Source organism: Pygocentrus nattereri, chromosome 5, assembly GCF_015220715.1.
Source record: "Pygocentrus nattereri isolate fPygNat1 chromosome 5, fPygNat1.pri, whole genome shotgun sequence".
In the NCBI taxonomy this organism is placed as follows: Eukaryota; Metazoa; Chordata; class Actinopteri; order Characiformes; family Serrasalmidae; genus Pygocentrus; species Pygocentrus nattereri.
In genome coordinates, this window is record NC_051215.1 from 37731907 (window position 1) to 37803995 (window position 72089).

A 72089-nucleotide genomic window follows, 5' to 3' on the forward strand; every position below is an offset into this window, starting at 1 on the left:
ACCCTGTCATCACGTTTCCTCCATGCCATGGGCATGCACTGCTGGTAGTTATGCCACTAAAGCATTGAGATTGAAAAAAGAGAGCAACAAATGCAAGAACTGAGTTTGGAAAATGTTACCCTTTTTTTCAACACTCCAAATTCGGTCCTTCCAAAGGTTTACTGTATAGTTATCGAGCATTACACAGGTATTAAAGTAAATCAACAAGGTCATATAAATAAACCAATAAGCAATTTATTAAGATATATATATATATATATATATATATACTTAATGGCTAAAAAGATAAATATTTCACATCTTTGTAATTTCACAGAGAGGAAATAACTGCTGCCTGGAACAGATTATATCAATCTACAGTAAGTGGTAAAGTGTATCCCAGTGCCTTAAAACAAGGTTTAGACATGTGATCTAACCAGTGCTTTAACAGGACTGCAGGCATTTGCACTTCCCACACTGTAACCCCTCAGCTTTTTAGACTGCCTTAAAATTTATCTTCCCTATGGGAAAGTAAGTCAATAAGCAAGTACAGAAAACAAAAAAGCTTCTTTTGTAACGAAAGAAAGCTTTGAGGAGTGTGTGGGTGGTGTTTACTGTCCTTCTGCTGAAAAGAAAAAAAAATCATTGAATTACTCGGTTAAAAATGTGTACATTGTTTACACATGAATAAAATTAAACTACCACAAAAAAATAGCAAAATTGTACATCTGTGAATTTATTCATGTGGAAATAAGGTCCACGTTTGAATCAAGTAAATTTAGTACATCACTGAAAAACAGCACTGTTTTTATCCCCTCTGTGATGACCTCTCTTCCTGCTTATATGTAAATCTCACAGAATTGTATTTGAGGTGTGACTAACATATTTACTGTACACCTTTTTTGTGCTGCAGGACTCAATGGCAAGTGTTTTGAAGCAGAACGTATTGTGTAACTGTAAATGAAGCATGGCAAGTTGTTCAAGGACTTAAGTTGTGTAAAACTTCGGGGCGGAGCTGACGGAGGAAAAAAACAAGGTAATAAAAAATCCTCTACAAAGGCGTAAAAGACAGTATATTACTAAACCCACTCCCACCTCATTCATGTAAAAACTAAACACCTTTCATTCTGACACAAAGTTAATTCACTTTAGCTTTTCTATTGAGAGCAGTCAGTGGTGGGTTCTGTTTTGGTCCATGACCTGTAAAACATCGGCAAGAAGAGCGCTGAGCAAGGGGGGGTCTGCTGGGTGAAGACAGTGGGGGGTGCGACTGCTTTTACTGCAGCTTAGAAACAGAGCAGTAAAGAGCAGTGAGGGTGACTGCAATAAATGATGGCCAGCCCTGCTGTTCTCACTGCCCATGTGTGTGTGTCCATCACTCACAGCCAGCCAGCATGAGGCTACAGCCAGGACTCCTGGGAAAGTATCCGTTGCACCCATGTCCTATTATAGCAGGGCCCAGGCGCAAAGCAAAGCAAGATGACTTGCTGCTGGGGGCCATTTGTAAATGGAATGATTCGAATAGGGGGCTTTCCCCTCCCACTGCCTTGTGACTCTTTTATTGCTCTGAGGTAAATGACCGCAGAGAGAGATTAATGAACAGAGATTTTTTAAAATCCATTCAATTTATAGAGTGGTCAGACCTAAAGCGGGAAATAGCTGAACAGGACTCATTTAAGTTCACTGAAATAATGTGACACATTTCAAGTGCACGGTGCACTGTGTTATAACTCAATGTTAAAACTATGCAGTTTTACAATAATGACTATGTTCCCCTTCTTAGATCTCAAGCAGGGGCTGGATACCATCTGCACAATCCTACCAAAAAAGTGAGTGACACTTTTAAGTGAGGCAACAGGCTATTTTTACTCTTGGGCACATGTGCCCCAGCTTAGATACCTGCTAGCCGCCACAACAACTTCACAAGAGGATATTTGTTTTTGCTTCAAACATCAGGCCTATTTAAGTGGAATTACAGCCTTCAAAGATGCTAAAAGGTAAATTTGACGATCAAGGTTGGAGCATGAAAATAGCTTTGGACCATGTTCATTTTATTTGCTTTGTCACTTGACACCAGATGGTTATTTCAATACGTGCACTAGCATAAGTCTTCAGCCTATGTCGCCCGCTCAACAGACTCGCTCCTTGAAGCCACTGCTATTTCAGTGTTTTCTGCCACTGAATCCTGGCTACTGTCAGCTCTCCAGTGGAGCAGGGGCCTTGCGAGTAACTGTGCTTCTACTCTTTGTTCCCTTTCAGGAGAGACTGATAACTGGAGTGGTGCAGCAGAGTGAAGTGACAAACTTTTACAGAAGGCCCCCTTTTGTGCAGAGATTTGGCTTTCCCCATTATGCTATGGATTTTTGCCCACAGTACGCTATGGGATGGTGATTACCTTTCGTTTGAAGGATCAGAAACAACTTAACTGCTAAAACATGGAATACAGTGTTAAACGGTAAGAAAAGTGATTACTTTTTTCTCTTTGTGGTGCCAGTTTCTTTACAATTGAGAGGTCTTTTATATCTAAACAAAAAAAATTGTAAGTTGTAAATTTTTTAATATTTACAAATTCATACATATATTAAAATAAAAAAGTAGCATGAATAACATGCTTCAGATATGGATTTACTTTCCATTCATTCTGTAATTATTAAGTATAACCCTTATGCTATTTATAGAGATAATGCTGTAACATTGTGAAAATGAATATGCCACTTCCATTTTAAGCATGGCCTCAAGATATCAGGTTTTATCAGGGAGATAACATAGGATCATTTATCAAAAATAAACCTGTCCCACAAGAAGCTTAGCACAGATCAGTCATCAGCACCAGTACCCCGTGATGCTGAAGAAAGCTTGCAGTGATAGACTTTTCTTTAGAAGCTGTTTTCAGCTGTGTGCTTGATGGCCTTTTGTGTTTATTCCAGAAAAGCAACATGCAAAACAAATTGTGTATGTACAATATGTGTGTATTTTTTTTTTGCCTATTATTATACAGTTAATTTATTTCTGATGTGCAGTTAATTTTAGTTTCCAACCGCATAAAGCAGAAAATCGAATTTATAATCAGCATGCAGAAATCTTTATTTGTTGTGCTAGATACAAAATCACACTAGTATATTCAATATTCATTCCATAAATAGCCTAACTAGCTGAACATTTTTTTGTTTTCACATGACGAGGTCCTGAATGTGATATGGTAGTGCTGGTTTCTGAGTGGGAGCCTAAGCCAGGTGATAGAAGAGGATCAGAAAGTTATTCTGGGCCGTGTATGAAGACTGTCTAACTGTCCAACAGCTGCAAAATTAATGTTAAATGATGATTATATATTTTACTTTTCAGTGTCTTTGTTAATGAAATTGTCTAATAAAAATAGACTTGATTTCTGAATATTAGTTAAGTAATTAATTATTTTAACTGTTACCACATGCAATCAAAGAAAGATCGATGCTTTGAACATTATGAGTCATGATAATGTATATTACATATTATTGTAACACAAAGGAGTGGGACAGATTACTCAGTATATTTTTATAATGGTGTATACTATTTATAATAGTGTTATTTGTCATTAAAATAACCGTCTATATTTCATTAATATGCAGATAAATGGGTAATTACTGAAATGGTCAATCAGGATACAAGTGATACGACCAGGAATCTGTTTCCATTGAATTTTAGATTCTAACAGTTCAAGTTTTATTTACTTTAAATATATTTTACATTATTTTTCTTTTTATAATTTTTTTGTAAGTGTAAACTGTTTTTTTTTTAAATGAATACTAAAAAAAGGAAAATCATCTGTCCAAATGCAGGGGCAGCCATTTTACTATGTCAGCAGGCAGAGCTGTTCAATATTTGATCCTAGGTTGAAAATGGGAAGCGTCTTCCTGCTCTAAAAATAACTCACGTGATGAGCGTTACAGTCTTTCTTGTGCATAGCAACAGTGTGGCTCAGCTAACCAAACATGCATGAAGGTCATATTGAAAGGACAGCTTGTACATATTTTAGGAGCAGTATAGACAGTAATTAGCATGCATTAAAAATCATTAATATTAACTTCATTTAAGCCATTTTTTTCTATGTTCTCTTCAAAAAAGTTTGTCAGTATTTCCATGGACATAGTAATATCCTCAGGAAGGAGCGCATGCGTGTGAAGGTCTTTTTAATACTGCTAGCTTGCACACACTTTTGACACCGTTGTGTGCTTCTGTTGCAGGAAAGAAAGACATTCTGATCACCTTTTGAAAGGTGAACTACTTAAAGCAAGAACCCATAAGTAACAAATCTCAAAAGACAGATAGGGACAACTGTGTCCTGCTCATGTGAGCGAGCATTTGAAATGAGTTCTCTGGAAAAGCGCCACACAAGCAGGCGGGGAAGCATGCATGGCCACCACAAATACTCTGATGGCTTCAGTGACACATCCAGTGTGGGTAGCTTCATGGACGAGACAGATAGGGAGGTTAGCAACCTTACTGACCGTGCCTTCAGGAGCCTGTGCATTGGAGAGGAGGCCATCTACAATGACTCCGAAATCTCCTCCCCTACTGAACGCCACAAGGCTTTTGCTGAAGAAGTCCAGCAGAAGGAAGTTTTAAAAAACACCTGCCAGGAGACTTTTTCTTATGGTATTCAGTACAGAGAGGCTGAGAGAAAGTCTGAGGTGACCTCAACATTCCAGCATTCCTACATGGATGTAGCACAAGAGCAGGTTCTCAGAGATGAGCACATGTCTTATATGAGCAATGGCTCTATGGAGGCAACATGGCAACAGAGGAGGAGCACCTCCAGAGTGTCATCCCTCATCAAGGCCTTCAGCTCAAGGGAGGGTTACTGTGACAGTGGGATTTCTGATGCTGTACTGCTAAGGGACAAATACAGGGACTTTAACAATGGATCATGGGACAAATCAGCTCTGCTAAGCTTTCAGAGAGAACTATCCGAGATCTCGTCTGCTTACCATCAGAATTTTAAGTCGGGTCCCTTTCAGTCTTACAGAAATCATTTTCATGCATCAGCTTCTGCGGTGTCCCGGATGGACACAACAGCTTCTCTTGTGAAATCCTCAAAAACAAAGTTCCATGCACTGAACTCCACAAATTTTTTCTTCCATAGTGAATTTAGTCCTTTTCAGTTGTGGAAGGATTATAACAGATTTCCCTTTGAAAGAGAGGAACCCTCAGGGTTTGTGTCAGCCAGTGAGTTTCCTAGGTGGTATGATTCTCCTCTCTACAAAGAACTGACAACCACACAAACATTTTCAAGCGAAGGTAGGCGGTTTAATCGAAGAAAAATTGAGGATGTTGTTCCCACTCAGCGCTCTAGGTCCACAGTAATCCAAAAAGCCTCAGCCATAGAGAAGAGATGCGAGTCTGAGACGGCTTCTAATTGTCCCCCATGGAAAAGAAATAATAATTTTGTGAGAAGCAAACTCCCAAGAAATCGGCCCTCCACAGTCTCACCAACCAATGAGAAAGCACATAGGCCTGATTCTAGTTTGCTGTCTTATAATAGACATACATATGACATTCAGCACAAAGAAGAGAAAGTGGGAGGAAATGAGTTATCTGGTAGCTCAACTCCATTCAGTATCACTCAGCTTCTTACACCAGTCATTCATGGAAGACAAGAGACAGAAACATCAGAAATTCTCCAATTTGCTCATACTCCCTCTGTATCTGATTACTCTGTCCAGGGTGATGTTGACCTGAAACCACTGGCTGAAGTCAAACAACTACGCGACAGCTACAAATCCAGAGCATCAAGTCTATTGTTCAACCTCAAAGACAACAGAAGACGAGTCAAGAGCACATATAGTCCTTCTAAATTTAAAGGTTTAGAGATAACAGATCGAAATAAGCAGCCCTCAAAGCTAGAGGATCTTGAATCCAGGCTCTCAGATTCTTCAGCATCCCAAGTGACCACACAAGAGCATTCTGCAGTACCCGACGCTTGGGAACTTGATGTAGCCCAGCAAACTTATGATGTCCACCTATCCCAAACTGTTGAGCACAAAGAGTATACTGATGGCTTGCATAATATGACATTAGCACATCAGAATGCCGCTGCTAATTATGAGATTTCTTATGAGGGCTCACAGAGTAGCTCTCTCCACCCATATAAACCTCCGAACAAAGAAAATGAGTATGGGTTCTCACCACATATGCTTCCAGCACAAAATAAAAGTATAGAGAATTCAGAAGGTCACATTTATGGCCCTAATGGAACACTTAACCCTACAAGGCCAGGAACAGAAAATGCCTTTTCAAAAGCACACCCACTAGTGCGCTCTCTGATGGCTCAGACGTCAGAAAAACAGACCTTGGGCAGGAGAGAAGATATGGGACATCATGACTTTAAAGAGCGACAGAACTTTGTGACAAAGCCAAATTTTGGATATACCAAAAATCAGGTGACTGAAGAAAGACTTTCTTGGGAAAACTCTGGACATATAAATAGCACAAGTAAGAAAATGTTTAATAATGATGAAATTAAAGATTCACTGCCATTTAAAGGAGAGATAGCCACTTTGATTGAAATGGATAAGCAGAGGAAAGCTACTGCTAAGCAATACTTACCTTCAGCCAATGACAGCTACACAACAGGAAAGGAAACATACATTAATAAAGTGAATGAGAACATTAAACAAGGTAGGCTTGCAAAAGAGGAAGAGGTGCAGGACACAGAATGCTCTTCACAGAAATATCCATATACAAGCAAGCCTGCACATTATAATCCCACAAATACATCTTCAGCATCTCAGAATGTTTATGGATTCTACAACAATGGTCTCCACAAAATGTCATTGTCTCCCCCCAAAGACTCAAAACTCACCAGAAATTCAGAATTTAGAAGTACAACACATGATGAAGTTCACTTTCAAAGAAATATAAATATGAATATGTATGCTGCAAGTGATATAACTACTGAAAGAGGTTATAGTCAGAAAGTACCATGCTCTACTTCACTGGAGGAGAAACATCAAAAGAATGAAGGGTCTGTTGCTTATCAGCCATACAAATATGAGCCAAACAAACAGTGGCATATCTCAACAACTGAAAACAGATGCACTTTAGATGAAGTGCATTTACCAAGACAGCTGCAAACTGAAAAGATATCACAACAACCGGTTGAAACACATTATCCACACTCTGTGTTGAGGATACCTGATATTCACAAGAACATGACCTACACAAAAACAGATCTTGAGAATCGACTCAGGGCTGGAGAGCACCAGCCAAATGACTCTATGGTTCCCAAACAGATATATCAAACAAAGCACGGAGACATGAAGTCAGACATTAAAAAACTAAATATTCAAAATACAGAGCCAAATAATAGTTCACAAGCAAGAGGAGACAAATTTAGCATTAATGACATTCTCTCCATCAGAGACAACGAACAAGCCAAGAGACTTAGAGAAAATAAACACAGTCTCAGTGCTGGTGTTAGTGATCCTACTAAATTAGAAAATGATGCTTCTGTAGTTGCATCTGTCATCACTGAAGAAAACACAGCTAAAATGGATGTATTTAATGTAAAAGAACAACAAACAACAGAAGATCCAACCTCCCGCTTCAAACATGAAAGTGCTTATGGATACATCAGAAAGGAGTCACATAACCGAAATGAAGGATTAGTAAATATTGATACAGCCATGAAAGACAAGGCAGGGAAAGAAAGAACACTTTCTTACAAAGAAAAAGGCCAAACCAAACAGGAAATACTCACCTCAAAATTGAAAGCACATGCTCAGAAGGAGATATCAGCCATTAAAGAAAGGGGACTTGCTAAACAAGGTATTTTATCAAGAAATTCAATAAAGCAAAGTACGACTGTAAACACAGACAAAGGACAAATGAGCCAGGATGTTATGTCACCAAAGAAAGAAATAACTGCAGAAAAACTCAATCACCTTTTTCAAGACATCACTTACTCGAGTGTAACCTCATACAAAGAACCCAGAAACCAAGACAAGGATGACCCAAAATATGAAACTCTCACAGCAGAAGAAATGAAATCACCTACAAGAGCCGTAGGCCCCTGTACAGAAGTTTCCCTCCCAGAGAAAAATAATGAAGCAGGGAAAGATGATAGACTTACTACTGATGAGAAAGAAAGGACAAAAGTGCAGCCACATACTCAAAGGATACAACTTGAAGATGAAAGGATTACAGTAGTAGACAGGAACACTTTTGAATTTAGCAGCACAGACAATCATAAAAACGTTAACTATGAAACAGTTCCTGCCAAAAGTCTCTTAAGCTCTCCAGCTATCAAGTCTCCCAATAAAGAAGCAACAGTTGTCAAGACTGCAGGACAAACATCTAATCTGCCTACAGTGTGCAGTGCAGGCCCTACAGAGCATCCAACTTTTGTGGAAAAGGGAATGGACAGTACAAAATATATCTTTGGGAAAACAACAGCTTGCAGTTTAACCTCATACAATGAATCAGAGCAAGCTAAACTCTGTGATCTGTCTGTGAACACAACAGTACAGCCCTCAAAGGTCAAGGTGGATAACCATACTGCTAGTAGGGTTACAACTCACTTGGAGTGCACTGACCTGGCAGAAACAACCATACTCCCAGTGGTAAATTCACACCAAAGTCAAAGCAATCCTGGAAAAGAAACGCCTATAAAAGAAGTGTATGAAAAGAAGCTTGGGCCAAGTTCAAGACAGGTGAACTCTCCATCAGACTGGACAAGGTTAAAAGCTGAAGCTCTCCCTGTTGAATCAACAATGGAATCTGCAGATACCAAAGCTGGCCTGCCTACAAAATGTAAGGCATATTCTACAAAAGAAGGGGAACATGGTAAAAGTGAAGATGTTGTCAGTGATGATACGTCAAGTTTTGCAAACATAAAATTGCCAAAGACTCCAGAAGCCAAAGAAAAAGAAAATCTAGAATTGTGTGCAAAACAAAATATTATGGTGCAAATAGACAGCAAACCTAAAACAAATGGAAACTCTGCTGTCCAGCAACTACAGTATGCTGATGCTCATAAGGTAAAGACATTTGAAAGTGCATATAGAAACAAAGGAAATCAAACACCATCCAACTTAAATAAGGAAGAAAAAATGAAACCTGTATCTCCTGAGGTTAATGAACAGTCTCTGCTAAAAGAACTTAATCAAAAGAAAGAAGAGAATATACACTCAGAAAAAGATGAAGCACTGGAGCTGTCTCAGTCTATGAAGGAAATCAGCAGTACAAACTATCAAACAAACAGCCCAGAGGTGAAGACTGATGCAGTCACAGCAAGCAGCGATCAGAAAATCCAACAAGATGGTGAAGGACCACCAGGCAGTGAAAATCAGACCCAAAATGAAAGGGACCTCCATGAACGGAAAGAAATTGCATCTGAAGAAATGAAACAGTCCAACGACAAGAGTATAGTAAACAAAAATGACTCAAGCCCCACAGGCGCTGAAAATGAGATGTCACCCGAGAAGCCCCACACAGCAAATGTTACAGTAAATAATAAAGATAAACAGACAAATAACCAGACTGTACAAGACAAGAGTTCTGATATCATTAATCATGTGCCTGAAAGCCAGGACATTCATATTCCTAGCAACGAGGACAATGCATCGGCAGATGAGCCTGTAATATACAGTATACATGTATCAAGCAAATCAGATGCTGTTTCAGAGGATGAACCTGTAATCTATACCATTTGCGTGTCAAGCATATCTGGTAATTCTCTGACAGATGTTCCTGTTTGTCAAGAGAAAAGCAGTGTTGCTCAAAAACAGGTATTAACAGAGGGAGCAGAGAAAGAAGAAGAAACATCTGGCAGTAAAAATGAGGAAACAAAAACAGAAGAAACCGACTCTCATGAAAGTAAAGCAAGTGATGATAAAAAGTCCAAAGGATTGATTGATACTGATAAGGCGGAGAAAGAAACAATGGTAAGAAAGTATGACTCTCCTGCAACAAAAGATAAACAAGATTATCATAGATCAAGTGAGGTGAACAATATTAGTTCGTCGTATGAAAGCCTTTTGGTCAAGTATGGGCTCGCTGTTAGAGAGAATATTCATCTCAAACCAGAGCAAAAAGAACAGGATAAATTGCGAGGAAAAGAAACTGAAATACATACAAATAACCTCTCCAAAAATGTACAGAAAAACTGTACAAAATTGGATAATGTCTGTGCATCTGCATCTACAGAGACAGTAAATATTGATGTCTCTGGAAAACTTGGTCAAGAATCAAGAAAGCCTAAGCCTTTGGAAGTAGTCACTGAACTTTTAGAGGATGATAAAGAAAACAACCAGTATACTTCTCGCTCAATAACAGCTAATGGAGGGCTGACAAAAACAGCTGCTGAAGTCATGGCACGTTCTGATGAAGACAAAACAGATAAAAAACAGTTCACGCCTGAAAACTGCAAACTACAAAATGAACAGGGTATTACAGAAAACCAGAAGGCACCAATATCAGAGGTCATGCCAAATTGTGAAGACAATCAGAATACTCGGCTTACTGTTGCGTCAAAGCAGTACACCAAAAACGACAGTGTTGAACTTAAAGGGAAAAAGCAAGTTGGACAGAAAGTGAAAGCAGTGGATTTTGCGAGAGAAAAAAGACAGAAAGAGAAAGAAAGTGACAAAGAAGATAACAAAATTGACAACACAGTACTAGTGGAAAGTAAGAGTGATAATCAAAATATCAACCATCCTGCAGCTGAAATTAGTTATGCAAACATAAGTAACAACACTACTGTAATTGGCAGCCCCTCACAGAAAGATTCAGCCCCACCTAATTCTAAAACCTCTGACACAGTTACAGAAGACAGTAAACTCTGTGAAACTATAGATAAAAAAGTGGCTCAGACTTATTCCTGCAGCAGTGTTTCAACGCAAGACACAGAAGTATATTTATATAAGCACAAACCAGACATACCACTGGTTCAAAACAAGCAAAAGGCAATTACTGAAAGAATTAACGCAGATATACCAGAGACGGTAAGCAAAGAACCTGCTTCAAGCAAAGGCAGCAAAGCTTCACAAAACAGAAAAGAGTTTGTCTGGAAAAATGAATTCTTGGATAAGGAGCAAGACAAATTCAAGACGAGCAATGAATTGAAAGACAGAAAGGAAGTTGGAATTACTGCTTTTAGTAGTAAACAGATAGTTAAAGAGAACTGTATTGTTAGTGAGCATCCACACAATAAAGCCTCTAATGTCATGAAGACAGACCAGAGTCTATTTAAAACCCCAAATATTCCCTTAGAAGACAAAAAAGTGAATAAAAATGAACTCATCGTAAACAAAGACATTCTCACAGTGCAAGGCAACCCAAACAGTCAACAGGAACAAATTAAGACAGATAGTGTAAGTGCCAAAGATGTTGTGCTATCTAGGAATGCAATTTTTCAAAACACATCTCAAAAAGTCACAGAACAGAAATCTCTGTATACTATGGACACTGCAGAGGATGGTTCAAAAAGACTTGAAATTCAGAAAGGAAAATTGGCACCAAGTCAGAAAGAAAGTATGAAAAATGAAGTCACAACAGTGAATAAGGAAAATGCCAAGAAAGCATTATATTCGGTTAAAGTTGAGAAAGATACTGAAGGTGAAATAAATAAGGGAGACATGAATCTAAAGGAGGGAACAGCTGAACCACAAGACAAAAAAGATGAAGTCACAATTGACAGTGTTAGAAAAGATGATGGGCAAACAAAAAGTAAGGTTGGTTCGGTGATGGTTAAAGATAGCAGTGACAGTATTAGAAAGGATGTTGCAAGCAGTGTTAAACATGATGATCGCATTAATGTTTACCAATATCATCCAGGGAAAGGGTTTCTGCCAGAAACAAAAGGAAGTCTATATGATGAACAAAGCTCTGTTGGATTCAGTCACCATGATGCAGCTTTTAAGAAGAAAGAGAGCACTTCCCGCAAGTCAGAGGTTACACAGAGGGATAAGAAAACAACTAGGCCCGAGATATCAGCTTTAGCAGACTATGCCAGACTGAGAGTTATCTCTGCTGAAGATGACAGCACTAGTGAAAAAGACTTACTTGAAAAAATCGACACCTATCACAAGTATAATTTATCAGCTTTGGCACCACAGAAAGGTGTACAAGGGAATCTGCCTATGTCTATAGGTGGCACAGAGCCAAAGAGAGAGTTGACTGTAAAGAACTATGACAGTCAGACAACAAAGTCATTTCAAGCCCATGAAAAAGATAGACCTGTATTTCAAAGACGCAAAATTACTGAGGGACTACTTGAGGGACATGATCAGCACTTACCCAGAGATGAGACTGTTGTTCATCCAAAACTCTCATCACTGGCTAAAAGGTCAGATGATAGAGTATTTGCTGTTAAGGAAACAGAAAGCACTAAAGAGAAAAGATTAACAAACCAAATTCAATCAGATACTAAAACGTCTTTGACTGAAAGAAGTCATGAAATTCATCAGACATCGAATCCACAAATTCAGGGCAAGAACACTCAAGCTGAGGGCAAGAACGTTGACTCAGCCATGTTAAGACAACCAGTTCATGCAAAACGTCTGGGAAAAGATATATACCCTCATGTGAAAAATCAGGAATCATTACCACAAGTGACAATGGGAAGTATACTTAATAAAGCAAATATGCAAGCAGACAACCAAAATATAGTGCAACCAGAAATGAAAGAGGGAGAGAAGGTAGAGGAGCTTGAATACTACACTGTCAGTACCACGAAAAGTGAACCAAAACCAAAAGAAATACAGGAAACAATTCCGTTCAGTGACAGAATAACTTCAAAGAAAGAGGTAAATGAAATTCCTACAGCATGGCCACGATCCAACTCCTGCTCTCCAGCTATGGGGAAACCCACCATGTTCAAAGTGAAAGACAACACCATCAGAACATGCTCTGTTTCTAGAGCTGATAAGCCACGGTTTCACCGTTCATTCTCTGAAGAATTCAGGATTGGCTCCCCAAAAGAGATCTGCAGAAGGTCAGAGAAGTGTGAGCTTGAGCATGGTCATGAGCACAATCCAAAAGAGTCTGCAAACCCTCCGGTCTTGCATGAACCAGCAGTGGCTTCACATCGACTTCCTAGAGCAAGAGAGGTCCATCCCCAAAATAGTTTGTCCTCAGAGTTCACAACTGCAAAAGAACCAAGAAGCTACCAAAGACAGAGTCAAGTGTTTGAAGATGATGAAACTCGGTCTGTTGTCAGCACAATGTCGGAAGACGTAGAGAGTTTTGCAGGTAGCTTTGTAGGTACAAAAGAGAATACATCACATGTTTTTGAGAGGAAAAGTAACAGAGACACCTATGTTAGGCCAGAATCAGCTTGCTATGAAAGGCCAGAATCAGTTTGCTATGAAAGGCCAGAATCAGCCTGTAGTGACATGAGATCACTGGGCAAACCACCTACTGTTCCTCCAAAAAGCGAGAAGGCTCTTCGACGTGCTAAGAAGCTTACTACTCGGAGAATCCAAAAGACAGAGGCCAAGTTGACCTCTGAGAGCCAAGGACAGCTTGAGACCAAGTCCCTCCGAGCTGTCTCCAGTTTGCCCTCTTCACCTATGGAGCTTTTGTCGACACATCACGCAGTACATGCCTCACCTCCCATATCCCACTACCATGTTGAGCCAAATTATGCACCTCCTGCTCCTAGCCTCATGGCCCATCCTTTCCCAATGACCCAGAGAAAACTCTTGCAAGATCCGAACTCAGGGCAGTACTTCATGGTGGATATGCCAGTGCCGGTCAAGACAAAGACTTTTTTTGACCCTGAAACAGGTAAATATGTCCAGCTCAATGTGCGCCAGAGGACCCAGGGCCTTTCACAGCCACAGCCTGTGTTGAATCACTCATACGTAGTGTACCCTGGTTTTCTGCCCATGTCAGTCTCATCCTTACCCTCCATCAGGTCGTCATCTCAAATGTCAGCACCAGCCACTGTTGTGGAGGATCAGAATAAGCTAGAAGCAAGCAGGGATCCCTGGAGATCAGAGACTTATCAGCCGAATTACCACAAAAACACCCAAGAGTGCAACGAAGCAGTGCATGGGACACATGATTCTGGCAGGGAATCTTTGTACACTGACAGTAATGTCAACATTGCTTCAAGACATACAGATATAATAACAATGAGTGAATTAGAGGACTTTGCTATGGAGAGCACATGACTGATGCTGACCAGCTAGTCTTTTCTAAAGTAAACACTGTATTTTTATCTTTACAGAAGTCTGAAAATATGAATGTATATCTGACCTGTTTGCATAAGAACCTATTTAAGGGTTCATTTAGTACATTTTTCTGTTTGAAATAGATTTTTAAGGCTTGCGGTTTAACTGCAATAATTTTTTCATTTGCGATCTAAAGCTATAAAAAAAGCTGGGCTATTTATTGTATGACAGTGTTAAGGACATATCTGTGAAGCATTCCATTTTAAATGTGTTTTGAAAAATAGTTTAGCAGTGTACATATATTTTATCTCACAGTGGGCAAGTTTTAACAACTAGCTTAAATTGCACTGCCTGGATTCATAGCACCACCAAATGAAGGCAAGGCCTCCATTATGGAGGAAATGAGTTGATAATTTCCCAGGAATTTACCTTTAGCATTAAATATAATAAACAATTAAATGTTTTGTAAATGTAAGTAAATCAGCTTTTGTTTCCAGCCTGCACTGTACAGTTCACAGTGACTGGAACTGAAATTGCTTAGCAATCATCATCTTGAAGGCCAGATTTATTTCTAAATCCCCTAACAAATGAATATGAACAACAAAAAAAAGATTTGGTCAGAATGATTTCAGTGAGACTCAGATTTCAGTTAACTGAATGTTAGATAGAAGGAAATAACTCTTCTTGTGTTTTAGCAGAGTTATATATTTACATGTGAGTGAAAATTATAAGACTTATCCTATATGACTATGCTCATACCTTTTAAAGCAATTCATATTTGTAAATGACGGCTTTGGTGGATTTTTGTCAAGTCTTTCAGAAGGAGATACAGCACCAGGTTATTAAAGACAGAAATGAATGTCAAGTGTGTTTGTTGAGTACCTTTTTTCTTTGCAAGAGCACTGATTTTATTCATTACAGCCTTAAAGATAAAGCACTGCCTTGTGTCTGTCTTGACTTTCAGAGGTTTACCATCTTGATTCTTCACATCTATCACTGACTTAATTTGCTTCCAGTTAAAGTATGTGCACAACAGACCACTCTAGTGGTCTGTGGCAGTATTGTAACCTGTTATGCCACTGTGTTATGAGGCATCACAAGTGGAAATGAATTCTATTAAAATGTTTACCCATGAATCAAATTAAATTTTGTTAAACAATATTTTACCCTCACAGGTTATTTAAGAATGAAGACTTATATTAAGACAAGCAATCTGATCTCTTCTACCATGCATCTATTTAAATTACTTGTCTAGCAAGTATGTCTAGCATGTATCTCACTGAAAATTAGCTGCCTGTTATTACAAAGTATGAAAAACTATAGGGCCTTTTCTTATTCTGTTACTGTATCTGTGAAAAAAAGCATGCCAGGTCAGCATTAGATTTCTTTTGTCTGAGAAAGTTATGGGGAACCATTAGAGGACTGTCAGATGCATTAACCAATACCCTGTCAGTATTATCTTTACCACAGATGAACTAAATTGATTGAGTTATTGATCTTCTAATGCAGGTATGAGCAGCTGTGATGCATACATGCTGCCCTTATCATGGCCTGTGCAGCAGGCGTACATCTGCAAACAGGCAGTTCTCCAGAGTTTGGATATAGCTTCACTGACAATGTATCATTAATGGAACAAAAGAACCCATTAACATCACTGAAACAGAATTTGAAACAAATGATTTGTGTTATCATTTTTTCTAGGTTTGCTTGGCTACTCTCCAGCTAATTTGATATAACAATGCTTCTCATAATAGAATGAATTACTGCTGGAATGTATGTAATGGCACTGAATAATCAATAATCCACATGAACATTTCAGTGTCACTAAGACCTCCCTTCAAATGTAGCTTACTAAACAACTTGATTGTTTAAACCATCGCGACCCATTTGTCTCCACACTGTAATAACTCATTTTGAAAATTGATTATTAACAAGACATTTTCCTAAAATTGTTCCTTTCTCAAAGACATACAGCGGAGTTTCTCAAAGAAACAGTACCAGTTCCTTCTCAACAGTGCTCTGCTATTATGTGCCACAGTGCAAAGTTGAACTCTGAGAGTTGCGGTAGATATTCTGATGTTCTGAGGACCTGCAAAACTTAACCACGCCACACTTTATAAACTTAGAAATTGAACTCTTGCACATTAATGAAACTACCTTCCAAACTTGATAGTATTGATATAGTCATATATTTATAGGGTTTTTTTATCTGCTTAAATTATGACTTTCCTCCATCCTTCTCTTTGTGATGCCATCAATCTTATGTCAAAGGTGAAACTTTTGCTGTAAATGTTAAGATTTATAGAAGAATAAACTGTCCATTTTCTAATGTTTTACAAAATAATCAGAGCTCTAAAGTGATGGCAGCATTAGATGTTTATTAACACTGCTTACACCGGTTATCTGTTTGGCTGCATGAGATAGATAATTATCCTAAATGAAACTCTGTCTTCTTCATTTAAACACTTAGCTCACACGAAGACATTCACATTCACTCTCATGAAGCTATGAAAATGTGTTCTTCTGAAAAGCATAATGCAGACTATGTTCTGCCACGAGGCAGCACTTCTGACATTATCTGGCTCTGCCATGTCGGTAGGGTGTCGCATCATGAATTATTAAAACAGTACTTTGTGATGATACATAATTCCATATCAATTATTCATGCTAATGTGTGTGTAGTTTGCTTAATTGTGTTATTGACTATCAAAAGTAATTTCCTGAAAATCCTCAAGGACATAAATTTAATCAATTTAAGTCCTTTTCATATGCAGTCCTATTAAGTGTTGTACATCCACGTGTCTGACCCGTGAATTATGCACTTTTCCACAAAATTCTACAAGCGTATGAGGGTCGATATGTCTACTCATCACTTAGGAAATAATCCACAAAAAGGATGATATTAATAAAACAGCATGCATTTTTTGTGTAGCAGTGCATAAACCTTGACACTTCTTTGATGTATCGGCTTGTATTCTGGCAGACTCCTTAAAAGGAATGCTAGAATTTACTTTTTTATCTGTCAAATGTCAGTCGCATGTGCCATTTGTTATTAGACCATGCTGACATAACTTAAGTACTTTCCTTTCTAAGACTGGACTTGGCTGTCATAGTTTCTTGGAAATTAAGACAACCATAACACTTCGTTTTAGTACACAGACCCTGTAAATATATGCTGTTAGAGAACATTCTTTGCTGATATTGTGTAGTTCTGCAGCACACTTATACACTGTTAGAAATAAAGGTTCGGTGCAGGTACTTTTTTGTTCATCAAGGTACGAACAATGTAAATGTACCCTGACAGCTACAACAGTGGTTTTAAGGTCCAATTGTATACCTTAAATGGGTTTTTACTAGTGGAAAAGTACATATATGTATTTTTTATAACCTAACGTTTTAAAAAAGAACAAAATAGTACTAAAAAGCCTGGATATGCGATGCAGTGTGTGGAGTCAACACAACTAAGAATATAATATATAATATAATATAATTTCATTGAATTATGGTACTATTATGTTCCCTGACTAAAGGTACTGAGACGTACCCTTGAGGGAACCACCCCAGTGACAGTTTTATACCTTTTTTTTCTGAGATTGTATATTAAAGCATAGCTGTACATATATCCATATTCTTATCTGCAGCATCATCCAAGCCACCTTATGGGTGGTTCAGCTCATATCAGATCTAATTTACACAATCCAAATTAGTATCATCTCAGTCTCAGTTTGGAAACCTGCGTAACTGGCCATGCATCAAGTGAGAAAGAGTCAGTGGTGTACGTTAAACTAAATAAATAATAAGACTAACCATCCGCTTTTCAGCAGTACCTTTCATATATGGGGAAGTCAATTAATAATTGATCACAGCCAGATGGTGTGAGCAATAGTCAACAGGAGATGTACATGAATGCCTACATGTTTAATTGCTTTAAAGAGCGTGTCAAAACAGGACCAAAGTGAGAACGCTCACAGTCTATCATTGCCGTGCAGATGTGATGACAAGAAGCGTGTCACATAGTGTATACTATTATCACATCATCATGACCGGTGAGACTGACATTGCCTATCCAGAATGTATGCCGAGTCGATACAACACAATAGATATACATGTGCATATTATTTCACATTGGGTCATTTATATTTGTGCATGGTATACTTTTACATTAAGAAATTGTTCTTGACACAATGCAGTTTCTAACATCACCTGACTTCACAGTATACAAGGCAGTATAAGCCCTACATCAAAGGGGTTGGAAAAATATGAATTCACATTGGCAGCCAGGGTAAACTCTTCCCCTACACAGTGCATTCAGAGTCCGTCCACCATCAAAAACCAGTTACAGTGGCGTACGTATATGAGCAAACATATCAATGTAACAATAATAGATAAATTACAATTGAATAAATAGTTTGATGCACAAACACTCAAAGTATACAGCAGTAGAATGCATCGAACACCTCGTCCTCTGTTGTATGTCAGTGCATGTGAGGAAAGGGGCAGCAGGCATTCTTTATAAGATTGTAAATCCTTATGTTGGGACAAAATGTGCTTTCTGGGCAAAAGGGCTCCCTTATTTTTTATCCGGGCCTTCCTTGGGGCAATGCAGCTGCTTGTCAGGGGAAGTTCCCCGGGTTGGAACCTTTGAGGAACTAGAGCCAGGACTGGAGTCTCCCCCTCCAACAGCGCTGGGGCTTTGACCCAGGCCAGCTGCTCCTGCCACATGCAGGTTAGCTGACTGCAGTAAAGCCTCAGAGTGTTCCCTGGCCTTCATGCGCAGCGCTGCCACACTGGCTGTCCGGTTACTCTGGCACCCATAAGGAGGCAAGAAAGACAGGCCCATTGGGTCCGGCACGCAGCAAGAGCACAGGGGGCTTCCTGCTGGAAGATACAATAATAAGATTTATATAAGGCAAAGGTAGAAACAGGTTATGAACTCCATGCAAGGTTTACTAAAGTTGCTTTTATTACATGGTGATGACATTCTCAGCCCCTTTTTAAAGAAATGCAGATGTCATAGGATTGGAAAGTCTGTTAGCTTGAATTTTGACCATGTAGCTTTGATTAAACCATGTTATGTGAAAACTTTAACAAACTAAATCAAGACAATTTCTCTTTTAATAGAAAGTTAATAAGTAAATAAAGACATGCTAATACACATTATGACAAAATAGTAATAGTTTCCATAGGATATAAAGGTATATATAATGTATGATTGGAAAGACAGTGTGTCCTACCTATGCATTAAAAACCAAAAAGATATGGCTTTGAAAAATGACTACTTGAAAAAGCTTACCTTTCAAAGTTGCCACTTGTGACAAAGCTTGGGCGTACGTGGCAGTGTTCAGAAGAGTCCCTGGCAAACAGGATGGGAAAAAAGGCCCTCCAGGTCCAACTGCCCTGTTAATACTGAGATATTTGAAAGAAAGAAAGCACACAGAATTATACCACTGAATACACATGTGCACAAGCAATTGTATGCATCATTGTAATAGATGATAAACGCACTTCTGTTGTGCTTCCAGGGGTTCTTTTTTGTTTCTGCTTTGATCCACAGGGGACTGGCTGAGGTTTCTAGCAGGAGCAGCCCCTTCACTCATCTGTTCCTTACCGCCCTCTTGATCCGAGCTGCCTCGTTCTGTTTTCCTCCACTTTGCTCTTCGGTTCTGAAACCACACCTGGACAGAAAGCATGGGATTCATGAGCATCACCATGACAGACATGCAGAGGTAAACAGGTTTTGTTAAACACCTTCTTTCTCTGTAAAAAAAAAAAGTCATTCCGACAGCTCTGCAGCGTAACAATGACACTAGTGTGTCCGTGTAGTCAGATATAAAATCCACTGCTGTATTTATTTATTTTTTCATGCGCAATTTCTTCATCTTTGGCTGTGCTGACTCTTAAGCACCCGCCAGCAGTACCTCCCACGACTTATTTCAAACTTCATGAACACAATTGCTGAGCATATGCACCCAAGTTCTTGTATCTTAATTGAATGAAGGTCATTGCCTATAACAACATTTAATTGAGCAATTTTTCATTATCATTTTTTAATGACTTCCTACTGACAGTCTCCCTGCTTCTGAGAGAGTGCCATGATGAAGTCGTTTATTTCCCTATTTAGTGATTGTTTGACAACATCAGATTCGATTAAGTCTGTGCTCTCTAACGCATTAATCATATTTGAATAGGAAAGGGGGCATAATGGAGTCATATCTCCGCTGCCTGGCCGGCATTGTGCAAAGGTACAATGATGTCAACAGACAAACAAAAAGCCCAACACAAGCCCTACACATATAGCATTCACTCAGCATAATGGGAGACAACAGTTTACTGGCAGGACAACAATATTCCGAATGTAATTGTGGCAACATTATCTCACCCTTGCACCTTCCAGCTAGAAGTCATGATCCCCCAGCACTGAATGGTCTATAATTGCACCATTAATCTCAATTTGCAGTTTGTTCTTAATGCAACCAAAGCCAATTGACACTTTCAAAAAGGGGGGGAGGGAGGGAAGGAGGGCGCCTACAATGCTACAACAAAGAGAAAATTTATTCCCTAATAATAATGTAAGTTTAATATCCCTGCATGCTGCAACTGATTCATGTTCAGATTTAATAATACGAATGCGGTAATCCGATTAGAGTGAAATAATTTGTTTACCATCCCTAATTTACAGCAGCGAATTCCATTAGCGCTTTGCAGTCATTGGTTTTAAGCGATAGTAAGATGACCCTGGGGAACTAAAGGCAAACTATTATATTTCTCACAATTAGATCTGCGCTCACAAGGAAACCCAAAAGCGAATCTGGAATGCAGGAAATTACACACAGGACACGCTGGATTTAATTACGCGCGGGCAAATTTATAATATCACCGGCGCTCGCGAGGCCGCAAAATACAAACAGAGCCATTTCAGGTGCTGCTGAGGCTGAGAGGACATTTGGCTCTGAGCTGGACATTTCCAGGCCGCTTTCCCACTGCGCTCCGCAGCACCGCATCCTCTGTGTTATTTTTTTCCGAAGCCCAGAAATGGAAAAAAGGCATCTAAGTAATTTTTATACCTTAGAGACGCGCGCAAATGAGTGGAGAACATTATCGCTAGTTAATTATGAATGACCGATTAATCAACCTAATCTAATATTCCGCATTATGTTGATGTTATTAAAGTGCAGCGCGGAAATGACAGAGTGGCTCTGGCCCGCCGGGCTGGGGGAGCAGCGTAGCTCGGGGCAGGAGGGGGGCAGTGAGAGAGGGCGTTAAGGGGGCTTTACCTGGACCCGGGCCTCCGTCAGGTTGATTTTCATAGCCAGCTCTTCTCTAGTAAACACATCCGGATAGTGAGTTTGGGCGAAGACGGCTTCCAGAGCTTCCAGCTGCAAATACAAAAAATAACAATAACTTTTTCGTTTGTTTTTCCTTTAATGAAGAATCATTTTTCAATGTTTTCCAAAAGCTTCAGCCTCTTATTTTCACCAACATATTCACTCTCCATTTCTTTGATTTATAAAAGGCTGAGCTGTAACAGTCGAACTCCGTCCTTTAGAAATATGCAGACAGTGAATGAGTTCAGTCTACCTGCTGTAAAGTGAATTCAGTCTACCTGCTGTAAAGTGAGCTCAGGCTGTAAAGTGAGCTCAGTGTACCTGCTGTAAAGTGAGCTCAGGCTGTAAAGTGAGCTCAGTCTACCTGCTGTAAAGTGAGCTCAGTGTACCTGCTGTAAAGTGAGCTCAGGCTGTAAAGTGAGCTCAGTCTACCTGCTGTAAAGTGAGCTCAGTCTACCTGCTGTAAAGTGAGCTCAGTCTACCTGCTGTAAAGTGAGCTCAGTCTACCTGCTGTAAAGTGAGCTCAGGCTGTAAAGTGAGCTCAGTCTACCTGCTGTAAAGTGAGCTCAGTCTACCTGCTGTAAAGTGAGCTCAGGCTGTAAAGTGAGCTCAGTCTACCTGCTGTAAAGTGAGCTCAGGCTGTAAAGTGAGCTCAGTCCACCTGCTGTAAAGTGAGCTCTGTCTACCTGCTGTAAAGTGAGCTCAGTCTACCTGCTGTAAAGTGAGCTCTGTCTACCTGCTGTAAAGTGAAGGTGGTTCTGTTCCTCCGCTGTTTCCTCCGCAGAAAACCATCGTCGAAGTCTCCAGAGGAGTGATTCCCAAAGCCGTTGGTGTTCACTGAAATTGCAGTTCGGATTTGATTTACAATCGTAATTTAAAAGCAGAACATTTCCAGTCTTCGAAATCAGATTAGTCATTTAACAGTTGTTCTCTGGCTCGTGTTTAAAGTTTCATTCCTCCAGCGGCTTTCCCCGCAGGACTGATGATTTTAGAGGGGTGGTGTGGGGTGGCGGGGGGACGGGGAGGGGGGTGTTGGGGGGGTTCGGATGAGTCGCTGAATTGGGGAATGAGGAGATGGAGCACTGAAAGGCTCCACATGAACCATCTGAGCCCAACAATAAAGCCAGGGCTCCAGGGCAAGAGTGGCTCTCACTGACGTGCTGGCCAAAATGTTAGAAAATAAATTCTCGGTTCTCATGAAAAATGCGGTTCGGCCTGGTTCTCGAGGAAACGCACTGAAATCATTTCTTTTCCGTTTCTGTTTTCTTTGCTTTTCCTTTTCTCAGTTTATGCTGTATAAAGATTACACTGAATCATGAATGTTTTTAAATATGAGAAACATAAATAAATAAATGTGCAACACTGTGATTATTTTTTTTCCCGGAAATATTTAGGCCAGCTAATAATCAAAGCCATAAAATAGTCAATAAACCGTTAAAATGATTTTCCTGCCAGTCTGTGAAGAGCAGGTGACGTACTTACATGAGTTTGTCCTGCAGCACTCGCCCTCCAGCTGAGGAGGACAGTGGAAGTAAAACATGCTGCTGCTCCTCTGGGCTTTACTGGACAGATTCAGAATTGGGGTATTTGGCGATGCTGCGTCCTGACGAAGAATTCAAAAATAATCCAGAGTCAACATTTTACTGTCTTTGTCTCATCTCGGCCTCATAAACGAACTTTGGAGAACATCTTTAAAACCAGCTGACGGATTTAAAAAGTCAGTTCCCTAAAGTCCTCATATAAAATGCATTATATAAGAAACGCTTGACAAGAAGCGCTGTTCCATATATCCATCAGATCTGCTCTCAAATCCAGTCTAATGCACTACATCCAACTCATCAAGCACTGCTGAATACTTTGATAAACTGGATCAGGCAGGATTAGGGTTAGAGCTGAACTCCGCATGTAGGTATGATGGGACATCAGGTCATATGGGACAGTTACATATAATATGGGACCAAAGTCTGAATAATGAATATATTACTTTTTAAATTCAGTTACTCTCAACATTTACACAATAACACAGAGGGAGTTCAGCTGAAATGAAAGTTTTTAAAGTGTCCTCTGTCAAACTGACATCCCACAGCTCTCAAATCTGTCCTGTTCAGATGAGAATGAGTGAATCTTCCTACCTCCAGGAGCTGTGGAGCGTCCTGTGATGAAGAGCTCGTGAGAAGAGGAGTCCCTCCTGTCCAGCCTTCTGATTTCTGTCAGTCCTGGACTCCTTCTCTTTTACTCTCGGTGTCCTCCTCCCTGCACCCCCCTGACGCTCCCACACGAGGAGGGAGTGTCCGGATGTCTTTGCCCACAGAACGTTTCAGACTCGCGCCACTTGCCTTTATAATCTCCTGCGTAATTGGCCTTAATCCGATTAGGTGCTGTTGTGGTTGGAGCAGATCCGCCCGCTCGCGCACACGTGGTGCTCAACGTCAAACTCTCAGCGGCGTGGCTGCGCTGAGCACCTCCACTGCCTCTCCATTGCCTCTCCAGCGTCTCTCCACTGCTGCCCGGTGGGCTGCACCCTTATTCCCAAACCAGAAACACGCGCGTGCTGCCGCTTTGGTTTTTTTTCGTTGTTGTTGTTGTTTTTTTTAATCCTCCTCAGTATCTTTTTATATTAAAAATCCAGATGACTGTTTTTGGATTTTAAATTGGCTGTCAGAGCAGTAATTGCACCTTATATGGGTTAAGGGTCCACTTTACGCGGGGATCCACTTGCTGAGCGCTCGTCCGTCCGCGGTTTTGATTTTGTTCACAGCACGGGGTCCGAGGATTTATTCAGCTTTGCTGCCTAAATGACCTGCAGCGGGACCCTTTCAATTAGTTTCAGCGCGCACGGGGGAGCGGCTCGGCGCGCGCAGAAGCGCAGAATGAGGCTCTGAGTAGCAGCTGAAATTTCCGAGTGGAGGGCGGGATTGGCTGAAATCACATAAAGGGCGAAAAAAGAAGCGGCGCGGCGCCTAATTGGCTCTGTAACAGCATTACAGGCGGCTAATGGCCTGTTAGAGGCCCTGCACGATCAAGCGCTTCCCCCGCGTAAAACGCTTACGATATTAAGGGGGGAATATAATGATATTTTGGTTATTAAATGCGTGTAATTAATTTATGCACCGCTGAAAATAAAGTTGGTATTATGATCTCGGCAGAAAGGATTGGCAAACTGAAATCAAATAACTCTTTATAACTTTAAGGCGGTTTTAGATGTTTATTTTGTAAGTCGTCGTTTTGAAATAATGTTTAAATAGCATTAAAACTAGTAACGGGTTATTACGCACTCACTGAGCTAAACTACTGGCTCGTGTGTTTTTTTTAAATAATAACAACAACAATACAATTAAAAATACTATTAATAATAATGAAGTAGTATTGTGATTATTATTTGTATTATTAGGTTAATGTAAGCCTCGCGGATTATACTCCGTCCTGTCCCCTGAACGTTGTCGCTAAATGAACTAGAATACTTCTCAGTCCATAGTGCAAATTCATTCGTCTAGCGAGCCAGCTTTACTGAAGACTTTTTAAAGCCTTCCTTTTTTCCACTAATACGTCGTCGTTTTTGTTTTCGAGACGGTAACACGACAGCAATGACGCGTTTGTTCTAATATTACAACTTTAATATCAGCAGAAGTGACTTTCAGCACCGCGGTCAGCGTCTTTAACAGCCGTGTTTACAAGCCCAGAAGCATTCAGCCCAGAAGCTGTGGTCTTGGCTCCTGCTGTCTAAAAGCCCACCTAAATCTGGGAGCAATCCGATCTCATTACTGCAATATTCTGACTGTTAATTAATTTATGGTTATTAATCTCTCTGGTCAGCTCAGCCATCACTGATAGAAAATGTCTACAAATAATCTCTAAGCAAAAAAAGCGAAGGGCAGTTAAGGTGCACACAAAAGAGAGAAAAAGCTAAATATTTTCATCTTTCAATTAAAACAGTGGGTTAGACTGAGAAGTAGTCCAAAGAGATTACACAGCATTAATTTAATTTTTCACAAGGATTTCATAAAACTTGAGAATGGTATGGAGTATGACATAACCCGCATGAGACAGTCACTCATAACAGACAAACAGCAAGTCACACACATTCTATGGCCAGTCATATCTGGTATCATGGTGAAATCAACATCTCAGTCTTTAAGAACCATAACTGAGTAATGTTCACATGAAGAAAAAGTGTTCTGTTGCTGTTAGTCTCAATTTTTGTCCTTTCTCACGTTCTTACTATGAAAAAGTTGGCTGTCCTTTACACTGAGTGAACATTACAAGATAAATCAACCAACAGAAACGCTTCAAAATTGAATCAGAAATCTATTCGTATTAACTTGCGTTAAACTTTACGAATGTTTCTCTTTCTGTTGTAAAAATAGCATTTTGTAGATGAGAGGTTTTTATCTGACAGATAAGGAAATTATACAAAAAAATTTAGTGTATGCATTTAGAAGAACAGAAGACAAGATAATCTTACAATATTAAGAAGATAGCATTACATTTTCCATGTTCTACAAAATATCCAACAGCCAATCAGCATACATTAGGTAAGACCTGGCTGGTATATGGACTTCCTATTGGCTTGTAAACCCAAGCCCAGTCAACCCTTTTACATAAACAGGTGGTAGATTTCAGGTAGATACTTGAATATTGTTGGAACCAATCCATGGAATGTTTACAAACTACTTAGTCAGTAAACAGCAATGATGGTATTACTTGTACACATCTTTACAAAACATAAATATGCCTTACCACACAAAAAGGTAATACAGATTTGAATTACTTATTCAAAGTCTAAGAAAAAAAAGTTACAATCACAGTTGTAGGTTAGTATTGACTCCCTGAATGACATTTCTTTACAGTTATACAGAGCATATGGAGCATACAGAGATCAAGTAAATTCCAGATTTAACACAAAACAAATCAATGTGCAAAAGAACAGAACCAAAAATAAATCAACAATGTACCTTTAAATACAGGGTTGGTAATCAAGTTGGAATCTTGCAATTCCGTATAAAGGAGTGATGTCGACTGAACAATACCACAATTTATCTGCACCTTTTTATCTGTACACTACATCTATACACATACTACATGTTAACCTTTCCATTAAAAATAACTGCATTCAACCAACTGCATACCAAGAACGGTAATCAATCTCAGTTTATAAATTCTCTGCATTACAGTACATGCATCCCATTCCCTTCATCTGTAGTCAGCTTTAAGTTTCCACATCCCCTCTTGTCCAGGAAGCCTATGAAACTCACAGATGTTCCTGAGTAGTTCTCTGAACACTGGTGTCTGTGCAGAGGTCAGTCTTGGGGTGAAATACTCCAGGATCTCTTTAGTGCTGGCCTGACCATCCACCTGGGCCTGGAAGGCCACAAAATTTCTCAGGTCCACCAGTAACTCATCGTGTTCAGTAGGAGGGGCAGTTGGCTGACTTGCTTGCTCATCCTCATCCTCTTCTTGTGCCTGAGGTAAGCTAAGATGATTTCTGGCCTTCATTCTAGCCAGCAGTGAGGATGAGGAGAGAGAGGCAGAAATGGACTCTTCCTCCACTCCCTCTCCACTGAAGTGGGCAGTCAATCCTTGTTTCTTGATGCCTGACTTCTTTATAATGGCTGCATCCTACATAAATTCACAAAGATTAAATTATATTTAAAAGCAAAAAAAAAAAATCTCATCTTCACAACATTGTATAAAGCGTATATTGCATTTTTACCTTGCATTTCTCAGATGTTTCTTGTGTTGTGCCAGATGGCTGGGCGAGAAGAGGATTTTTCTTCTGTCCAAATCTTTTTCTAAAACAGAAATCATATTTTTCTCACTGTCGTTCTATTCAGGAAAACAAAGGTTTTTGTCTCTGTAGCGGCTGCAGGTTTCTTACCTGACAGGTGCTGGCGTGGCTGGTGTGGATCCCCGGGAGAAGGCCAATCTGCAGTGTTGCCTAGACACTTTCAGTGCTCTCAGGGCATCTTTAGCTACCCTGTTGGCCTCGGCCTCCACCAGGACATAGTCTGGGTTCGATGCCTCCATAATTGTGTCATGTTTCATGACACTGTGGATTCCTGATTTTTTGAACAGTTTGGCAAGAACATAATCATCACTCTTGCGTTCATCCTTTTTCTCTTCTTCCTCCACCTCATGGTCCTCCTTCTTGTATCTCCTCTTCTTCACCAGATGAGAAATACGATGCCCCTCGAACCGGGCGCCCTCAGAGTGCTTGCGCTTTTTATGCTTGTCTTTATGCTTATCTGAGGGCAAACTTGTCAAGTCTGTTTTGTCACAGTGCTTTTTCTTTTCCCTGCGTTTCTGAGGAGTGCTTACACCAAAAAGTTCCTTTTGAGGACTGGTTGTTAATAAGGCCTCAGCGGCGCCTGCTGCTGGTTTCACATTTAAAGAGTCGCTGTTTGATGGCTCAGGTGAAGTATTTTGGTCTTTTACACACACTGAGGATGTCTGGGCCTGCTCTGGCTTGGATGGCATCTGTCTATGAAGATGGTTTGACTGAGAAGAATGAGGTATTTTTTGTTTCTTTGGAATGTGTACATCTGAACCAGTACCTAAACAGAGATGCAGAAAAAAAAGACCAATTTAAGCCAACACTGCAAGGGTTACAGCTTTGATTTCGGCAACTAATGAGTGATATGCAATCAACACACTGTACAGTGAACACTTTCTTATCTCTTAAACAACAAAGTGATGCTACTTTTAGTATGACAATAATCATGGTAGAAAACAATCAATTCATGGCTTTGAATGAAGTATTACATTAATACCTGCGAATATTGCACTGGTCTCAGTTCCCTGAGAGCTGTCAGGACTGCTTAGCGTAAAAAGCTCATAAATATCATTGGACTTGAAAAACCGCCGTTGTTTTGGATCCTTCAGCACTCGATTGGTGAGAAACTGCTTGAAGATCTGTCTGTTGCATTAGGCAAGGGAGCATTGTATTGGCATTAACATTATTTTATCATCTCCACTACAACACACTTTCCCATTTCCCATTTCAGTCTTTCCTATAATGACCAAAAATAAAGCTATTTCAGTGTTGATCCTGTCCTGCCACATGTCCCTGCTTAATGGTGTAACTGCTGGAAAAGTTTATCTGCTCATAAGTAAGCCTGAAATTGGTAAATTAATATGTTAACAATCTATCATTTCACAGTCACTGGGAATTCCCATTGTCTCCTTATGAAATCACACAATGGGTTAGGGCTGCCTTTAGCGACCGATTTGCAAATTTGTTTTGATATTTAATGACAATATAACCCATTTCAATTACTGTCAGTTGAGCTCCTGCAGACAATGGCATTATGGAGTGGATTGCTTTGCCTTATTATTACCAAATAAAAGCCAAGCAGAAACAATTAGAAATAAGTGAATGTACTTTAAAATCCTGTACTCAGAAAAAATAAGAACAGTTCACAAAAAGTGAACACTTTCCAATACACAACAGATGTAATAACACTTAAACCTGTATCACAGACAACTAACCTGTGGTAAATCTTCTCTTCTATAGTCCCAGCGGTCAGTAGTCTGTAAACAGTCACTTGTTGCGTCTGTCCTATCCTCCAGGCACGTTCACGGGCCTAAAGGTAGGAGAGAATCTGGTTATGTCCTCAGTGTTAGCTGTTTCCAATTTCCACTATCTGAATCACATCTATTGTATGGCACCAAAAAATCTAGGGGTGATGGATAGACCGATAAGACACACGAAGCTGACCACTGCATTTCTTTCAAGCCACTCATGCTAAATTTGAGATGACGCTTTTTCAAACCTGTGTGTCCGTGCTGGGATTCCAGTCTGGATCATAGATGATGACTCTGTTTGCGCCTGTCAGGTTGACACCTAATCCACCGACTTTGGTTGTCAGAAGGAAAATGAATATATCCTTGTTCTGCAAAACACCAAGCCATAGTGATATTAAACCACCGTTGTTTTTTTTTTACCAATATACATACACTTAACCATTTGTCAAAATTGAGATTTTTAAAAAGTCACTACCAATCAAATCACAGTTCTCATTATTGCATTTTAATCCTTTCTCAGAAGAGTTAGCCATCAGAAGCACAGCACAACAACCATACTCATCTTCACCTCATTGTACTGAGCTATGAGCGGCTGTCTGGACGCGATGGTGGTGGTGCCGTCCATTTTGAAGTAGGAGTATCCATTTCCTCTCACAAACACCTCTAGGATCTCCAGCATCTGTGTGTGTGGGAGAAATGGTTTCAGACAGAGCATTGAGAACAGGATTAGTGCTAATAGGATTAAGGGAGATTAATATTACATGTACAGAAGTACCAACTGTGTGGGTTTTAGGTTCCCTCTGAAGCCAAATCTCATTTCTATTGAACAAAGACAGCTGGGTCCTGACAGACACCCTACAATGCAATAAGGGCTCATAATGAATTCTATTAGAGGGAAAAATGACATAATATCTTTATTGGTGCTTTAGTGGCTTCTTCTGGAGATACAGCAAGTGCAGCTTATCCATCAATACACAGGGTTTATTCACATTTCTTTACTTAAGGCATGTCCACTGAGGCAAAGGATAAACGGATGCTCTTAAAGGAATTTGGATGAAAAAAAGCTAAAATGAATCTTTTCAATTCTGTGATCTTTTTAATCCAGTGCCTTACTAAATCTACAATTTCATCAGGGTTAGGCCATTATTTGAAAGCTCAATATAATGGAAAAATCTGCCATGTTAGAGATACAGTTGAATTTCAGATACTTTCACAGTTGTCTTCTATTTTCCCTTCTACTGATATAATCAGAGTATCTCATAGGTTGAGTTTTCCAATTTTTTCTATGGTTACTCATAAGTTACAAAACAGGATTTAATTACAGAAAAAATGCCTTGTATTTTTCTTCCAAGACCTCTCCTTGTACACTTGCAGTGTACTCTCTCTCTTCAATCAGTCTGTACTGGTCTGTCTTATTTGGAATTCAGAACACTGACCTGTCTGGACTGTGTGAAAAGCAGAACTCTGTGTCCTTGTTTAAACCACAGCCTGAGCAGAGACTCCACCACTATTAGCTTGCCCGAGCGTTTCCAGTATCCAAAGTGCTCTTCCTCAGTCAGTTCCTCTTCAGGTATGCCCCTTAGCAGCCGCGGCCCGCCAGTGAACAGGTCAGGGTGGTTACAAATCTTCCTTAGGGCTATCAGGCCAGAGAAAACCTGGACAAAGGGAATGTGGGCTTTAGTTTCATATTTAAGGTAATGATACAAAACAGAAACATTCTGTCGAACACTGCTCATGAAGGCCTTAATAAATTCAATTGATTTAATAAGGGTCACTGAGCACAGTAAAGTAAAAAGAAGTCTCTTACTTCAGAGACTTCAATGATCCTTGCATTATATATGTCCATTAATGGACTATTGTGACCACAAAAGAGGTTTGTAAACTGCACTGAAGTCCCATAGCCTTTGCTTCCGCACACATTTGGAGCTCAGTTTTTGACACTATAGATCACTCTATTCTCTTAGACTGACTACAAAACATGGTTGGAATTGGAGGAATAGCATTATCCTGTTTCATATGCTACCGCACTGACCGGTTTCAGTTCATATAATTTAATAATGTATCATCTAATTATACAAAAGTGAAATATGGAGTACCACAAGGTTCTGTTTTAGGTCCTTTGTTATTCATGTTATACATGTTTCCATTAGTTATAAATAGACATGGGATTAGTTTCCACTGCTATGCTGATGATACACAGCTGTACATATCAGCCAAACCAGATGATAAATCCAGATTAAATAAAATAGAAGGTTGTGTAAAAGATATAAGAAACTGGATGCTGCAGAATTTCCTTCTTTTGAACCCAGATAAAACAGAAGTTCTCCTTCTTGGTCCAAAGGCTGCTCGGAATAAATGCTCAGATTTAATGTTAAATCTTGCTGACTTCTCTGTAAAACCTGGTTCAGTAGCTAAAAATCTGGGTGTGACGACTGATTCAGATCTAACGTTTAATCAACACATAGGTAATATTACAAGGACAGGGTTTCTTCACCTCCGAAACACTTCAAGGTTAAGAAATGCATTATCCCTACGTGACGCTGAAAAACTAGTACATGCCTTTATAACTTCAAGACTAGACTACTGTAATGCAATGTTGTCAGGATGCTCCAACAGGAACCTAAATAAACTTCAGTTAGTTCAGAATGCTGCAGCTAGAGTACTCACTAAAACCAGGAAATCTGAACACATCAGCATTATACTGGCTTCCTATCAAATTCCGTACTGACTATAATATTCTCTTATTGACGTATAAAGCCCTGCATGGTCTCTCACCAGAGTACCTGCAAGATCTTATTTCCCATTATGAACCACCTCGCTTACTCAGATCACAGGATACTGGTTTTCTACTGGTTCCAAAAATTCAGAAGACTTCAATGAGGGGGAAGAGCTTTTTCTTTCAAAGCCCCCAAATTGTGGAATAATCTCCCAGTTAATGTTCGGGACTCTGACACAGTCTCAACCTTTAAGTCTAGACTGAAAACATATTTGTTAAGTTTAGCTTTTCATAATTAGCCTTCCCCCTTAGATAAAGGCACATGATCCAAGGGTTCATGGACATAGAGGCTTATGGTACACTGAGACGTTGGTGCTGTTGACCCACCACTTCACACGATCACACAAGTTTGTTCACAGTGGAGTGGAGGGATCCCAGTGTCTCAGGGTACTCTCATATCTGTTACCTTCTGGTTCTCTCCTTTTAGTTTATGCTGTTATAGTTAGATCTGCCGGAGTCACCAGCCACACTCTCTGGGAAATCATATTTATTACAGTCATTACACCTTTTTTATTTATTACAGTTTATTACACCTGAGCAGAACTAATTTTGTCTCTTAACTGAGATAATTCCTGAGATAATGACTGCCCTCCAATCCTACTGAACGCTGTTGGAAGACTGACCATCAGGGCCTCCTCCTCACCATCACCAACCTGCTCTCCTGTTCATTTGTGCCAACTGCAACACCCTCAATTACATCACTGTGCCATTCAGATGCACCAGCATTGAGATAGGATGGGACTGTTTCAGCTCAGTCCCACTTTTCATAAAGACTCAGTCAGAAACTGCCTCTACCAGTGCAGTTTCTAAAGCTTTACCATCCACTTTTCAAACATAGATCCTCTTAGCTTCTATTTGGTATTTAGCTTATTAAATTGTAAATATTGTTTGACCAGAGGAGGATGGGTCTCCCCTTGTGAGTCTTGGTTCCTCCCAAGGTTTCTTCCTCCAGACTGAGGGAGTTTTTCCTTGCCACCATTGCCTCTGGCTTGCTCGCTGGGGGATATGTTATAACTGTATGTTTTCAAACTCCTGTAAAGCTGCTTTGTGACAACATCGTTGTAAAAAGTGCTATACAAATGAACTTGAATTGAATTGATGCATAGCTTATTTGGAAAACTTTCATTACAGTGCGTACATAAAGCTTCAGCTCACAGATTTATAGTAGGGGTGCCCAATCCTGGTACTGGAGATCTACCACCCTGAAGAATATAGCTCCTAATGTACCAGACCTGATACAGGCAATATACAGGTTATAGATGCCTTCAGTGGCATCTGACTATTAGAGCCACGTGTGCTACATCTGACCTCTCCACAGTGTTTGTTCTCCATAGACACCTTGATCCATAGAATACTTGGACTGCGCAAATATGAACTTTAATATTCAAGAATAAGAAAAACTGAACCTGAAATATATTAACAGATACCTTCACCAACATAACTGAGCACTCAAGAGCAAAAACTAAGCAATTGTCTACATTTTTCAAAACAGCCGCAACACTGATGTATGTGTGAAGCAACAGTAAAGGGAGAGCCACGCTGCTGGACAGTAAACTGAATAATGAATGAGGCTTTCTCATTCCAGGGAAGCAACAAAGTTTGCCTTATTATTAAAAATGAACAACAAATGAATATAATATTCCATCTGTTAGCACTCTATCTTTTATTTATATATTCAATAGAAGACATATAAACCATCTTTAAGCTGTGCCTCAGTACTTTATCTTGTTTCTGGATGAAACCTGTCAGTTTGTACTAACCAACAATGTCCACTATGATCTTTCATGCTTGCCCATCTTCTCATCATTTGTGGATGTTTCAGTGTGAAGACAAAAGCAGAATTACCTGCATATCTCCATTCAGAATCTGATAGACTTCCTTGGAATCCAAAAAGTCCTGATAGACCTTCCGTTGTTCTTCAGTTAATCTGCAAAAAAGCACCTGAAAAAAACAAAAAACAGAAACCAGGTGGTAGAAACCAGGGGTCACACTGTCACAACACAAATATAAACATTTTGAGTGAACCTATACACATCTTCTGAGTTTTTATATATAATTTTGATAATGGTAACTGTGATTAATCAGAAAAATAAAAGGTTTAGGGACAACTTTGCTTTACAACATTCAGCATGTACCTCTCCTCCCTGCAAATTCTCAAAAACTATGTTTTAAGTGAAAGGTTTATCACAAAACTAAAACAATGTCTCAGGAAGCAGTTTGTAACTATTTCATATGACATCTTTCTGTAAGGGAACTTTTAGAGCCATTAAATGCTTCTGGCATCTGCTTCCTATCACTACTTTTGTGAACAACTGTGACTCAATAAGTTTCTGTATCTTTATATCTTATCCAATGAATTGTGTAGACATTTTCAAAATTCCTGTATAACAACTATAGCTATTATACTTGTCAGATTTATTTAAGGTTCTTAAATTTTTCTATGCAGATACAAAAAACTAACAGTCAAGTGGCGTGTTTTATATATATATATATATATATATATATATATATATATATATATGTGTGTGTGTGTGTGTGTGTGTGTGTGTGTATAAATTGGTGGTGTAAGTTGTGTGTAGACCTGCTCGTTTTTGTCTGGTAACGAGAGATTAGCCTTTACGTCAGCTTTCATCCTCCTCAGCAGGTATGGGTTGATGCTGTCACGCAGGACACAGGCACACTTATAAGCTGTTTGCACCTGAAAAGACAAAGAGGGCAAAAATATCAACAACTTCCGGGATTATTTCAAGACCAGGAAAAAGTAAGTGTGGAGAACCAACTGCCACCCCTTATAGGACGAGTGACAGAAGTTAAATTACTATTCAAATTTGATTCCACTGTCTTTTCCTAGAGACAATACATAATAAATATTCACTTCTAAATAACAACAAATGAGTACACATTTTATAAAGTGCTAGCAGAGCTCTGTGTCCTGAGGCATGTCAGCAGCAGCCCTCTCTTCTCTTCCTTTCAGCAGATTGACACATTAAAGATTCATAAGAGTGCTGCTGGACTCCAGAGGGGGCCCACACGCTTTTATCAATAATGTTCTCCTGATCCAGTGTTAGGCCAAATGCCATTTAGCAGTAATTTAAAGGGATCTGCAGATCAAAAGAAAGCCAGCAGTAGGCCCACAACACTTCAGGGCACACAATAAGCCTGGATTAGAGCCCACTTGAGAAAACAAGAGAGAGCACTACGGAGAGAGAAGAAGAAAGGGAGAGAAAAGAGGACAGTGCGATTAGCTGAATGAAAGCATGTGAAGGGTGTGAGAGCATATGCTACAGTAATAGAGCTTGTGGAAAATGCTTCAGGCATCATGTCCTCCTCTCAATGCTGATTAACTCACGAGGAACATGAGTCTTGACACCAGGGGCCATTTTATTCACAAACAGGATTTAAAACAATAAAACACAGACTGATGACATATAATTTAATAGCTCATTTTCATTTAGATATATATTTTACCTAAAAAAAGGTAAGGATGGCATCTCTAGACATGTATACAAATATGGATTTGTATTATGTGCAGTATTTGAATAATGACTGCTGAGAAGAGAAGTTACGTGAGTCATGAGCCTGTCTAACCATTTAATAACATTAATATTTATTATAAAGGTCTTTATTATTGGCAAAGGAAGCTTAAGTGACCACTCAAAGCAGGAGATAAAATTCATGAATGTGTATTATTAAAGAGGTTAATAATAGTACATCCATATTCTTGTCATAGCATGTAGGCTGCCATTGTCATGGTGCTAAAGCGGCAAACTCACTTTAATCAAAAGGCCCGTATCCTACATTTTTCTCATATTTTATTTTTCCCCTTGAGATCTATTTCTAAAATTTTGGTTGGCGTGGTTGGTTTTATGTACCAAAAATAGCCATAAATAAATTTTAAATGACGTTTTCCAACGTTGTGCTTTGTTAAGTGTGCCTTTAGATTTAGATACTGTTTTTATTGGCTTGCTTGTATTGTGTATTATAAAGCAAGCAGAGCTGAAACACTGCTTAAAACATTACTATGAATGACTGCTGCAGGCTGAATAGGTGCATCACAAAAACAAATGATTCATAATGTGCATATTTGAATAAAATAACTGGGTTATGTATGACTTAAAAAACTCAAAATAAGTATTCTCTTCTAATCACAGATTATGTGATAATAACTTTGGCCAAATGCTCTGAGTGCTGTAAAACTAAAAAGAAGAAAAAAAAAAAGAAAAAAAAACGATGTGGGGCAAATGCATGTCTTAGAATGTAGCAAATTTACAATGAACATTAATTTGCCCTTAATATACATTTGCATTAGCGGAAAAAAATCATACATTTATATATGCATTCATATAGTCAGAGTGTTTAACGGATGTTTCAGAAAGTGATGCATGTTAGAGAATGACTGTGATTGTAGATTGTGGTCTCCTACCTGCACTGGAGAGGCATTGGAATATCCTCCCATGGTGATAGGCACTGAGAACTGTTCCATGAAGACAGGGAGAGTGCCCAGTTTCCCTGGAAACACAAAGTCAAAGAGGGACCACAGCTCTTTCAGGTTATTTTGCATGGGTGAGCCAGAGAGGATGAAACGATGAGGGGTCCGGAACTAGGAGCAGAAAAGCAAAAGCAACAGTTTAGAAGTTATCAGCACTATAAAATTCTCTTGAGATATCACACAAAAGAAAGTGTGCGCAAGCTACAAAGCAGATGAAGTGGAAACAAAGTAAAAAGTATATAAAGTGGAATGTAGAATATAATATATTTAAGCCCAGATGGTAAAAGCAAATTACGGTGCACAGTTAACAATAGTCAGGAATTATTTGACAATGAAAACTCTTTGTGAAACATTAGGCCTAAAAGCACCATTAGCTTCAGTTTATTCAATACCAAATCGAAGAGATGTGGAATTTCCAATGGATTTTTTAATATTGTGATCCATAATGCTATAGCACACATAAATTAATTAAGAAGTAGAGGGAAGTAAGATAAGAGGTCTGAGTGGGTAAGGCTGAGATTTCAGACTACAACTGAAACCTGCATTATCAGTGAGGGTGGTGTGAATGCCTTAATTGGAATGAAATATTTATGATAACAAACTGTACACTATTATAAATTATAGCTCCATATGACCAGAGTTGGTAGTTCTGACCCTATGGTCGTAGTACAGACCCTGTGATATAAAGGTCTTGTTCACCTGCTTGCATGCAACTGTGACTCCAGCATTGGGGTTCCTGATCTTGTGGCCTTCATCCAGTATGACATAATGCCAGTCATATCTCTGGATATAATCCTGCATGATGCGCACGTATGAGTACGAAGTGATGAGGATGCCGTGGCTGGCGGCTATCTCTGGGATGAGCTTTTCCTGAAAAACACAATGACAAAATGTTCATGATCATGACCCTGCTTAGAGAAGCGTTCACCCTTACAGTGACAGAGGAAATACTGCAGCAGGTCATCTGCACCAGGCTCTTCATAAAAATTCGCTACACTAGATGTCCACCTCCACGCTTCACACCGAAAGCCTCAAGTGAATTCCAATTAAAAGCGCACCAGTCATGTAACCCCTAGTTTTTTCTCCTTCTTTACTTTGTAGCCAATTAATAAGGTACATCTGGTCTGCGGCAGTGTTAGTGTGAGTGTGAAAACTCTGTCATTAGGCATAAATGCAGCACAAACACGCCCCCCTTCCCACCTCCCCCAAGCTCCTGAGACCAATCCTCCTCCTAGAGGGCAAAGCGTGGACTGCCAGGCAACAGCCCCCATTAATCACTGTGTCAGGCAGGGAGAGGGGGGTAGCAGAAAGAAGCCCTCATAGTAAACACCTCACAGCAGCCCTACAGCAACTCCATCTACCTTAGCTTTAATTAATTTAACATTTCCTTGGAGCCAAATCTACTCCACACTAGGATATCTGCTTACGGAAGGGAAAAATATCACGCTGGCATGAATAGTGTAAAATCAGGGCTACAGTGCTCCAGCACAATCTTGCCGTCATGCTAGGCTTCAGCGTGGGAAAGTTTACTTTCATACAGGTTTAATGTGAAATACTACATGAAATTCTGTGGCCACAAAAGAACATACCGTATGCAGGTGTGTCTTTCCTAAATTAATACAGTATTTATTATTAGATTAAATTAGATTCACTATTATTAGATTAAATTATCAACCTTACACTTTGGAGTGAAATACAGAATCTTTAAAATCTTTTATTTAATAAATAAAACAATAAATAAAACTGGTAAATCTGCTTAAATTTGAATAGTGACAGAAATGCATAAATGCAGTGATGAAATCTTGAATATTTCATCACTTGCTTGCCATAACTTCTCTTTCTGTTAAAATATAACTTTCTGTTGGTTTTTTTGTGTAAAAACTTGTTTATTTCCAAGTTTTTTCCAAATGAAAAAATCCCAGATTTTCAGTGTGGACTTATCATTGTAATAGAACATATTCCTTAAAATAATTACATTACTTAATGAATATTATAACATGTATGTTTATCCAAACTTGTGACACACATGTACCCACAGGCTTTAAAGTTATATTTTAGGACTTTTTGACTCACCCTCTTGTTACTAAAGGAGCCTGTTTCATGGAGAACTGCCACACGGAAAGGAGGCCACCAGGTATGGAACTCTTTCACCCACTGATGCATAACTGTGGCTGGGCAGACAATGACAGTAGGTCCTAACCCTGCATACCTGTACAGACGGCGAGAAACTTGTCTGATCATTTTAGCGCAGTACAGTTAAAATCATAATCACACTCATGATGAAGATTTTGACTCTGTATCTAAGTCTAAAGCTAGAACAGAAAAATGTGACTTAAAATAGGACTCACTTTGTTAACACAGCATACTGCAAAAGGGTACACCTGTTTACTTATTAATATATATCATTATATAAGTGAAGTTTCAAAACATTAAATTAGAAATTCAAATGAATGTTGAGTCAAAGCTTACTTTTAAATCAGCAGGCCTAAATTAACAAGCACAGTACAAAACATGCAACATTAGTGAAGGGAAAAAAAAAGTTATTAATTTTGAATTTAAAAACTTTTGAGTACTGCAGATCTGTAGATGAGCATGTTTAAACTAAATAACGAGGTCGTGAACTCTGAGCTGATGCTAGTCCGGTGTAATGCTCCCCCAGCGTGTTCTCCAATAGAGATGAATCGACAAAATGCACTAAATGGCTCTAGGAGCATTAAAGCATGATATGATATTCCGGACCGTGGCAGCCATTGATATTGAGCCGTAATTGAGTTTGCAAACAATCAATTTGTGGATGGGCGACGCCAGACATAGTAGTATTGACCAGCCAGGAGGCCCCCACCCTGAGCAAACACGGCACTGAAAAACAAAAAGGCACTGCCTTAAACGTATTTAATTATGTGTTTCATGTTTAATTTCCCTCCCTCCCCCTTCCCTACAGTTACTCTCATTTCACGTCCTTGTTCTTCCTTTGATGTCGCCACTAAGAGAATTAGAGGGATATCATAATTGAAACGTCTTTAATAATTCACGCCAAACCTCTCTCCACCAGCAATCCAGCTGCTGAAATATTCATTGCAATCAAGACTTTCAGTCTGGTAGGGTGGGCTGAGAGTGGGCGTGGCAACAGAGAGTGTGTATGTGCTTTAAAAACAATATGTGAAAATACAAAGAGCTGATTTTTTTTATAATCTAATTTCCTACAAGGATCTCCGAGAACAACAGAGAGAGCAGAAAAGAAAAGAAAGTAGCATATAGACTTTCAAACTGTTTTGTATTAGTGTGTGACATAGATTATCCAGGACAGTGGATGTATATGGAACTACAGGGGCAGTTAAGGGGTATGACCATGTGGGGTCTCTTGCCTGTAATTGGAGCCGCGTGTCCTCAGCTTGCTGTAGCTCAGGCCTGCCAGGAAGGCAATTACCTGGATGGTCTTGCCAAGGCCCATCTCATCTCCCAGAATGCCTCCTGCCTGCTGGCAGTGCAGTTCCCACATCCACCTGACACCTGTCTGCTGATACCTGGACAACAAAAGCAAGCATGTAGGACAAAACGCCAGCCCAGCACAACACAAACACCACACCTGATCAATTAATCATAGGGCCATTATCTCTATTGATTCTAAATAAATGGCCTGTAAGTGTTGCCCGATTGATGTGTTGTAAAACGTAGCTGCGGCAGAAGAGCAGCAGCTTCCTGTTGTAAGCCTAGAGCCCTAAACATGCAGAGCAATAAATCCATCCATCAGTGCTGCTCTCTTTCCACTGTTTCATATTCTTTTTTATCATTGATTTCCCAAACAAATAAATAATTTGAATAAAATGAGAAATATGATTCACAAGTTAATATTAATTTTTGGGAACTAATGCTGGGAATAAAATACAGTTCGATTTAATGCTGTGAAACACGTGATAACGTGAATGTACCTAGTACCTCAAATATGCTAAGTGATTAATGAAGACATCATGCAAATATATCAGTTACCAGAGAGAGAGGAAAAGATGAAGCTAAAGTTAACTAGCTTCTTTTTATTTTTCTATTACACTGTAAATAAAGACGCAGTTACACAAGACAGGAAAAGGTTGTAAATTAACTTTTTATGCTCAGTTAATTTAATATTAAGATGTAGCATTAACTTACCATATTGCTTTTTACTTTTATATAAATACTGCACTTCTAAGAAAATTATTTGCGCCAGATATCTCTTCAGCAAGCACTGCTGTCTTCTAGAGACAATGGAAATGATAAAAATGACAAAAAAAATGATTTGCAAAATTTATGTTGATTTTATGTTAGGATTTGTTTTCTCATCGTCTATTGAAAATCTATGGTGATGCAAAAAAACAACATGCATCAATCATAACACCCCTCATGATCATATATTCGAGCTTCAAATAAAGAGAAAACTATGAAATAAACTATGTTTCTATCTCAAGTAAATTTCTCAAGCAAACGCGGTTGTCATGCTGAGTGTAAATCCCATGTCTCACTTGAAGAGTTTCTTCCAGAGAAAGCCTGGCATCTTAAAACCTTCATCAAACTCAGCGTCGCTCTCTTCAGACTCGTCCTCTCCTGCTTGTCTCTTCCGCTCTTTCTTCTGGAGTCGGTGCCTCTTCCACTTCCTGCAGGATGACAGTCATTACGTTACAGAAAATGTTTCCCCTGCTGATTTCACACACTGTCTGATCTAGGTTTCGATTAGCCAAAAGGAGTCTCACGCAACTGAAACTCTTCTACTGCTGACATTCTTAATTTGACTCAGCAAGCATTGTTTAAAAAACCACCTCTGGGAAGGTTCGCTTCAGAGCATGAAGTACTGTATGGACTGGTAGTCCTTGTCCCTGGCCTCTAGTTTTAATTTCCCAGTCTGAGAGAGAGATAGAGCGAGGCCACCGCACTGCCTTAGTTAGCTCCCTCGCCATCTTTCTTGCAGGGCAGCTTTAATTGAACCACTTCTGGCTGCAGGGATACGGCAGTTAGTGGCAGTGTCATCACGGAAGCAAATTAAGATTGATACAGACAATTAGGAGTTTGAGCTCCCCAAGAAAGGTGTGGAAAGAGGAGTGGAGGGAAAAAAAATCCATCTTCATTTGGGCCTGGCCCTGTCACTCCACAATGAAACTGTTCCCTTTATCTGGGGCTTCCGAGACTGCACTTGTAATTAAGTCAAGACTAAGCATTGGTTCAGTTAATTACGTTTTTTGTTTTTTTTTTCTCCCCACCTCCTCCACTCTACACTGTAGTGCTCCACCAGCAGCATCCAGAAATGTGTGACTGCATTCACATCCAAATCATAGTGCAGAAAGTGTGGAGAAAGAGACTGTGCCAACTCAATTTTCTTACTATAAATACGAATTCTCAATCTTGTTAGGTCTGGTACCATCTATTTTCACATTAGCATTGTAGAATAAATAGATGCATATTATAATGAGAAAAAAATGAATAGACAGAGAATTTGCTTAGTCAAAGAACAGCTGCCAATCTCTTCAACGGATTATCTATTCTAGCACACATAGTAGGCAAAAGATGGTTACATGCATCATTCAATCATTTGAATTTGTGTTTGACAAAAAACTACGGCATTTCTAATGTATTAACATAAATTTTGGCCAAGGCATTCCTGTTAATCTTACCTAATCCTTTGCCTGTAGTATTCAATATCGCCATCGTCTTTGTATTTCTTCACCTTGCCTTTTCTCCCAGAGTCCTCATCCTCATCTGAGCTGCTGGGGAGGTATTCGTCACTCTCATCTCCTTTCCTTGGCTTTCTGAGTTTGGCCTCACTCTTCTTCCTATATGGCTTAAGTTCATACTCCTCATTTTCATCAACCCAGAACTCATCATCTGGCTCTGGTTCATCAGGGTCCATCAGCTCATCACTAGGCACATACTCAGACCCCTCACTGTCTGAATCCCCTTCCCTGTGTCTCTTCTTCTTGGCCTGGGGAAACTCGTTCTCCACCTTAGGCCTGGCTTTGGGGTGAGCCTTTAAGGCAGTCCTCTGAAGCTTCCGCATGCGCTTCTGCATTTTCTTCTCTTGCTTGGAGAGGGCTCCATTCTTCTTCTTAGTCTCTGCTGATTGAGTCTTGGTGGCCTTCTTCTTCAGAGAGGGTTTCTTCCTCCTCTCCGCCATCTCGGCTTGATCAGCAAGATACTTGTCGAAGCCAGAGTTTTCGCTGAGCATCACCTTACGTGGTGCCTTCTTCTCTTCCTTCTGAGGGATCCGGGTACCAAAAGGCGTCATGTGACCTGTGCGGATGAGCTCTTCCCACTCTGTTTCCTGAGCTGGCATGAGCATACTGCCCATTGTCGATGGTCCTGGCTCTGACAAAAACATGCAAACAAAATACATGTCTATAATTAGTAAGACTCCTAACATGGTGCCATCAAAGTGTACTTGTGTTATGATTTCACTGCTTCTAAAAGTTCTTGGCCTAATGAAATTGATTTGAAGTGAAGAAGATGCTTGATTACTGTATCATAGGGATGTAATTTGGCAGCAAGGTCACGTAATGTGTGGCCACACAAATATCACTACCTATTTAGTGCAACTTAAAGCTAATCTGAAGCTACGTATCTGGACATTATGCACATTTTGCTTACAAACACTCCATAACATTGAAATACATGCAAATTAACAGTAATACAACAACAGAGCAATGTGTCATCTATACGCTGAAAGTGACATGCTGTGATGTTGCTCAGTTTTAGTGATAAATTTGAAAGATAATGAGCAGATCCATGACATAATGCAGTCTGTTTTTAGCTGTTTGATTCTATTTTTTTTTTATTCTATTGTTATTATTCATGATATCCAGGACCTGACAATGTGTGTCATTTAGTGGGTTCTGATTGTTTTGGGGGAAAAAAAACAGTTTAAACTTCACAAAACTTCTACAAATAGGAAGTGTCCTTTCTAAAAATACTTACAATACATCTCTCTCTTTTAGCATAGAGTAGCAGTTCTCAACATCTATTCTCAAATATCATTAATGCAAACTCTAATATCTTATGATACCATGGCTTCTTTGGAAAATATGATACTGGAATTTCTTGATATCATGCAGTCCTAGACAGTAGCAAGAATTTATTGTATGCAAAAAAGTCATGGCTGTCTTGTGACACGGTTGAAAGAACACCCCTTTAGTTCATGTCTACTCCTCAATGCAGTCCAATCATTGTGTGGATTCAGTACCATTTCATTTGATTTAATACAGCATTAGTTAAGGATGTAACAATTTGAATGCAGCATAGACCCATGAAGGAAAAAAAAGAAAGAAAAAGTCACTTCTGGGGGTCTCCGTGCTGCCGCGGAAACTCCTGGCAAACCTAGGCATCCAGTTACATCCTTTTAAAATAAAGTGGAAGGGATGAGGAGGTGTTTATGGTCTGTATGCATCCACACTCAAATCACTGGGCCTTTTTTCTTTTTGCTTGTGTTTTGGGCCTTATTTGTTTATAAAAGAATCAGATCACTTATAACCTCAAAACCTAAAATTGCATCAAACATTAAAATCTGAATTGTTCCTACAGCTTGAAATATTTGTCTGAACCTGATGGGAGCGGACTACTCACACCAGGTTCAGTCATGTCCATGTTTCCTTAATTTGTATCAGGCTCTAGTGGGGTTTGGATTTCAGGTTTGAGTTCTTATATTCCACCTCCCACTTTTAAATAGATTTTCCTCTTCATCTCCACACTGCTTTAGCTGTTCTCCTTACCTTATTTTTCCTGCCAATTATAATATCTTAAAATGGTTTTTAATATGGCATGCTGAAGTCACTCCTTCGCATTTTTGACATAATTTAGCACAGAAGCCCATGAGTCCCATGCTTGAGAGAAATTGGATCCCTGGGAAATACATCTGTGAATTGATTCAGGAGAGTGAGATTAGTGCAGCCAAGTTGGTGTGGGGCAGGCTGGAAAAGTTCTTGGACAAGAAGTTTTCAGGCTGTATTTGGGTTTATACAAAAATTCAGGTCTGATTAAAGCTCTAATCATTACATTTCTAGTATTGATTATTTAAAACCTGGTACAGACAGATATCTTCAAACAGTGGGCTACCTTGAAGTGAGGTTTGGCCAACAGTCACCAAGTTACAATTTATTGAATTTGTATGAATATAGTTGTTTTTGATTCTTTTAAATGCTATTGGCTTATAATATACTAGTAAAATTCAACAGGACCCTTTTTTCATGTGACATTCAAATCAAATGCACTCTTTCAGATATTGCTTAATATGTAAGGCACTGGCAGTGAAACACTGTGCCATTAAAAAGCAAGTGACCCATAGCCAGATACAGCTATGGAACCATATTTCACTCTCACCTTCATCATCCTCAGTCAATAACTCCGCCTCAAAGTTCTGGATATCCTCCCCCCCAAGAATGGCTTGTAAACGTCTCTGCTTGGCTCTGATCTTTTTTAACTGCTTCTCCTGTAAAGGATAAGAGGTTTCTAAACTTACCAAGATGCTGATACAGGAATAGCTCCCAAACATCTTATGCTGTATTATCATTACGGGAGCTATAATGTCTCAACAATGTAATAAACAGTACATAGTCACATCTTTCAGAGAAAGTGATGGACGACGGTTTTAAAATAGATCTTTATATTCAGCCATTCTGAACATGACAAACTGATGGCAATGTCTTCAAAAATACTGGTCTGCTTACTTTGTTTTCCTTTTGCCGTTTGACAGACTCGATTTTCCGGCTGATGTCCTTGCTGGAGGTAGCATAAGGAGTAAGCTGCTCTATTATTTTGTTTATTTGCCTAAGAGCAGTTGTGCATGACCTAAGAAGATACAATACAAAACACGAGCATATTCAATATGTTTTGGAAATCATGGCATCATTTGTTGATTGAATTTTGGCTACTGAAATCCAGGTCATTTGAGGGAGGCAAATTTTCACCTCCATACCTGACATCATCCAGCACAGCCTCATATTCCTTCCCTGCCTCAGCCTTAGCTGCAGCCTGGTTGGCCTCGTTGATGGCTCTGTCCACCTGCTGCAGGACCCCTTGTTCCAGCACATCCTGGTCATAGACATCCACTCCTAAGCCCTGGAGCTCAGCAGCCTGAGCACTCTGATCAACTGCCTGGATCTCCTGACGGTTGATCTGGAGTAGAAGCTGGGATTTCCTAGAGTTCTCTGACCCAACAGTCTCAGGACAGGCTGCTGTCGGCTCTTCACGGCCTCTCTCTGGGATGGACAGCCCAGTGGTCCCCCTGTTGATCCCATTGTCCTCTTGGCCTCCTGGTGTTAGAGCACTGACAGTACTGGATAGAACTGGAGGGTCTTGGTTATCACTATTGTCGATTGGCATTTTCATGCAACTGCAATCAGGGATGACATCAGGAGGTAAAGATAGTGATCCATTTAACAGTTCCTAAACATTATACTAACAGTGGAAATAAACAGCTGTCACACTCTGAAAATGACCAAACAAGTCACTAACCACTGTCAAAGGTATTCAGCTATACCAGCTATACAAAAACCTGTATAACTAGCTACTTATTGAATAACTTTTAAAGCTTTTAGGCGGCTAAAGCTACTTGACACTAACATTAATAGCAGAAATAATAATAAAAACAAGGACGACGACACATACAGTTATTACGAGCTCAGCTGAACCCCCATAACGTTACTGTGTGAAGATCTTGGCCAACTTGTTATTGTTAACCTAGCTAGCTAATCAGCTAAGTCAGACCTTATTTACCCAAATATTCTCCGAATTATTTTTACGTTTTCCAGAAAAGATTATATTCAGGCAAGAAACGAACCTTTCAAACCTTATTCTGTTCAAAAGTTTATTCGTTTTACAGTAAAATCCATCTAGAGTCTCTCTACCAGTGTACTACTCTCACCCGTACGCTAGCTACACAATGCACTCTCAGCGGCGTGAAGGGAGCGATCACATACCGTCAAAACACTCCTCCACAACCCGTCAAAATAAAAGTGTGAGCTCGGCTGAAGGAAGCTTGAGCACAGAGAAAAGGTCATTGGTGACTTGGATTCCTCCCTGCCGATACTGACTAACCACTGTAAAATTAGGCTCAATAGATATGTAATTTTACCTATATTAAAAAAAACTTTTTATAGCTTTTAAAACGTCTTACGAGCTTTTCTTAATTGTGGGAGGTTTCTTACCAGACCCACAAGAGGGCCTCATAGAGCTGAAGCTGGGAGAAAGCCGCGACATGAAACGGGTTAATGAAAAAAGACATGTGTTGACTAACTTGGTTTGAGCTAATTCAGTTAGGTTATGAGGTCATGATACCTCTTTGCTAACCATTACTGAATGTAAGTCAAAATAAAAACTGAATGCGGATGAGTGTGGAGGACCACCATTCTGCTCACCTCTCCTCAGGAGTGAGGAGTGTGGCATGGTAAGCCTTCATAACGGCGAGAGCAAGAGTTTCGTCAACAATAAGAGGATAAGGATGTAGGTTTTCGTAATAAACTCTAGAGGGCGTAAGCCACCTTCTTTTTTGCCTTGAACAACCCTCATCGAAAGACTCATTCTAGCTGAAGAGTTTTTCTCATGGTTTTGTACGAAAACACTTTCTCCATTACACGCTCGCTTGTCATATTAAGTCTAATTGATCATGTTACGATGCTATAACCGATGGTATTATATGCTGTAACAGCAGCTTATTCAACATGAAAATAAATCACTACATCATTAATTGTAATTACTGAATCATTCTGGCCAGTGCATTAAGCAGCCTCACTCATTTGCCTTGAAAGACTTCCAAGCCAAATTGAAAACGTAAGCCCCATAAACTTTAAGTATAGTGTTAGTGATTTTCCTGAAAACTGAACTCACTTAGTTTTATTCTTTTTGTTGTTGTTGTTATTATTTTCTATACTACGTATACTACGTATAGAAAATAAATGAACTGTTCACACTGAGCTGAATGGATTATATTACACTAAAATCTCATGCAGCAAAAAGGAATTCATCCATGTGTCTGATGATATTGGGCATGTTCTCTGACCTTGGGCTTCATGCCAATAGGACTATTTTAAATAGTCCTATTAGGTACTTTTTATGTTTCCTTTTAAAAGCATAAAGGAAATCAACCAATTTTGTGGAAATAAATTGGCATTGGATTACAGCAGTACTGAATGAGTTTCCATCCTTTTGAACCTTGTGAATATGAGTACTCCTCCTACACTGGACATGTTTTACCTTGGACATATATCAGCATTACAAAATCCACTTTATGTGAGCTGTACGTCAGTTATTAAGTTATTTATGTATGTGAAGAAAGTGACCTTTTTGTGCCTGTGTGAGGGTCAGTCAGCTGAATAAAGGCAAGAACAGAAATGAAAACCTCCCCTAGAGGAGAAGAACAGTTGCCATTTCTTTTGCTGATTTTTTATTTTTATTTTTTTGTCATCTTAACAGTCACTGATGAAACATGCATCAGTTACATGAGTGAACCTGTTTCTCCCAGGCCTCTGTGTCGCTGTGTGAATCTGGCTTGGTCAAATCCTTCTCATTGTGTGAGTCTTCCTCTTGGGCCTTTCTGTCCTGAGGATTCATATTGCTCATTACACATGGGGATTTCAAGTAACGTTCGGCTTTGAATCATTTGTTGCTTTCATAATGTGATTCATAGATTCATGAAAGATGATATCTATCGTGATCTAGTAGATAATTTAAAGTTCAGTGTATTTGCTTGACTGCAATATTAGAATGAATTGCTCATGGTTTTCACATCACCATGCAATCTCTATATTCCATTCACAGAAACGTCTGGAAGCTGTTATATATTCAGTGGATCCTCTTTAGTGTCTGAATCTCAGGTTAGTTTGCCTTAAAAGGTAAGCCCTCTGATGATGCTATTAATTAACCTGTCATCCCTTTCCCCTGCTTTGTAGTTTTAACCCCCTGACATTAAGTATAAGATTACTTCATGGTGGGCCTTCAAGCTCCCATTGATTAATCTGTGACCCACTCAGAGTGTCAAGAACTTTATAAATAGCTGCAGATCTTACATTTATGGCATTCGGCTGACGCTCTTATCCAGAGCAACTTACAATTTGATCATTTTACACAGGTAGGCCAAGGTGGTGTTAGGAGTCTTGCCCAAGGACCCTTATTGGTATAGTGTAGGGTGCTTGCCCTGGTCGGGGATTGAACCCCAGTCTACAGCGTAGAAGGCAAAGGTGTTAACCACTACACTAGCCAACCATCTTCTCTTCCTTTTATACATTAGATGAACAAAAAACAAAACGACCACAATTACTTTCGAGATTCCTGCTCAGATTTTTTTTGCTGACATTTGTTAACGTTATTCTCTGTTCTAAAAACAGAAATGAGGCAGGCCAAAGTAAAGCACACAATCCATCCAGAACTTTATTTACTCAGTATTTTAAAATAAACAAAAGCCCTGATTAAAAAAAAGTCCACATTTCACTTTTTCATCCAAAAATGGAGCGGCATCTTATCCAAGCAAGACAACTGTGACAATACCCATAACATAATGATGATATATAATTCTGTAGCCTTTAGTGTTAGTAGGAGCGATTAAGCAGATGTAGGGTGATTATTTATTTATTTATTTGATGATGATGTTGATGGTGATGATGGTCAAAATGGGGCAGTTAGTTGAAGGCATAATTTGGCCAAGCAAAATATTGCATGATTATGTGAAAATATAAATCTAAATATATTCACCCATATTCAGACTACATCCCAATTTCACAATATGTATTAAGTAGAAAGAAAAGTTCCTGAACAAACATTGGCTTGACAAAGTGGTTGATATGAAATGTTAAGTGGTTGGCAAAGTGTTGCTATGTTATCCCAGGTGGTCACTAAAGTGTTGCTACATCATTACTATGGAATCCCAGGTGGTTGCTAAGATGTTGCCAGGCCATTGCTATGTTATCCGAGATAGTTCCAAAGATGTTTCTAGGCAGTTGCTATGGAATCCTAGGTAAGGAGTTGCTAGGTTGTTACTAACTCGTTTATTTAACTAGTTTATTTATGCAACACTTTTTTGCAACAGGTGTTGTCACAAAGCAGCTTCACAAAAAAATCGAGGTCCAAGCCCATATGAGCAAGCTAATGGCAACAGTGGCAAGGAAAAACTCCCTAAAAGCAAGAGAAAGAAACCTTGAGCGGAACCAAGACTCAGAAAAAGAACCCATCATCCACTGGTCATCACCGGATAGCAAAGAAAAACACAAGTGCATAATGAACAGAGGATAAGGTTTTAACATTAGTATACAATATGAAAATACAGAAAAGGTGAAAAACAGGTGAAGCAATAGCTATGATTTAATAGTTTGAGGCTGTGCAGCAGCGGCAACAGCATCAGGAGGGTCAGTTTATGCATGTGAGGTTTGCTCAGTGTTGTATAGCAGGAAGCTCTATAGTGGTCAAACTGGTCCAGAAGCCTGGTGAGCAGTGGGCACCTGATCAAAGCCCAAGTGGTTGCTAAGGTGTTGCTGAACTGTTCCTTTGGTATCCCAGGTGGTTGCTAAGTGACACCATTACTAAAAAGCCAACTTAACTGTAGAATAGACCCATCTTGTAGCCTTTACATTATCAGCATGCTGATTTATTGGCTTTTTCCCAAGGAATCTTTTGGCATCTGTAATGTGCTGGGATACGTGACAACAAACGAGTTGGGCTCAGGGTCACAGGTACACAGGTAGTATAAACAACCCTGAAGTTCCTTTGGCATCTTGGCCACTTATTTATCCAAATTTGAAACACTACTTACATCATCCTACCTATAATTCCTTCTGGAGTGTTATTTATCTTGCTTACACAGTGTGTGTTCTTGACAGAAGATAAGACTGAAATGCTGACGATAGTTGAAATGGTGGTTAGCACAAGTCAGTGCAGGCCACTCACTAAGTGATGTGAATCAGTGAAAGATAATGTTCTCTGATGTTGTGGGGAAAGGCAGGTGCCAAGGGCTTGCGCAAATAAACAATGGCACCAGAAATGAAGTGCTCCAGAAAGGTATTGGCTCTTAATATCATTGAGAATCGAAAGATGACGTGTTAGGAGACGTGTTAATGTCAACTGCATACAAACTTCAGAATTTACCAATATCTTTCACCACAACAGAGACAGAGCTTTTTAAACCATATAATATCTGACCATAATGTATTGTCTTTTACTCAGAGTTATAGATTTATTTTCTAAGCCCGTGCCGTGGAAAGCTGAATTTTCCTTGCATTTTGGATTAAATGAGTTGTACTGTGTTAGAGACTATAGCTTAGATACAGCAATTGAAATATAAAACTGTATGAATAAAGTATGGCTACAATTGTACTTATCATATCGATATCTCTTCCTATATATGTTTATATTAAAGGACAAAAAGAAGTCATAACATTAAGAGGAGTAATAATATCATATACCTCTCCATGGATCACCACCTTATTGTTGTGGAGAGGTTTGTGTGCTTGAATGATCCTAGGAGCTATGTTGTCTGGAGCAAAAGCTCCTGGCAAACTGGTCCTAGGTGACAGGCCAGACAAAGTGTGATCCATAATCACCCCTATGAAACCAAAAAGGAAGCACTTGTGTACCCTGCCCGGATCAGGGTTACCGGGGCCCCACCCTGGAGCCAGGCCTGGGGGAGGGGCTCGCCAGCGAGCGTCTGGTGGCCGGACATTCACTCATGGTGCCCGGCCGGGCCCAGCCCGAAGGAGCTACATGAGTCCCCCTCCCATCGACCCACCACCGATGGGAGGGGCAGTAGTAGGGGTGTGGTGCATTGTGGATCGGGCAGTGTCCGAAGGCGTGGGCCTTGGCGTTCTGATCCTCGGTTGCTGAAACTGGCTTTTGGAACTTGGAACGTTACCTCACTGGCGGGGAAGGAGCCTGAGTTGGTGCGCGAGGTTGAGAGATACCGGCTAGATATAGTCGGGCTCACCTCAACACACAGCTTGGGCTCTGGGTCCAATCTCCTTGAGAGGGGCTGGACTTTTTTCTTTTCTGGAGTTGCCCATGGTGAGAGGCGGCGGGCAGGTGTGGGCTTTCTCATAGCCCCTCGACTCGGCACCTGTATGTTGGGGTTTTCCCCGGTGGACGAGAGGGTAGCTTCCCTACGCCTTTGGGCTGGGGAACGGGTCCTGACTGTTGTCTGTGCTTATGCAGCAAACAACAGTTCAGAATACCCAGCCTTCATAGAGTCCTTGGGAGGGGTGCTTGAAAGTGCTCCTCCTGGAGACTCGATTGTCCTACTGGGGGACCTCAACGCTCACATGGGCAACGACAGTAAGACCTGGAGGGGTGTGATTGGGAGAAATGGCCTCTCTGATCTGAACCCGAGTGGTGTTCAGTTTTTGGACTTCTGTGCAAACCACAGTTTGTCCATAACAAACACCATGTTTGAACACAAGGATGTCCATAAGTGCACATGGCACCAGGACACCCTAGGCCGCAGTTCAATGATTGACTTTGTAGTCGTGTCAGCGGACTTGCGGCCATGTGTATTGGACACTCGGGTAAAGAGAGGAGCTGAGCTGTGAACTGATCACCACCTGGTGGTGAGTTGGATCAGGTGGTGGGGGAAGATGCCGGTCAGACCAGGCAAATCCAAATGTATAGTGAGGGTTTGCTGGGAACGTCTGGCAGAAGAACCTGTCAGATTGATCTTCAACTCACACCTCCGTCAGAACTTTGACCAGATATCGGGGGAGGTGGGGGACATTGACTCAGAATGGGCCATGTTCCGCTCCTCCATTGTTGAAGCGGCTGATTGTAGCTGTGGTCGCAAGGTAGTTGGTGCCTGTCGGGGTGGTAATCCTCGAACCCGGTGGTGGACACCCCAGGTGAGAGATGCCGTCAAGCTGAAGAAGGAGTCCTACCGGACATGGTTGGCCTGTAGGACACCAGAGGCAGCTGGCAGGTATCGACAGGCCAAGCGATCTGCGGCTTCAATCGTTGCCAAGGCAAAAACCCGGGTGTGGGAAGAGTTCGGTGAGGCCTTGGAAAGTGACTTTAAGTCGGCTCCGAAAAGATTCTGGCAAACCGTCAGGCGACTCAGAAGGGGAAAGCAGTGTGCCACTAGCACTGTACATAGTGGAGATGGTGTGCTGCTGACTTCGACTGAAGACGTCATTGGGCAGTGGAAGGAATACTTTGAGGACCTTCTCAATCCCACCGACACATTCTCCAGTGAGGAGGCAGAGTCTGGGGACACGGGAATAGGCTTGTCCATTACTGAGGCCGAAGTCGCTAAGGTAGTTAAAAAGCTCCTTGGCGGCTGGGCTCCAGGGGTGGATGAGATCCGTCCCGAGTTCCTCAAGGCTCTGGATTTTGTGGGGCTGTCTTGGCTGACACGCCTTTTCAACATTGCGTGGACATCGGGGGTGGTGCCACTGGATTGGCAGACTGGGGTGGTGGTGCCTCTTTTTAAAAAGGGGGACCGGAGGGTGTGTTCCAACTATAGGGGAATCACACTCCTCAGCCTCCCTGGCAAGGTCTATGCAGGGGTACTGGAGAAGAGAGTCCGGCTCATAGTCGAACCTCGGATTCAGGAGGAGCAGTGCGGGTTCCGCCCTGGTCGTGGAACACTGGATCAACTCTTTACCCTCTCCAGGATTCTGGAGGGTTCATGGGAGTTTGCCCAACCAGTCCACATGTGCTTTGTGGATTTGGAGAAGGCATTCGACTTTATTCCCCGGGGTAATCTGTGGGAGGTGCTTCGGGAGTACAGCGTACATGGCTCTTTGCTACGAGCCATTCAGGCCCTGTACAAACAAAGCAGGAGTTTGGTTCGCATGGCCGGCAGTAAGTCAGACTTGTTCTCAGTGAGAGTTGGACTCCGTCAGGGCTGCCCTTTGTCACCGATTCTATTCATAATTTTTATGGATAGAATTTCTAGGCGCAGTCAGGGGATGGAGGGTGTCCGATTTGGTGACCTCAGGGTCACATCGCTGCTGTTTGCAGATGATGTGGTCCTATTGGGGACATCAGGCCGTGAACTTCAGCTTTCACCGGATCGGTTTGCAGCCGAGTGTGAAGCGGCCGGGATGAGGATCAGTACCTCCAAATCCGAGGCCATGGTTCTCACGCGGGAAAGGGTGGAGAGCCCTCTCTGGGTCAGGGATGAGCTCTTGCCTCAAGTGGAGGAGTTTAAGTATCTCGGGGTCTTGTTCACAAGTGATGGTACAAGGGAGCGGGAGATTGACAGGCGGATTGGTGCTGGGTCAGCAGTGATGCAGGCTCTTTACCGGTCTGTTGTGGTAAAGAAAGAGCTGAGCCATAAGGCAAGGCTCTCGATTTACTGGTCGATCTACGTTCCCACCCTCACCTATGGTCATGAGCTTTGGGTAATGACAGAAAGAACGAGATCGCGAATACAAGCGGCCGAAATGAGTTTCCTCTGCAGGGTGGCTGGACTCTCCCTTAGAGATCCAGGAGGGACTCAAAGTAGAGCCGCTGCTTCTCCACGTTGAGAGGAGCCAGTTGAGGTGGTTCGGGCATCTGGTTAGGATGCCTCCTGGACGCCTCCCTTGGGAGGTGTCACAGGCAAGTCCACCGGGGAGGAGACCCTGGGGAAGACCCAGGACACGCTGACGTGACTATATCGCCCAGCTGGCCTGGGAGCGCCTCGGAATCCCTCCCAGGGAGCTAGTGGAAGTGGCTGGGGAAAGGGAGGTCTGGGCCTCATTGCTCAGGATGCTGCCCCCGTGACCCGAACCCCGGAGAAGCGGAAGATGATGGATGGATGGATGGATGGATGGATGGATGGATGGATGGATGGATGGATAATATCATATAGCGTAATACAGTAAAGAAGTGTTAGAAAGAATTCCAGGGCAGGTTTGTGCTTTTGTCTTTTTATTACTGACTATAACTAAACAAAAATGTCTAATTTGAGTTAAATTAGAGCTTTAAACTGTACTTGACTGTCTGCCTATATGATAAGTGATTTTGCAGCTTAGCTGTGTACTTTCACCATCATGCGACTCCAAATTATTATTTCACAGAATTTTTAAAAAGTGGCAGACATGCTTGAGTTTGCACCAGTGTACTATGTAAACATTTAAAAAACGTGTCATTCATTCCTAAAGTTGTACAGTTCATATATGTAAACTAAGCTGCAAAAAGAGGCAGTTTTCAAATTACATCATTTGCATAAGATCACCTTTCACACTGAAGCCATAAAGCATGTAGCTGCTTCAGAGAGGCTGTAATAACAGTCTTACTGGAAAATGTGGAATGGAAGATGTGCGAAATGTGCCTGTTGGGAAACATCCCAAAGAATTTTGGTCCAAACTGAACAGTTATTGACGTAGTCATCCAAAAGACACAGTTATCCAAAAAGCTGTGGCTTATTTCCTCTGCTCTGATCAGAGGATTTCAGTAACAAAGTGTTCAGTTCAATTCATTCCTTGTTTTCTGAACATTACACAATACAGAGTGGCCAAATCAGGACAGAGGTCGTTTACATGCATCTGTTTTTAAGGTACATTGATAAAATTAGACGAAGCAAGGCTAGAAAATGTCAATGTAAAAATTAATTAGCATGGTTTCTGGCACATAAGGCCAAATGTTATTGAAGTCAACTTCAATGAAAAAATAATGAAATGCAATATGGGAATATGGGTCCTTTAAGAGATTTAACTTTATAACATCATTCATCAGTGTTGCTCAGCTGTAACACTCAGCTTGTTAAGCTTTGAGATGGTGCCCATTGTCCACTCCACCAGTACCTCGGTCAGTTATACCTGCCAACACCTCATCGGAAAGTTACATTGTTATTCTTTATTTCTCCCTTCAGTACGTTATCTGGCCATGCTCTTCTGTGAGACTGGTGACCAACGCAGAATGCAGAGGTTATTATTTCTGTGCTGTAATGTAAATAACATGCTGGGAGGCTTAGAGCCTCACAGGCGCCCCCACACACCCGTTGAGGAACTTAGCTTCGTTTAGTGGGTCTGCTGTATCAACTGCAGGTAATAAGTTTTGAAATGACAGCTGGGGCTGTGTCATTACCCCAGGGAGATTTATGAAGTGCTATGCGTATGCTGTGATGATGTGGATTCACTGTGGCCCAACAGTGCAGTATTATATAAATAAAGCTTGAGAGGAAGGAAATGAGAGTCAAGTGTCTACATGTGTGAAGCTGAAGATATTTACTTCTAAAACAACTTGCCAATACATACATCTCATGAACCATAACTCATAAAGGTGGAATTCAGTATAATATCAAAGACACCTTTATACCGCATTCCCTAATGAGTTGTAGGTGTTGCTGTAACAGTATAACCATTTACTTATTTAACAACTTAAATGTACTTATTTATGTGGTTTGTATTGCCTAGTGGGGAACACTGCTCTGTAACATGATTGAATTGCAAGTCACTGTGGATAAGAGCATCAGCCAAACCAAAATAAAGACCTGGGCAAGTGAAGGCATCCTAAATGTGCCAATATATTAATATTTTTCATTAAGAGGTTGTAAAATATGTTAAGTGTGTATTTCATTTTATTATATTCTATTATGTACAGGTCCTTCTCAAAAAATGAGCATATTGTGATAAGTTCATTTTTTTCCATAATGTAATGATAAAAATTAAACTTTCATATATTTTAGATTCATTGCACACCAACTGAAATATTTCAGGTCTTTTATTGTTTTAATACTGATGATTTTGGCATACAGCTCATGAAAACCCAAAATTCCTATCTCACAAAATTAGCATATCATGAAAAGGTTCTCTAAACGAGCTATTAACCTAATCATCTGAATCAACGAATTAACTCTAAACACCTGCAAAAGATTCCTGAGGCTTTTAAAAAACTCCCAGCCTGGTTCATTACTCAAAACCGCAACCATGGGTAAGACTGCCGACCTGACTGCTGTCCAGAAGGCCATCATTGACACCCTCAAGCAAGAGGATAAGACACAGAAAGAAATTTCTGAACGAATAGGCTGTTCCCAGAGTGCTGTATCAAGGCACCTCAGTGGGAAGTCTGTGGGAAGGAAAAAGTGTGGCAGAAAACGCTGCACAACGAGAAGAGGTGACCGGTCCCTGAGGAAGATTGTGGAGAAGGGCCGATTCCAGACCTTGGGGGACCTGCGGAAGCAGTGGACTGAGTCTGGAGTAGAAACAGGTGCCGCATTCCCCAGGTCAAGCCACTTTTGAACCAGAAACAGTGGCAGAAGCGCCTGACCTGGGCTACAGAGAAGCAGCACTGGACTGTTGCTCAGTGGTCCAAAGTACTTTTTTCGGATGAAAGCAAATTTTGCATGTCATTCGGAAATCAAGGTGCCAGCGTCTGGAGGAAGACTGGTGAGAAGGAAATGCCAAAATGCCTGAAGTCCAGTGTCAAGTACCCACAGTCAGTGATGGTCTGGGGTGCCATGTCAGCTGCTGGTGTTGGTCCACTGTTTATCAAGGGCAGGGTCAATGCAGCTAGCTATCAGGAGATTTTGGAGCACTTCATGCTTCCATCTGCTGAAAAGCTTTATGGAGATGAAGATTTCATTTTTCAGCACGACCTGGCACCTGCTCACAGTGCCAAAACCACTGGTAAATGGTTTACTGACCATGGTATTACTGTGCTCAATTGGCCTGCCAACTCTCCTGACCTGAACCCCATAGAGAATCTGTGGGATATTGTGAAGAGAAAGTTGAGAGACGCAAGACCCAACACTCTGGATGAGCTTAAGGCCGCTATCGAAGCATCCTGGGCCTCCATAACACCTCAGCAGTGCCACAGGCTGATTGCCTCCATGCCACGCTGCATTGAAGCAGTCATTTCTGCAAAAGGATTCCCGACAAAGTATTGAGTGCATAACTGAACATAATTATTTGAAGGTTGACTTTTTTTTATATTAAAAACACTTTTCTTTTATTGGTCGGATGAAATATGCTAATTTTTTGGGATTTTTGTTTTTTCTTTACTTTTTTGCCAAAATCATCAATATTAAAAAAATATAAGGCTTGAACAACTTCAGTTGTGTGTAATGAATGTAAAATATATGAAAGTCTAATGTTTATCAGTACATTACAGAAAATAATGAACTTTATCACAATATGCTAATTTTTTGAGAAGGACCTGTACATGAAAGATGTAAAATGTAAATCAATATTTTCACTCGAAAAAAACACTGCGCACATGAAATTATCTGGACATAATTTCTAGCACAGTAACACTCATGTTTTGGAATCATCCTAGGATAATTCAATTTGGCAATATGATCTTTGCGCCCAGTGACCGCTGGGATAGGCTCCAGCTCACCCTGTGACCCATGAGGATAAGCGGCTTCGAATAATATAATCTCTGTAATGTTGCTTAAAGGTCATTATTCTTTGATTCTGACATGCATTCCTAAAGCGTCATGTTGTATTATGCTCTCCGATGTACATTGCTCATCTTACTAACAGCTAAAATGTGGTTGTAATTATAAGACTTCACCTCCAAATGTTTCTACATATGATTCAGTTGAACGCTTGCCATGGCTTTGACTGTGATGAATGGCTTTGGTCTTTGCAGCATTTGGTTTGGAATCATCACTTTAATTGCCTACTCAGTGTTGACTTAAATATGCATCTGCAAGCCATTTGGGAAGCTAGATGAAGGTGCACTAGATCCTCCTCTGAGCTGACACCTCCATCAGTAGCTTTGGAGGTGCTGAAGCTGCTTGTTTTTTTGCTTGCACCTGTGTAGCAACTCTGCACTCTCTCTGGGGACTCTCATCACTCTACTCAAACCACCTGGCGTTCAGATGGCTTGACTTTAACCTTGTATGTACAGTCCACCAAAGCTCACATTACTGGACTGACTCCAGCAAATGCCTTTACCTCAGCATATTTGAAGTACCATACACAGCTACCAAAGCTGTGTAATGTGTCTACAACTATAGCTATGTTCATGTTACATTACAACACCATCAAGCAGAGGAGAACCCATGGTTTTGAAACATGAGAGAAAGCAGCTGGAGTCAAAATCATGATTAGCCAGATGACTAGACATCTGGCTGGGGTGGTGGAAGCATGTCTGTAGTTGTGTGTGTGTGTATGTGCATGAGCACTGATATATGCTGTGTCTGTGCATCCGTGGCATGGGGGACCCCATTCACTGGGTGGACTGCAAGGGCTAGAGTTACCGGTTTGGAGGAGCCGGTTGCTGGGAGATTAATAACCAAAGAAATGAGTGCACAACCATAACACAACATGTCTAGATCTGCCATCTGAGGCCTGTCTGATACTGAGCAGGCTGCATACTTCAGTTCTTAGTAAAATAGAAAAGCTCTTTGTTCCCTCTGAAGGCTGTGATTTGGGATGGCAAGTCCATCAGAGTCTTCACATAGGTGAAGTGAACCTAATAAAAGAGAGCTTTTTGGTCAGTGTTATGCTTCACTTGAGTAATTGAGTAAACATCCAAGAACATCAAAATGTTTAATGAAACGTTTAATGAAAAATTGATTCTTAACCTCTTAGCCTTGATGATAACACTCACACAAGCCCAAAATGTTTGAAGTGCACATACAGTATATATATTTATTGTTTTCCCAGCTAGTTTTGGGGGGACCATTCAGTGTAAGACCAGTGTAAGACATATCACCCTGGCTTAGTGCAGATGTTTGGAGAAACTGGAGTTAGAGCATCCTCAGTCTCCTCATTAAAACAAATAAAAATGATTTAGATCATTTTACAGCCTTTAGACAGGCCCTGTGGATTCAGGCTGTTCCTGCTGTATGAAGTCTGGCTCTACTTATTTTCCCTCCCTTGTGACACCTCTTCGTTATGTTCTTGTCTGCCCTTTATGAGAGAGAATTCAGTGTCTCAACACTATTAAATAACCATCTTACATCCCTGTCTCCCCAGGCCATTTTCTACTGCATTTAATTTTCAGTTGGAGTGCCAAAGGACGTATATTAGTCATGAATAATCTTTGTGCTTTTGCCGCTTACAGGAAAATGAGATTTGGGTTTATCCATGTTTTAGCTAGAGTTATTGCTCATTATTAGTCTTCTGTGGAGACATTCTTTCTAAATTTGACCACCATGGCCCAGTCTATTCAAGGTAACATATTATTCCCCATGGGTCAGTACGTATCTTGTAGTCCCTCTTACCCCAAATGCAGAGATGATCGGTTCTTCAGCATATTTGCCAAATTCCTAAAGATGAAAAAGAATTACAGTACCTCCAATCCATTGTTTTGCTGTGCCCAAAACAATCAGTTAGTATTCTCATTCTTTTTGGCACAGTAGTTTTCATCTAAAAATTTGGAAATCTTGTGGTCTACTAGGATATCCGCTTGCTTTCTTTAATAGACAGAAAGGCTTAGAATGAATCTGCACATGTGTTTTTCTTTTCAAGTTTAGACGAACATACTCATGCTTCAGTTCTTAGATCATAATGAAGGTCTGGATTCTGGCTAATTGAATAGTTTGTTTCTTCAGAAAATATTTTGGATATTTTATTATAGCCAGGACACCCATTAACAGGGGGGTGTATAATATAAATTGATCCGGGTTTCTAATTTATATAAAAATGAAATAATATGAGAATGTATTTTTGTCCTCAATTACATCACCAACAAAAAAGTGGTTTGATCCTCCTGTAGCACATTGTGTAACTTCTCCATTGTTGTATATGGATGTCAGGTATTGCCTGTTTACCAGTTCTGACCTGGTTAATAAAAATCTGAATAAAATAAGAGAAGATAGACAGAGAGGCAAAAAAGGCAAACAAATTCTGACCAATGTCTTTCAGAAAATAGGTGAGCCTAAAGTGCCCAATTGTAAATATGTCATAATAGCTTGGGCTAGTTAGCTATGAGCTTCATTTGCAGTCATCAGTAACACTGATATACACATACATGGTTTCATTAAAGGCAGCAAGTAAGCATTTTTTAACAGAGTAACAATGTTTTTGCAACCACAACTAAATGAAGTGAGCCTCAGCCCAGCAGCTAACGTGTAAAATGCAGTTAGTTCCAGAAGCAACCACAGTCACTGAGGGAGAGAAAGCAGCACCTCTTTCTTTTCTGATGCAGCTGAAGACTTGAGTTAAGGTGAACTTAGGTTCACCAACGTAGGTATCTGATAGATCTTCCAAGCAACTTGCTGCTGTCGATAAGAAAACCTTGTATCTTCAAAACTGTTAAATTTACAGGAGAACAAAAAAACATTCTTTTGAATTGAATTTGTTCCAAGTACTTTTGGAGCATTTCTTGTGATCTGTTTATCATGAAATTTTGGCATATTGTAAAGGTCAGCTGGCATTTTCAAATTCTATAATAAAAAATGCACTAAACAACAAAAATAGAGATACAAGATTTTCTTCCAGACAACAGCGAGTTTCAGTGAAAATTACAGTAAAGAAGTTTAAATGTATTTTTTAAAGCTTTTCTCTTTTGAACACCTTTCTAATTACATTGATTGTTGAATATTTTGAGCCAAGACCAAGTTTAACTCCAGTCCCCACTGAAATACAGCAAGACACTACTTAGTACTGGGCCCAAAATTTGGCACCACAGCTGGCACACAAACATGAAATAAAAGATATTTAAGCTAAATAAAATGTGTAAAATATACTTCAATTTGCTTTGGCTACCAAATAGTAGTGATGTCTGATTTGTTAACAAATCATATCAACCAGTGCATATCAACCAACTTCATGAAGATTATTTTTTTTTAATTTTCCTTTATTTTCTTGGGAGGGAAGAGGGGAAAATTTGGATCTACACTCTGGCCTATTTATCTCTTTACATAAGCCTACATATGACAGGACTGAACATATGTCTGTGTAGGTAAATATAATTTAGCAAAACTAGTAGTAGTAGTACTTCATTTGGCCTGACTTCAGAGTTCAGGGAAATTTTCAGAAATTGAGAGGTATTTCAGTGCCCTTAAAAAACAGGAAACATGCATGCTCTTGTATGGCTTATTTAAAACTTTATTGAATATCCCACTCAGCTATGTTATTAGATAACTACTTCCAGTTGTACACATTAGCATAGTCTTTCTTGAAAATATTGTTTCTCAGTATCATTCTGACTATTTATTATCTTAAAATATCTAATGGTTTCTGGATATGTACTCATTTGAAACGAAACTGTACAATAACTAAAAGGTTAAAAAGTGCATTGTCCAGTATTTCATGTGATGCAATATAAAAAAATTCATTATACAGCAGAAAAATTGCATCTAACTGATGGTACACATATAGCCTTCCTGCAACCCTATTTTTCCTCGCTAAAGCAGTTGTGTTGCCATATCACGTAGTTATTGCAAAAGTGGCTATTACACCTTTCAGAGTTCTGTAGAAATGCACAATGTTTTTTTTTTTGGGGGGGGGGCGAATCTCAAATGTCTCGTGACTAAAATACTGGGTCCTGCATGAAAATACTGACTCCTGCTGTCAAACACAGCATGATATACTATAGAAGAAAGAGCGATCCATTTGAGATTAAGCCTGGCTATGGAATAACTCCAACACATTTGAAGTGCATAAGATATTCAAATGACTTGTTTCAAATGACTTGAAATGTATTTCTTACTTTTTATATTGCTTTTTGATGGTAAATTATATGCTATGCTAAGAAGGCTATGGTTTCAATGGTTCAATGGTTTCAAACAAGACTCAGCCAATCAGATTTTAAGACCAGAACAATCTGGATTATAAACAGTATTTTATGCTTAGTGGCCATGTGAATCCACTGTTTAAACCTTGGCAGAGTCTTTCCCAAGTTGATGTAATCAAAGTCACCAAGTATCAACATCTGCATCCAGATAAGATAACTGGGCTGCAGCAGCTCCAGGCTGTGGTGGAACAAATCAGCAATCCCAATAAGGAGGAGTATCTTCTGCATCTGATTACACATATGCAAAAATAGCATATGTGTAAGTAACATGTTCCTCATGTTTTTACATCTCTTAGCCTAAAAATTCTAACTTATTTACTGCCGCCGGCATTCTCACTACAGGTTTGTTCTGAGTGGGTTTGTCTGAGTTTTTTTTGACAGAGGAGGTAATACTTAGAAATGGTTTCTATGCAGTGATTGGTTGAACATTGTGTCAGTCAATATTTTGTCTTATTTTGGGGTCAAACTGTCTATGATGCTGTCACTATTCTTGTTACTGTGTATACAGAGGCACTGCAGGGGAAGGAGCTCTGCTTCACAAAATAATGTAAAGTTGTAACTTAGTGAAATGTCTTGTGAGTATCTATAGATTGCATTTTGTAAACATTTAGCAGTTGGATGACTGCTGACCGCTGGTGTTTAGCCCTTTTATTTTTAATTATAATTTATATAATGTGTTACTGTTAGTGAGTTAGCAATGCTCTGCTTTTTATTGTTGCCCAGTTTCCCCCCTAATTTATTCATGCGCATATCCCACCCACTAGCTAGGTTTCTTCCATCACATGATGTTACCAAGCTGGGAAGGTGAACGGTAGCATGAAGTTCCTCTGAGACCTATGAAACCAGCCACCACATCATTTCAAACTGGTGCAAACACCACATCATTGTGAAGCACCAAACCCTTGGAGACTAAAAATTCTTCTAACTCTGTTATGTGAACTAACAGACACTCATGCTGGCTAGCATCATGCTGAAAGGGAAGGGACATCCTATTCACCTATTGTGAATGAAACAGATTATACTCTCTTGGAGATTTCAATTGTTGATTTCTTTAAGGTGGCTTTAATGGCATTAAGTTATTCTTTAAAATTGGTCAGAATACTTACATTTATAATTGACAATGCACCTTATTGTATTTGCTTAGCCTGAAAAAGACTCTTTATGTTGAGCATTCATATATACTATATTTCCAAAAGTATTCGGTCGTCTGCCTTCCTACGCATATGAACTTGTGTGACATCCCATTCTTAATCCATAGGGTTTAATATGATGTTGAAACACCCTTTGCAGCTATAACAACTTCAACTCTTCTGGGAAGGCTTTCCACAAGGTTTAGGAGTGTGTTTATGGGAATTTTTGACCATTCTTCCAGAAGTGCATTTGTGAAGTCAGACACTGATGTTGGCCGAGAAGGCCTGGCTTGTAGTCTCTGCTCTAATTCATCCCAATGGTGTTGTATCGGGTTCAGCTCAGGACTCTGTGCAGGACAGTCAAGTTCTTCCACACCAAACTCGCTCATCTTTGTCTTTATGGACCTTGCTTTGTGCACTGGTGCACAGTCATGTTGGAACAGGAAGGGGCCATCCCCAAACTGTTCCCACAGAGTTGGGAGCATGAAATTGTCTAAAATCTCTTGAGCTGCTGAACATTAAGAGTTCCTTTCACAGTAACTAAGGGGCCAACTCCTGAAAAACAACCCCACACCATAATCCCCCTCCACCAAAGTTTACACTTGGCAAAATACAGTCAGACAAGTACTGTTATCCTGGCAACCGCCAAACCCAGACTCATCCATCAGATTGCCAGGTGGAGAAGTGTGATTCGTCACTCCAGAGAACTCTTCTCCACTGCTCTAGAGTCCAGTGGCAGTGCTTTATACCACTGTGTTCGATGCTTTGCATTGCGTTTGGTGATTGCGTTTGATTAATCTGAAGGCCACATGAAGTTTGAGGTCTGTAGCGATTGACTCTGCAGAAAATTGGCAACCTCTGCGCGCTACGCGCCTCAGCATCCACTGACCTTGCCTCAGCATCCACTGACCCCTGAGTTGCTGTCATTCCCAATCGCTTCCACTTTGTTATAATACCACTGACTGTGGAATATTTAGTAGTGAGGAAATTTCACGACCAGACTTGTTACACAGGTGGCATCCTATCACGGTACCATACTGGAATTCACTGAGCTCCTGAGGGCGCCCTATTCTTTTACAAATGTTTGTAGAAGCAGTCTGCATGCCTAGGTGCTTGGTTTTATACACCTGTGGCCATGGAAGTGACTGGAACAGCTGAATTCAATAATTTGTATGGGTGACTGAATACGTTTGGCAATAAAGTGTATGTGGTTTTGTTCTTTCCATTATCAGAAATAAGTAGGCTAAAATATCCTGAAAACAGAGTCTAGTCAACAAAGATTATATTTAATGCTGTGTGAAGGCAACCCTAATTACAGTGGCTACTGTTATATTTATGGGTATTATTAACATTTTACAGTAATAAGGAGGAGCAGATTAAAGTGCTTATGCTTTATGGCAGAGAAAGTACACTTGGTTCACTGCCAACAGCCTACCACTCCATTATCGCTAATGAGACGTGTGTGGCATTGTCGTTTACAAGCGTGGTCACTGAATCAGCAAAACGTGATGTCTCCATAAAGATCCCACCACCACTTGCTCAGGGCGCAGGAAGTGGGGTTGTGTGAGGTTCAGCAGGCCTGGAGAGAATGCTGGGTGAGCTTAGGGCTAGTGCTCACACTTTCACATCCTCTTTTGCTGAAGTGTGATTGTGCTGTTTGCGAAAACAACTGTTGCAGCATCTTCTGATGTTAACTAAGGGTCAGCACACTTGTCCTGGGACTTGTTTTTGTCTGATTTTCACAAAGGACAATTTGTTTACACATCAGCATTATTTTAAACTATTGCTCATTTCTTTGACTCAACATGTTGCTTGAAAATGCTTCATTTTAGTTATTGCTTAGAACTATGGTCCACGAGTGCATGGGTCCTGTGACATCAAGTTCTTTAGAACAAAGCCATATACACTATATTGCCAAAAGTATTCGGTCATCTTCCTTCAAATGCATATGAACTTGAGTGACATCCCATTCTTAATCCATAGGGTTTAATATGATATCGGCCCACTCTTCAGGGAAGCCTTTCCACAAGGTCTAGGAGTTCCATAAGGTCTCTCATCCATGTCTTTGTGGACCTTGCTTTGTGCACTGGTTTCCCAGTCATGTTGGAACAGGAAGGGGCCATCCCTAAACTGTTCCCACAAAGTTGGGAGCGTGAAATTGTCCAAAATCTCTTGGTCTGCTGAAACATTAAGAGTTCCTTTCACTGGCACTAAGAGGCCAAGCCCAACTCCTGAAAAACAACCCCACACCATAATCCCCCCTCCACCAAAGTTTACACTTGACACAATACAGTCAGACAAGTACCGTTCTCCTGGCAACCGCCAAACCCAGACTCGTCCATTGGATTGCCAGGTGGAGAAGAGTGATTCGTCACTCCAGAGAACTCATCTCCACTGCTCTAGAGTCCAGCATTTGGTGCTTTACACCACTACATTCAATGCTTTGCATTGCGCTTGGTGATGTAAGGCTTGGATGCAGCTGCTCAGCCACGGAAACCCATTCCATGAAGCTCTCTACACTGTACTTGAGTTAATCTGAAGGCCACATGAAGTTTGGAGGTCTGTAGTGATCAACTCTGCAGAAAGTTGGCAACCTCTGCGCACTATGCGCCTCAGCATCCGCTGATTCCGCGCTGACATTTTATGAGTTGCTGTTGTTCCCAATCACTTCTAATTTGTTATAATGCCACTGACAATTGACTGTAGAATATTTAGTAGTGAGAAAATTTCACGACTGGACTAGTCTGGACCACAGGTGGCATGTTATCACAGTACCATACTGGAATTCTCTGAGCTCCTGAGGACGACCCATTCTTTCACAAATGTTTGTAGAAGCAGTCTGCATGCCTAGATGCTTGATTTTATACACCTGTGGCCATGGAAGTGATTGGAACACCTGAATTCAATTATTTGGATGCGTGAGTGTATACGTTTGGCAATATAATTTTTTATTGTATTTTCAACATGGCAACTTTACAGGACAAAAAAAATATCCTTAACTTTTAATGTTAGTGGATGGTAGTGGAGAAATTCCAATAAATGTTTTCTATTTGTCAATTCATCATGGAATTTGGAGACCACATAAAAGACAGCTGATGATTTCAAATTGGGCTGCTACAAGGTTTTGTTCCAAGGGCCACCATATGTTTATTATGTCGTAGAATTTGGTTAAAAATGAGCAAAAATAATATTTTTAAAAATAAATAAATCAACTACTATATAAAATAGAAACAACCATGAAGTCAATTCATTTATGGAATCCAATGGGCATGTTACCTTTCCATGATATTGTAACACATATCATAAAAGTATGATGTACTTGTGGCATTCATAATGTGACATTAGGTTATATTAAAGTCAGTAACCTGGTTGCTTTAAAATTTTGAATTTATTCAACTTCAAACAACAGAATCAACAGAGTCAACTGAATGTAAAACACATATTATTGTTCTGTTAACTTAATATTAGAAGTTCATGTAACTTCAAATTGTAAGGCTACTTACAATTTCATTTTAAGGTTACTTACTTTTTTAAGTTAAAACATTGCATCATTTTTACAGTGTAGCCTATATTATATATTTTATTATTTAGAATGCCTTATTGAATAAAAAGCCCTTTCTGCCTCAGCTGTCTACTCTTTATGTTATTAAATTATGAGTTTGTTCTCTTTGTGTTCTATTGTCATACTAAAACACTGCTGAATGTCTGTTTCTTCTTAAGCAGGCAGTGATATGGGATAGACATGGTTGTTTGGGTCTCAGGTTCATGGGGCACACCATGTCCTTGTCCATGAGAGGGTGGACAGAGCAAGTAGAGAAGCCCAGGTTTGGTTGCCTGGGTCTTTTGTTCAGGGGAAGTGGATCTTCAAGTCTTTTTTCATTCTTGATTCATTTGTTCCAGTGTGTGGGTGAAGCTGAAGAGGCACAGAGTTCACAGAGTGACTGGCTGACTTTTCCAGCACGGGCAAGAGATCAGCGTTAGGCATCAGCAGCCAATTGTAGCGATGTGTTCCAGAGGCAGATCAGTCGCAGATTCCATGCTTTGAGGTTTAGAGGAGGCTTTGTCTTTCACTGTAGGTTAGCATTGTCTCTGAAGTCTGCTTGTTCTCAATACATTTCTGAATTATAGGATGATATGGAATCTTTTGTCTATAGCAAACAGAAACCGCTTTTGTGAAGCCAAAAAAGGCTTTTGTCCCAGTTAGAGTCGTATTTACTGTAAATGTTAATCTCTTTCAATACTAGATTAACTTATTGGAATTGGTTGATGTACATTTTAATATGATCATCTTGACTGCATATTTCTGTGCCCAAGTTGTAATATCAGCATTCTCTAATGAACAGTATTATTACCATAGTCACATTATCACATAACAGGTCATTACTATATTCATTCAGGATTTGTTAGTTGCTAAGTAATTGAGGTGCTACCAATTTGACATTAACTGCAGTTCTCTTCCTGTTTTAGGGACTTGACATCCTCCAAAGTCAGATGCACAGTGTTTTGGGGCACACTTTGGCCCAAGGCTTTTTAAATCTAAATTAAATATAAAAAGAGAAAGTTAAGGCAAAGGTACAGACACTGTTATTTATTTTTATGGCACATTTTATTTTCCTTCCTTTATTGCCTTTGCTTTACAGCAAAAGCTAAAGTCATGAATGCTTGCTGTATAAAATTGACACAATTTTCACATTAGTCCAACTGTACAATTTATAAAAGGTTCTATATAAGGTTATTTGACTTATATCAATAGTGTAACTCTTTTTGGTGTTATATTTTAAAAAATACTTTAAAGAATCATATACATCATAGAGAAGAACCATTTAACCACACAAATAACCATTTATGTATTCAAACGGATCTTTGAGTGTTTACAGTCCTTTATAGAAGCATTGTCTTTAGTAAAAAAAGAAAAAAAAACATTGAAGAGCCATTTTCTGAGCGTAAACAAGGTTTCTGGCTACATGATGGATGCTCCTTCTGTTTTTAAACATGCAATATGATTTTATCCATTTTAATAGATTGTGTCAAACAGTGTTAGAAACCACATAAGCAAGTCTATTCATGATTACTCACTGATTGCGGTTTGTGGTAAGTGTGTGATTTAGGCATGCAGTTTACATAATGCTATTATGTGAACCCAAGTTTCTGTTATACGTTAGCTGCATTAGCCTTATAGCTCCACTAAACATGTCTTGGCTAATTGACTACGCTTGGGATAAGGGGAAAGTTGTTTAAATTAGATTTTTTCTCTGACTGTCTGCTTATGTATTTACAAGACTTGTCTCTCATTTTCACCCGAATGCATTAATCAAAAATATTTGTATCTCTTAATGAAAGAGTTTGAGTGTACAGTAAAATAATGCATAAAACATTAACAAAGGCCTCAGAGAGTAGATGTACTGCTTTATACGTATGTCAGGAGCTGTATTCACCACAGTAATCTGAGTGCATAAGATGTATGAGACTTCAGGTGAAACTTTGTTTAGAAATGTCAGGCAGTGTAATATCATATGGGATCAATAATAATCAGCTCTACATCCACCCTTACAGGTTCAAAAAGAGCACTTACTTATCACCTTTCTACCACTCACTTAACCACTATAAAAACATATGTACCCATTTCTGTCCATGTTCTGTTTCTGGATACAGATGTAGATCAATTCTGACAGTAAATAAGCATTAAAATTTGCACACTTGCCTCAAATATTTAACTGTTTATTAATCTTGAATGTCCTTTGTGGACACTATATGGATGCTATACACCAATCAGGCATAACATTATGACCACCTCCTTGTTTCTAAACTCATTGTCGATTTTATCAGCTCCATTTACTATAAAGGACCATCACAGAGCAGGTAATATTTGGGTGGTGGATCATTCTCAGCATTGCAGTAACACTGACGTGATGGTGGTGTGTTAATGTGTGTTGTCCTGGTACAAGTGTACCACCTGGTACACTGTGTCCACTTACTGTCCACTCTATTATACACTCCTACCTTGTCAGTCCACCTTGTAGATGTAAAGTCAAGAGACGATAGTTCATCTGCTGCTGCACAGTTTGTGTTGGTCATCTTCTAGTCCTTCATCAGTGGTCACAGGACGCTGCCCACAGGACGCTGGTGGCTGGATATTTTTGGTTGGTGGACTACTCTCAGTCCAGCAGTGACACTGAGGTGTTTAAAAACTCCAGCAGCACTGCTGTGTCTGATCCACTCAGACATCACCAAATCAGTGTTACTGCAATGCTGAGAATGATCCACCACCCAAATAGTACTTGCTCTGTGAGGGTCTATGGGGATCCTGACCACTGAAGAACAAAGTATGCAGAGAAACAGATGGACTACAGTCTGTAATTGTAGAACTACAAAGTGCACCTATATAGTAAATGGAGCTGATAAAATGGATAATGGGCATAGAAACTTTTGTAAGTTGCTAAAATTACATTCCATGACTTTAAACCTGAAAACTATCTAAAGACAATAAGAGCAGGCAACATGAAGCAGCTTATGAATTGGATTAGTGATTACTTTGCAGTTTGAATGGTACTAAGTTTATTCATAGGTCTTAAACCTTAAGTCCGAGTCCAGTTAGATGTCACGTATGTGCAAATCCAAGTCGAGTCGCAAGTCAGTTCAGCATGTACCTGAAGTGTGACTTGGGTCTGTGTCACTAACTCAAGTCTCCATCTTGGCTTGGCACAAACTTGGAATTCTCATAGAAGCACTAGCCAGAATTAGCCATATTGTAGCAGTGGTACTGAAGATTTCTGTGGTATACACTCCTACATAATAACATGCGTGGTGCGAGAAGCTCATTAAATGATTGGCTCAAAACATCGCTGAAGTTTTCTCAACAGTTCTCCCAAGTAGCCTTAAAATCACTTGTATCTACAGATCCTGTGATAATGCATATTTTAAATATTCAATGGTTACCTTTTTTATCCTTTTCAGTAAAGCATTTTAAATAATTTTTTAAAGTCTGTGTAGTACATTATTGCTGAGTTTAGCCCATTTTTATGATACTCCATTAATAGTGACAGCAATGCTGAAGTGTCCTGTGCTATATATGCATATAGAATGGTCCTTTAATTGATGTTAAATCATTAAATCAGTTAACTGAAACTCTGCTTTGTTATGTAATTTCATAGGCATTTGTCTGTGTTCTCTAGACTTGATACACTGACACTGCAAAGTTTTTGTGGTTTTAGCCTCAGGCAGAAATGATGTTTTTGTTCTTATGCAGTTGGAAGAACAGTTGTGCAATTAGAAGTAAGGGGGAGAACAAGACCCAAAAGTCAGGAACTAAACATTAGTTTAGATACAATAATAATTCAGCAGATTTTGCAGGAATGAATGGAAGGAATGGTGGGATCTTGCTGTTATTTGACTCCAGGAAGTTCACTGCACTAAAAGGGCATCAAAGAAATGCCCATTAATAATCAGTTCATTATTCATCTGCACAACTGAGCACCAACAGAAAACTGAGTTCTGAGGTCATGATTATAAGTTGCTTGAGAGTCAAGCAAACAGCATCCAGGTTACAAAACATTCATTCTTATAACATGGCAGGAGGATAACCCTAAATGACCACAACACATTAGAGCAACAAATTGCTTAGGGCAGCATTTAGGGCAAGGACAACCAATGTGACTTTAAAAGCAATTGCTTCGGGTAGCATGAAGGGCAGGCAAAGTAGTTTGCTAAAAGATAAGTAACTCCTTAAAATCCAAGGCCTCTTACATATTAAGGTTTATTATTCAGTAACTACAGGGACTACAGTGACAATGCAAAGTGGCTAGGCTATTCTTAGGTTATAGATGTTTGTAATAAAACGTAGGGCCTGCCCGTGGGCCCTGGCCATTTCAGGGGTTATGTTTTAAACAGACCATCCAAAGTGTTGCACTGCCAGGCTGTCATCAGCCTGGACAAGTTTTGATGGAATGTAACAGAGGAGAACAAACAGTTTACTCTTAGGCAGGTAAAGACAAACCTTGTGAAAGCAATGTTAAACCTGTTGCATCTTTTGGCAGGAAGGAAGAGATGATGGTGTGGGTCGGGTTGGCACTGTGGAACAGCATGTTCTTGGCTGTGTTTCTTTATCTCCTGTTTTCACTGCTGAGTGACCAAAGTGTCAGCAGTCAGCACCTGACACTGGTGCAAGTGAGGCAGAGGGGTCACAGGAAAGTCTGCTTGTGGCTTTATGAATGTTTCCAATGAAGCCACTGGGGCCATTTCCTCTCCTCGGGGTCTTGTGTGTCATTGTTATATCAACTTGTTTCATTTACATCATTCTTCTCTCTGGGCCTTGTTTCTTTGTATGCATGTCATTTTAGGTTATGTGCAGTTTCCTAATTTGATCTTGGCTCTTGACGATACTCGCAGTGGCATATGGAAATGCATTTCCTTCCTCACAAGGGAGCTCTTTCCGTTCATCTGGTTTTCCATTTGTGTTTAATATTATGGGGCGTAACACACTTTTGTAGCTTTTGTAGTTAAAAAGCTTGGTGAACTCAGGGTTCTATTGGGTTATTTAACCTTTTACTAGCTTAACCTTTAGAAGCACTTGCACATATGACTTATTCTCACACACACACACACACACACACACACACACACACACACACACACACACACACACACACATTTTCTAAGCCACTTCTCCCTCAGGGTCACGGGGGGGTGCTGGAGCCTATCCCAGCGGTCATTGGGTGGAAAGCAGGATACACTCTGGACAGGTCACTAGTCCATTGCAGGGCAGACAGACATACACACACAGTCACACAGACAGACATACACAATCTCTCTCTCACACACACACACACACACACACACACACACACACACACACACACACACACACACACACACACACACACACCTAATAGCAATGTAGCATGTCCAATTGGCCTGTCTGCATGTCTTTGGACTGTGGGAGGAAACTGGAGAACCCAGAGAAAACCCACACAGACAAGGGGAGAACGTGCAAACTCCACACAGACAGGACCCTGGTCACCCAGTCGGGGAATCGAACCCAGGCTCTTCTTGCTGTGAAGCGACAGCGCTACCCACCGCGCCTCAGGGCTTATTCAATGAACTTTTATTTATCAATTTATTTAT

General features: G+C 40.1%; 3 protein-coding genes across 7 annotated transcripts; 1 reads left to right on the top strand and 2 right to left on the bottom strand.

Moving 5' to 3' along the window:
- Nucleotides 1-1872: 1872 nt before the first annotated feature.
- LOC108443297 lies at nt 1873-14997 on the top strand. 2 transcript variants are annotated; one of them, XR_001859123.2, is made up of 3 exons: nt 1873-1976; nt 2239-2434; nt 3162-3369. XR_001859123.2 is itself a non-coding variant. In XM_017723862.1 (3 exons), the coding sequence occupies exon 3, from the start codon at nt 4323-4325 to the stop codon at nt 14130-14132; it is 9810 nt and encodes a 3269-aa protein (XP_017579351.1). In that variant the 5' UTR covers nt 1873-1976; nt 2239-2434; nt 4200-4322; the 3' UTR covers nt 14133-14997. The 2 variants fall into 2 exon arrangements, 1 of the variants encoding a protein (XP_017579351.1); XM_017723862.1 differs by lacking the exon at nt 3162-3369 and adding an exon at nt 4200-14997.
- A 2875-nt stretch (nt 14998-17872) lies between these two features.
- Nucleotides 17873-23753, bottom strand: drgx (dorsal root ganglia homeobox). Of its 2 annotated transcripts, none has more exons than XM_017723885.2 (7): nt 23590-23753; nt 22940-23060; nt 22194-22294; nt 21407-21508; nt 19638-19807; nt 19426-19538; nt 17873-19007 (listed from the first exon to the last, which is right to left on the bottom strand). In XM_017723885.2, exons 2-7 carry the CDS (start codon nt 22995-22997, stop codon nt 18703-18705), a joined length of 849 nt encoding a protein of 282 aa, XP_017579374.1. In that variant the 5' UTR covers nt 22998-23060; nt 23590-23753; the 3' UTR covers nt 17873-18702. The 2 variants fall into 2 exon arrangements, with proteins under 2 accessions (XP_017579374.1, XP_017579366.1); XM_017723877.2 differs by having other exon boundaries at nt 17873-19010.
- A 1663-nt stretch (nt 23754-25416) lies between these two features.
- Nucleotides 25417-46190, bottom strand: ercc6 (excision repair cross-complementation group 6). 3 transcript variants are annotated; one of them, XM_037538903.1, is made up of 20 exons: nt 46173-46190; nt 45170-45586; nt 44922-45042; nt 44575-44683; nt 41880-42570; nt 40737-40868; nt 39609-39767; nt 38317-38452; nt 36943-37113; nt 36178-36354; nt 34336-34452; nt 33600-33695; nt 30415-30633; nt 29547-29657; nt 29227-29346; nt 28943-29037; nt 28225-28370; nt 27333-28008; nt 27168-27246; nt 25417-27073 (listed from the first exon to the last, which is right to left on the bottom strand). In XM_037538903.1, exons 2-20 carry the CDS (start codon nt 45580-45582, stop codon nt 26648-26650), a joined length of 4194 nt encoding a protein of 1397 aa, XP_037394800.1. In that variant the 5' UTR covers nt 45583-45586; nt 46173-46190; the 3' UTR covers nt 25417-26647. The 3 variants fall into 3 exon arrangements, with proteins under 3 accessions (XP_037394800.1, XP_017579330.1, XP_017579339.1); XM_017723841.1 differs by lacking the exon at nt 46173-46190 and adding an exon at nt 46034-46133; XM_017723850.2 differs by lacking the exon at nt 46173-46190 and adding an exon at nt 45862-46023.
- Between the last annotated feature and the right edge of the window lie 25899 nt (nt 46191-72089).

Bases quoted from the DNA above. Each gene is read 5' to 3' on its own strand.
- LOC108443297 (XM_017723862.1), top strand. From the start codon at position 4,323: ATGAGTTCTCTGGAAAAGCGCCACACAAGCAGGCGGGGAAGCATGCAT.
- ercc6 (XM_037538903.1), bottom strand. From the start codon at position 45,582: ATGAAAATGCCAATCGACAATAGTGATAACCAAGACCCTCCAGTTCTA. The intron at 33,696-34,335 runs GTCTACACACAA...TGTTTTTTTCAG, and splicing joins TACCAGACAAAAACGAGCAG to GTGCTTTTTTGCAGATTAAC. The intron at 29,658-30,414 runs GTCAGTGTTCTG...CCACACACACAG, and splicing joins TTTTCACACAGTCCAGACAG to ATGCTGGAGATCCTAGAGGT.
- drgx (XM_017723877.2), bottom strand. From the start codon at position 22,997: ATGTTTTACTTCCACTGTCCTCCTCAGCTGGAGGGCGAGTGCTGCAGG. The intron at 19,539-19,637 runs GTGCGTTTATCA...CAAATATCTCAG, and splicing joins CCCCTGGAAGCACAACAGAA to TATTAACAGGGCAGTTGGAC. The intron at 19,011-19,425 runs GTAAGCTTTTTC...TGTATCTTCCAG, and splicing joins ACAAGTGGCAACTTTGAAAG to CAGGAAGCCCCCTGTGCTCT.